The sequence below is a fragment of the Protobothrops mucrosquamatus genome, unplaced genomic scaffold, assembly GCF_001527695.2.
Source record: "Protobothrops mucrosquamatus isolate PMUCROS unplaced genomic scaffold, P.Mucros_1.0 scaffold1587, whole genome shotgun sequence".
Taxonomy (NCBI): domain Eukaryota; kingdom Metazoa; phylum Chordata; class Lepidosauria; order Squamata; family Viperidae; genus Protobothrops; species Protobothrops mucrosquamatus.
Window position 1 is genome coordinate 185,831 of NW_015387750.1, and position 63,358 is coordinate 249,188.

Here is a 63,358-nt window from a genome sequence, read left to right on the forward strand (position 1 = left end):
TTGAGCATCACCTTACTAACATGTGAAATAAGCACAATTGTACAGTAGTTTGAACATTCTTTGGCATTCCGTTCTTTCGGATTGGAACGTAAACTGAAGCCATTGTTGAGTTTTCCAAATTTGCTGGCACATTGAGCGCAGCACTTTAACCGCATCATTTTTTTTAGGATTGTAAAATAGCTCAGCTGGAATACTGTCGCCTTTGCTATCTTTGTTGTTGGTAATGTTTCCTAAGGCCCTCTGGATTTCGTGTTCCAGGATGTCTGGCTTGAGGTCAGCAATTACACCTTCATAATTATCAGGGACATTTAAGATCTTCCTTGTATTGTTCTTCTGTATAGTCTTGCCACTTCTTCTTAACCTCTTCTGCTTCTGTTAGGTCTCTCACATTTTTGTCCTTTGTCATCCCCGTCTGCATGAAACATTCCTTTGATATATTCAATTTCCTTGCAAAGATCTCTAGTCTTTCCCATTCTGTTGTTTTGCTCTATTTCTTTGCATTGTTCATTTAAGAAGGCCTGCTTCTCTCTCCTTGCTATTCCCTTTGTCCCTCATTTTCCTTCTTTCCTCGGCTATTTGTCAAGCCTCACCGGGCAACCACTTCGCTTCCTTGCACTTCTTTTTCTTTGGGATGGTTTTAGTTTTCTGCCTCCTGTACAATGGAGAGAATTGGCTGATATAGAATGACAGTATAATTAGTGCTTCACTAAAGTAGGAATGTGGAATAAAATGTGCTAAGTGCATTTAAATAAATACATTGTTTGGAAAATTCCCAATAACTGAACGATATTTCAGGCAGCGTTCAGAGTACCTCCAGGTTTCACCCCTTTCCGAAGTGCAGCCCGTGCCGCTATTCCAATCGAAGGACCAAGTGTTGCGGAGGAATTCCATCCTGATCCGAGGGGACACCACATTCACAAAAACAGGCGGGGCTTTGGCCATGCCCGTGGACACAAAAAGGGCCACAAACATGGGCATAAAAAGCCAAAAGAGAGTTCTTCTGAAGAAGTTACAGTTTTATCACCTGTTCAAACTCCAAATCAGCTGCCCACTTCAAAACCTTTTGTGGAACAGGAGGTTAACGGCAGAGGTCTCCATGAAGAAAAGGTTGGGTTTCCTGATGTCTCCCCAACACACAGCACCTCTACAGATTCCCCCACTTTCTTAGATCACCTGCCAGATCTACCAGAACCACCAAAGTGTCCTGGAACACCCTGGAAGCCTAAAAGAGATCCAGAGCCTCTGGACACCTTTAACGATTTTGACCTTTTGGATGCTCTCCAGAAATAAATAAATAAAAAAAAGCCAGTGAGTTATTTCTCCAGAAATGTTCTACTCTTAGAAATGATGAAGTTCTTGGGATTTCTGACTGCACAAAAGCATAACACTTAAATACAGTTGCAGCAAAGGTTGGCCTGCAGCAACAGCCTGCCTAGCTTCTTAATGTTTTGCAAGATACAGTAGTTGGCAAACAGTCAAACAAGAACTGTAATTCAGTCAGCTCAGTCAGCCAGCAATATGCACAACTGCCTTCTGCAGGGCCAGAATTACCTGCATTCAACCCTGGAGGGGGAAAAAAAAAAATCCCTGGAAGAAAAAGGGGCCGTTGCATGTCTAGAGCAGCTCAGTGGGTGAATTGCGTTAAGTTTCTCTGCAGTCAGTTAGCCAGGATGCTTTCCTAAACAATGATTATTTTGTGACAAATTTGTAGTAAGTGCATTGAATTCCGTACAATTATATTAATTAGGGCACTCTTTCTACTACTGGTTTTGTGATACATTTGATCGCACACCTTTCCTTGGCTGTCACAAATAAAAGACATGTACCAAAAGCACTGGAGGGCTCGATTTGCTTTATTTGAAACATCAGAAAAGTCACTGAAGGCTTAGCCAAATTTATGTCCTCAGAGCCCAAATTTATGAGCAATGAACAATTTCTCAGAATGAAGCCCCCCTCCTTCACCTCTTGAACCCCTCCAGCTCAGACATACTCATGCGTACCTTCGTTCGAAAACCAAACTGGGTGGTCTTCTTAGAAGGCTTGTTTTGCAGACATGTGGCACATTATTATCATGATGATGCTTCCTTGCACAGCAAGCCAGATGTTTAAACTGGGTTTGGCATCTTTGTCCACCTATCAAGTCCTTTCCAAGGACCTGGGGTAGGCAGATGTTGATGTTTGATGGTGTTAAAGATATTGTCACAGGATGTAAACTGTTATATGAGTAAATCTGCCTTTAACAATTAGCTGATGATTTTGTCAATGCCAATGACGTTTAAGGGGTGCTCCAGATGTTTTGGGATTGCACCCAAGGCACCTATTCCTATCGTATTACCTTTGCCTCTTAACATTTATATGCGTCATGACACTCAGCAACTCTGGGCATTTAGGATGCTTTCCATGATTTATCTAGGCCAGACATGTCAAACACAAGGCCTGGGGGCCGGATGCGGCCCGCAAAGTGGTTTCATGTGGCCCGCGAAGCCATCCTGGAAACAGTGAGGGAACGGCCCCCGCTGCCTTGGCCCTGGCCTAGGCCAGCCGGGAGCCAATGTACAATTTTGTGGTGGCCATCTTGGCACTTGCCCCAGTGGACCATGCCTTGGCACTTGCCCCGGTCCCACCCCCTTCTGCCAGAGACCCTCAGATCTGTCCCACTCCTGCCCAGGCCCCCCATAGGCACCCTTGACGCGAATGATGTAGAACTGGCCACACCCACCCAGTAGGCCACACCCACCCAGTAGGCTGCACCCACTCTGGCCACACACACACCCAGGGCAACCGCAATGCTGATGCGGCCCTCAGTGAAATTGAGTTTGACACCCCTGATCTAGGCAGTTTTTTTCTCTTTTCTGATGATGGGCAGATTTTGCACTTAAGGGGCCCAATTTTGTTTTTAGATGGCCGTCCAGGATTCATCTCAAAGGCAATAGGTGACTAATGACCTAAGGCTCTCCGAGGGCTCCATCTGAGATTAACTGGCTTATGCAAACAGTTTGCATATATCAGCTACAGATGCTACAGATAAAAGTCAGAAATGGCCACCAGAACTCTGGGAAAGGGCAACCAATTAATTGTAAGGGCAAAACACAGGGGCTCAGAGATAGCCAAAAGGCAGAGTTGCTGGTTTTGTCGTTGTTCTTGGCCATCAGTGCCCAAAGCCAGTGGCTATCTCTCCCATAAAGTTTATTTTATTTATTTATTAAATTTATATGCTACCCATCTAACTGTTGCAATGACTCTAGGCGGCTTACAGAATAACAAAAAGTAAAAAAAAAAGATAATGCTTCCTGTCTGGTGCCCTTAAATCAGGGGTAGGCAACCTTGGCTCTTTTATGACTCGTGGACTTCAACTCCCAGAATTCCTGAGCCAGCCACGCTGAGGGGAAAGGGAGAGGTTTCCAAGCTGAGCCAGGCTGGCTCAGGAATTCTGGGAGTTGAAGTCCATGAGTCCTAAAGTGGCCAAGTTTGAGGACCCCTGGTTTAGACCCTTAGGTGGCAGTTGAGCTCCCTGTGCTTCATAGTCCTCCTTCCTTGCTATCACTCAGCCTACCTGCTTTTGCCAGCTCTCAGAAAAGGCTTATGGAGGGAAATGACTGAAAGTGTCAGTCCACAAACTGGCCAACGGATCTGTCCTTCTAGCTCAGGGGTAGGCAACCTTGGCTCTTTTATGACTCGTGGACTTCAACTCCCAGAATTCCTGAGCCAGCATGGCTCAGCTTGGAAACCTCTCCCTTTCCCCTCAGCATGGCTGGCTCAGGAATTCTGGGAGTTGAAGTCTACGAGTCATAAAAGAGCCAAGGTTGCCTACCCCTGAGCTAGCTGGTTGGTGTGATTATCAGGTTCCACCTCCAAAGGCTCCATTTGAGGACACCGTTCTTCGTTTCAGGTGTTACATGGCGCTCCGATTTGAGACAGAAGAGATCAGCCCTCCCCCCGCTGATCATTTTTCACAGCACTTGCTGGCCCTGTCAGTTGTTGAGCAAGGCTCATATTTCCAAGCCTCCCAGCAAGTTTATGACAGGGAAATCTAACAGAAAGCCAGCACCAGCAAATCTGTCACATTTAATAAGTGCTAACGTGAGAGGTTTTTACACAAAGTAGACGGTTTGGTTATAATGTGTATTTTTTAAAATCATTTTACCTAACATCACCCAAATAAAGGCATTGTTTTCTGAATAATACACTTTCCTAAATAGAATCAGAAACAAACAATATGCTCTGATCTGCCTCATACAGATGTTCTGAAATGCAAATCCCAAGTCGAAAAAAGTTTAGGCAAAACCAGCGGACCTTTTTTCCAAACATCATATTTTAATAGTACCTTTTTTTCTTGCCTGTGCCAAGGACCCGTCATAAACTGTGGTATATTATGAAAATAATAGGACCCAGGTCTCCAGGGTGTTACTTTATCAAGTCAATCTTTTCGAGGAAGAAAGAATAGATTCATTAGCACTGTATTATGGAAAACACAAGTCCCAAGCCTCACAAGAAAATTATAACTCCGCTGCACCCAGAATTGTATTGTTTGCATGTGAGGCTTTGTGAAATGTTGTGCACATAACCTTGAATTGTTTCATCTGGCTAAAAATGTTCTCCAGGTGCTCAAGAAAAGAAGGCTTTTGTGTCCCTTTTGAAGTGCTGGTTTGGATCCTGGCCCTTATTTATTGGCATTTATTTCTGAGAGTTCTGTCTATACCAGGGGTAGGCAACCTTGGCTCTTTTATGACTCGTGGACTTCAACTCCCAGAATTCCTGAGCCATCCTGGCTCAGCTTGGAAACCTCTCCCTTTCCCCTCAGCATGGCTGGCTCAGGAATTCTGGGAGTTGAAGTCCACGAGTCATAAAAGAGCCAAGGTTGCCTCCCCTGGTCTATACCATTCCCAACTGGCTAAGAGCAATGTATAAGGAAAAAGCCATAACACCATTTTAAAAAAAGGAAACTAAAAAACAATACATAAGGATGCCTTCCCCTGAGGTCAGGCCAAATTGGCATCCCCAAGGCGTTATGAAATAACCAGGTTTTCTACAGCTCTGTGAAAATCCAGCACAAGAGGAAGCAGCCTGGATGTTGTGGGATCCTGAAGACGAAGCTCCCTCAGTGACAAAATCCTCAACATGTCTTCTCTCTCTGGTCTCCCTAGATGGGCAGATTCATTTCGGAGCCAAAATTCTTGAAGACATCCAGGTCTGCAGTCATGAAGGACTTTAAAGGTGATAACTAGCACTTTGAACTGTACACAGAGTTTCCTTCTAACCAATGCGACACCCAAAATAAAGAGATTATATTGGTAAATGTAGATGCTCCCACAAGTAGCTGGGTGTCAGGTGCAAGGAAGCAGAACAATTCTGTGAATAGGCCAAAACAATTTATTGTTGATCACCTATTTTACAGGAATCTTACCAGACTGACTGCATTTCCTTTGGAACTGTGAGATAAAGGCTTCAATGATCTGGCCTCTGCAGTTTCCTCCCACAGAGCAACTCTATACTAGAATGTCTTTTTATTCCCCCTTCTCTTTTAGCCAGTGATTCCACTACACTGGGCAGCTGCAAGTTGTAGTACTTTTAGATTCTGGTCTTCAAGGGCATCCCCATGTAGTTTGAGTGGCAGTAGTCCAACCATGAGTTAACAACAGCATGAACAACTATTCAGTATGCAATGCTGCCTGATCCAGGAAAAGATGCAACTAACGCACTAGGGGTAATTGTACAAATATTTTTCTGGATGCAATTCCATCTTTATTCCAACAGAAGCTGAAAGTGCAGCTTGCAAACCAGCTCTGATAATAATAATAATAATAATAATAATAATAATAATAATAATAATAATAATAACAACAACAACAACAACAACAACAATAACAACAACAACAACAAATTTATTGTCACTTTGAAAGTACACCAATCGGCATACATCAAAATGAAATTTCGTTGCATACAGCTCTCAAAGGGTCACCACCTCCGATATACACTCCTTTTTCGTGGCCAGCTCAAGTTACAGATCTACCATTTTAGTCTCTAGGGAGCGAACGATGGCAAACAGGACAGATGGAAAGGAGCTCCATGTGGATTATCCCTCAAATTAGCTTGTATTCCTGCACGACAACCTCGCCTCCTTTCCTTTTTCTGATCCTGTCTCTTCCACCTTTTCCTTAAAAAGGCCTTGCTTCTTTTCGCCCCTGATCTAAAGATGGACCATCTCTGGATTCAAAAGGTCTCCAGATCCACCACCATTCTGCCTTGTTGAGGTCAGCCAACAACTTTGGCATGCAACGCACGTGCTCTGCTAGCAAGATGTGGTCCAGAATAAAATATTCCCCTATCCTCTGTATAATGGACAATGAATTGTCAAGTTTGAATAGCCCACTGATTGCAAAATATCCCACAATCTGCACTATAATAAACTCTCATTAACAAATATCCCTCATCCTAAAGGTGAAACTGCCTTTTTTTAGCGATCCACTGTTCCATATCACCCTCAGGCCAATGCGCATGGTCTTCTGGAGATGAAAAAAGTCAGTTCAAAAAGACTTCCAGCCTATCAGGTCGCACATAAATAGGTTGTGTGGGGAAAGTCTGCCTAAAATACTGTATAATTTTCACTACACTTTTCATTTGGAATAGTTTAAAAAGTCTCCCTTCTCCTCCTCCACCACCTCCCTTTCTGCTATAAACTACTTCTAGCAGAAACTGAAACCTGCTGACTTTCTGTTGTAAAACAATATAGAAGAAAAAATACCACAGGTATTTATTTATTTATTATTATTTATTTATTAAATTTATATACCGCCCTATCTCCCTCGCGGGACTCAGGGCGGTGAACAGGCGATACTAAAAACCACGATAATAAATAAATAGTTTGTTTTAAAATCGAATTAAATAACAGGCCTGTTCTAAAAACACACCCGTAAAAAACCCCCCACTGAAACATAATCAAACTAAATCTATAAGAAGTAGAGATTCTCCTTCCTATAGTACAATTGAATTAGAAACATTGTGCGAATCATTCTTTGCTCAGCCTGAAACCTAAAATAGCCAGATGGCTCTCGCGAAAATGCTTTATCCTAACTTCGTGTTTCTTTGCATCAGCCAAGCACTGGAAATTCGTCACCTACAAATAAAAGCGCCCAAATCTTAAGGTGACAAACTAATCTATTCGAGAGTCCCTGCTCTCTACTTGCAGATTTTGCAAAAACCCTGTAAAGTTTTCTAATCCAACTGCTTATGATGCAGCTTGCAGATGAGCTGTGGGAATCATACATCCATTTTATGGCTTCTCTGAGCGAGGAAGGCAGCCCTCTTGGCATCTGCAGGCGAGAACATGGATTAAACCCTGTCATCTTCTGCACTGCAGCCGTTTTTTTTGAACTGTATGCAGAGAACTTGCAAAGTTCGTTCGAGTTCCTCAATCAGAAGCAGTGGAGCCACAGAGACCAGAGCATCAGCCATAGATCCAGGGCCTAGCAGCCCAGAGGAACCTCAAATTCTTATCTTACCAAAATAACAACAACAACTTCAGTAGAGATCCTTTTCTGCACATTCATTTTCCTCCCCTTTCAGGTGCAGTGGCTCAGCGGTTTAAAGATGCTGGAAATAGTTTCTGCTCCGACGGTTCCAGTCCTAGCAACGTAGGGTGGGAGTGAGCTCCTGTCACTTGCCTGAGCTTCTGCCCACCTAAGCAGCTCGAAAGCATGCTACATGTGAGTAAACAGGTACCACTTCGGTGGGAAGCGTGGTGGTGTTTTGTGTGGATAGTTGGACTCCTGCCAGTGACAGACCTGGCCCAGATGCGACGCCCGACTGCGAGGCGACATTGGTAGTGAGAGAAAGTCCCAGACGAGGCCACAGAATGCTGCTCATCTTTCCAGCGCGGAGCTAGTTTGCTCCTTGTGGTACACCATGGATAAGCATATCAGTGCAAACTAAATGGACTAGCACTCTTCGGTAGCCAAATAACTACTATGTACTAACATTGTAGTCTCCTGGCTAATTGTAACATCCCCATAAACTAAATAATAAATAAATTATTTCTTCCCTTCCTTGTAGCATCTTTGGAAAAATGAAGAATAAAGCAAAGACTTATTCCTGCTCCTTGGGAAGTGGAGAATCAAAAGCATGGTTCTTCTTATGGGGGAGTGAGGAAAGAAGGGAAAAGGAATTGGGACTACTAGAGCAGGGCTTTTCAACCTTTTCACCCATTGTACCACTTTTAGGATATGGCAACATCCGAGTACCACCAGTCGCCTAGCAAGGTGTCAAAAACTTGATAAAGTACAGGTAGTCATCGACTTACAACAGTTCGGTGACTGTTCAAAGTTACAACGGCACTGAAAAAAGTGCCCCCCAAGGCACAGCCGAGCAAGATACCTGCCTGCCTACCCAGCGACGCTCTTTCTCCTGTCCGAGGTTTTCATTGTTGTGAGCATTTCTGTTGAGGATTGGCAGCGGGGGTGGGGTGGGGGTGTTTGGTTTTTATTCCCCCCGCCTGCTGGGTGGTTGCAGCAGGTTTTGGTCACTTCACATGACCCTGGGACACTGTGAGCGTCATAAATATGAATCAGTTGCCAAGCATCTGAATGTAAATCACAAGACCCTGGAGATGCTGCAACATTCCAGCTGATCGGCACTTCTTCTGGGCTCAGCAGAAGCGCCAGGATCAGTGCTGCTTTCCAGCTGATTGGTGCTTCTTCAGGGCTCAGCAGAAGTACCAGGATCAGCGCAGAGCTCCAGCTGGAGCCTGGCACTGATCCTGGCGCTTCCAATGAGCCCTGACAGCCCTGAAGCGCCGATCAGCTGGAAAGCAGCACTGATCCTGGCGCTTCCAATGAGCCCTGACAGCCCTGCAGCTCCAGCCGTCTCTTGCTCAGGCTTGTGCGGTGCTGCCACCGGTTCAGCTCATTCCCCTCCCCCGCTACTTTTCTAGGATGGTCGCGTACCACCTGCCAGGTGCCAATGAACCACAGGTGGTACCCGTACCACTGGTTGAAAAGCCCTGTGTTAGACAACTTGTGACCATTTGGGTCATCCCTTCAGAGATATTTCCTTACCAGACTCTTCAATGTTTCAATAATGTCGAAGTTCTAATGTACTGCCGTTAGTTGAAAATTTGGGATACAGAGATGTATCTGTCTTGGAAATAGTCTATCTCAAACTGTATAGCAGTCAAACATCAGCACAGGAAATGCTTTATGAAATTTTGTATTATGTCATAAACTGTTTAATGGTAATTTTATGTCATAAATTGTTTTATAAAATTTGCCAAATTTCGATTCCACAGGAATCATGGGTCCCAGATTTTGGATACATTCTGTATGTTAGCCCATTTCAGGTATCTTGGTTTAAAAATTGCTGCCTTATGATGCATTGTTTCACCCAATTAAAGGTTACAGTAACAAGAATGTTAGCATATAGATTCCCAGCAAGGTCATCCATAACATGAAGGCTACTCCAGCTGCCTAGGTAAAGCAAGCAGGTATCTGTATCAAGCAGCAACAATATTGGAAGGATGCTGGAAGAGGAGGAACACTTGAGTGACAAAATCTTTGTTTCATACATATCATTTTGAATAGTGTGAATTCAAATAATGTGACCATTTTATGGGATTCATTAACCACACAGAGATATACCTATACACAGAAATAAAACTGACTAGATTATTGATACAAGTAGATTATGTGCCATCAAGTCACTGTCTTCTAAAACAGGGCTTTTCACCCATTGTACCACTTTTAGGATATGGCAACATCCGAGTATCACTAGTCACCTAGCAAGGTGTCAAAAACTTGATGACCCCCCCCAAAAGGAAAAAAGTGATAAAATACAGGTAGTCCTCGACTTACAACAGTTCGCTTAGTGACTGTACGAAGTTACAATGGCACTGAAAAAAGTGCCCCCCAAGCCACAGCCGAGCAAAACACCTGCCTGCCCGCCCGGCCATGCTCTTTCTCCTGTCCGAGGTTTTCATTGTTGTGAGCATTTCTGCTGAGGATTGGCAGTGGGGTGGGGTGGGGGGTGTTTGGTTTTTAATCCCCCCATCTGCTGGGTGGTTGCAGCAGGTTTTGGTCACTTCACATGACCCTGGGACACTGTGAGCGTCATAAATATGAATCAGTTGGTCAAGCCTCTGAATGTAAATCACAAGACCCTGGAGATGCTGCAACATTCCAGCTGATCGGTGCTTCTTCTGGGCTCAGCAGAAGCACCAGGATCAGTGCCGAGCTCCAGCTGCAGCCTGGCGCTGATCCTGGCGCTTCCGCTGAGCCCTGGCAGCCCTGCAGCTCCAGCCGTCTCTCGCTCAGGCTTGTGCGGTGCTGCCACCGGTTCAGCTTATTCCCCTCCCCTGCTACCACTTTTCTAGGATGGTCGCGTACCACCTGCCAGGTGCCAATGTACCAGAGGTGGTACCCGTACCACTGGTTGAAAAGCCCTGTATCTAAAAGTTCAACTTGTACTTTCATAGAGTACCACAGGGAACACCATGACTTGCGTGATTCTGATCTTTATAAAGTATATTATGACATTATTTTCCAAGGCTTTCATGGATGCTCTACCAAGTATTTCTTGACTGGTGTTTTGTTTATCATATTTCTATGCTTCCCATCTCACCTACATGACTGTGTAGTTTACAATAAAAAGATTCCTTTATGGTTGATGGTTGATCCTAAAAGATCGAAGCCATCCCCAACTTGGATAGCCTCACTGCCAATTTTAAGGCTAATTGTTCTAACTGTCGTCATTTGTTTGGTCTTCTTTACATTTTAGTTCCATTTTTTCACTCTGCTCTCTAATGGTATCAATTGAAGTTAAATAGGCATTCCAGTCATTACCAAGTCCGAAGAATACAGGAATTGATGAAATATCTGCTGAAATGGCAAGCAGCAGGAATAAAATCAGTAGAGGTCCTAGTCAAACTATGCCAGCAAATCTGGAGAAAGAATCAGTGGCCAACAGATCAGTCTAGAAATAATACTAAGAAACTTAAATGTTATGTTATTTATCCTATGGGGTACTTCACTGGATAAAACAGTTATGTTTAGAGTAAGCAGTAAAAGGAAACCAAGACATCAAAGAACACAGTGACTGGACACCATCAAAACTGACCAAAGCTACCAGCCAGAGCACAGAAAAATAAGTAGTAGAACATCAGAAGATATGGAAAGACCTGGCCCATAGAATTACCATGAGCCAGACAAGACTGATCAGATCAGCAGCAGCAGACAGAGTAGAGAAAGGGAGATGCTAGATGTTCAAGCTAGCCTCAGAAAAGACCAACAAACAATATGTACTATTGCTGATACATATTTGATAACTGAGAAGGTCAAATAATATCAAAAGGTAGGTTGATTCCTTTGACCATATGAAGTTGAGGAATGCACTTAGGAATCAAGTGGATCATGAAAGTATCAACCCGGAGTTCTCACTTGGTACACAAAGAACCAAGCTCCAAATATTGCATTTTGACCTGTTATGTGAAGACCTGGCTTTCTGTAGAAATCTACAATGCTGGGAAAGGTAAAAGGAATGAATACAGTCAGCAGCAAGATGGATGGACTCAGTCTGGTGATGGGCAAAGGGCTAAGTTGGGGCCAGATCATCCTAGTGCTCACTAGGAGTTGGCACTGAGTGGATGGCACATCATCAGACATGTAATCACTTAAATAGTGAATTAATTTTTGATTGATGGAGCTAATTTTTACTTTTTAAAAAATCCCTGTAATGAATACAGCTTTTAAAACTGTACAATTAGTATATTTAGTTGCTCTTATTCTTTTTATATTCCATTAATAAAAATTTCTAAAAAAATTAAAAGGACATTCTCTGAGTGACCATATCACAAGAGTTGTTCATTGTTAGCTACACCAACCAGCTCCACTGGACACTCTACAGACATGTTGGGGTGGAAATTCTGCAATGCAACACTGCTCCTTCATGTTACAAGACTCTAAGATGAAAAAGGATAGTCCTAAACAATTGGACTAGACAGCTTTTTTCAAGCTCTACTGCTATAGAATAAGTTGTTTAAGTATCTGGTATATCTTATTAATTTAATTCATTAACACTTGACTCTTCTAACTGACCAAAGCATACTTCAGGTTCATTTCACGCCTTACTTCGGAGATAGCAAGAACTCCACACAATGAATATATATCAGCTCAAAAATAAAAGTGTAAACTCAGGCCTAAATGGGTGCAGTGTGTGTGCATGTAAAGGGAACTTGCCAATGCAACCTGGATGTAAAGATTTTTTTAAAATCAGAGCACAATTCTACCATATTTGAGTCTGTTTATCATTTTTATTCCTTTCATGTAGAAGAATGCAACATTTTAGGGATTGGGAGCCATAATTTAGTTTCCCAACCTTCTGGAAAGCCCCAGACTGATCAAATAAAGCTCACTAATGGAATATGCCAATTTGTTTGTCAGAATCGATTGATTCAAGTCGCCGTCGTAGAGTTGAATTTGTAATGTCCCGTGTTCTTTTACGGGTGGGAGTAGAGACCCCTTGAGGGTGATCAGTTTTATCCACTACGATCAAACATAGTAGTGAACGTGTCGTAGTGACAATTTTCATCAAATAAATACTCGTCATGTCTCGACCTTGTTAATATTTTACTAATTGGCTGCAAAACTAATTAAAATTTAATTTCCTAAAACAAGAGATCTGAGCTAAATAGATCGAAAATGGTGCTTTGGATTTGAAATCTCCAGTAAAACCTGGCCAAGAGGGAAGTTAAAACCAGAGTTTTAACCTCCTGCACATGTTGCTACCTGAAGTTTGTCCCTCAGTTGGATCAGCTTCTGTATTTACAACTTGATTCTAGTATGCTAATTTCCACAATTTTACCTTTGTTTAGAGCAGTGTTTCTCAACCTTGACAATTTTAAGGCATGTGGACTTCAACTCCCAGAATTCCACAGCCAGCAATGCTGGCTGTGGAATTCTGGGAGTTGAAGTCCACATGCCTTAAAATTGTCAAGGTTGAGAAACACTGGTTTAGAGCAATGGTTTATAAAATTCTGTTGCCTTTCCTCTGCATTTAGCCATAACAGGCTATTATATGCAAACAGTAATCTCATTTCTGAGAAGTTTAGCAGTAGAGAAATACTGGGCCTACTGATGTCTGAGCATCCTAAAACAAATGATCCACTAAAGCAGGAATAAGATCCTAGTATCTAAAACTGCACTGATGAAATATGGTAGAAATAAGATGGATTTTAAAACAATTTTAAGGGATTTTTTAATCAAAGTCATAGCCTCTGGAAGATAAGTTCCTTTCCTTTCCATTTCATCCTTATATTTCTCCAAAGCCTCCAACCACTCAAGACTAAAAATGCACTACTGAAACAGGGCCCAAGAATCAGCTGCAAACCTTTAAACCCTCTCTATATAGTATGAAAAAGGTCAGAATTCAATTGCACTTTTATTTGATCAGTCTGGAGTTCTCCAGAAGGTTGGGAAACTAAATTATGCCACCCTAATCCCTAAAATGTTGCATTCTTCTATAACAAAGGAATAAAAATGAGAAACAGGCTCAGATATGGTATAATGGTGCTTTGTCATTTTAAACAAAACATACTGAGAAAAGACCAACCAGCATAAAGTGGAAACTGAGCAGTAACCAGAATTCTTAACAATTTACCTAAAGCAAGGAACATGTGTAACTAATGCAAATCTCTTAAACCTTTTCTGGAGGAAAACCATTAATTTACATGCAAGATTAAACTCAATGAAGAATAGTCTGGCAATGAACCAATACAGAACCAATTTCCTCACCTGCAAACTATGCATCCCAACGGGTGCAATTCCTTGCTATTAAGTCATTATTATTTTGGCACCAAATGAATGCAGCCGTTAAAAGAATATCTGTGAACAGAAAAAAGCTTCAGGGAACTACCCTAAAGAATATATATAATGAGCAATTACTTAGGGTAAAAAAAAGGATCAAGCTAAAAACACTAATTATTCTCACTTGTATTCAATTCTTCCAAAGGTTGACAAGCTTTTACTCACCAGGCCTCACCCTAAAATCAATTTTGAATGTCAGGAACGTATGAAAATAAATACAAATAGATTAAATATGCATAGCAATAATTTTGTTCACTGATGATTTTTTTTATTACAATTTTAATCTATTCTTTTTCAAAAGCTTCTACAAGTAGACTAATTCTCACCCCGTATATATCCTTCTATAACTTGGTCAACTTTACTTGAAGACAATGTGACTAAATCGAAACTCACTAAATCAGTGGTTCTCAACCTGTGGGTCGGGACCCCATTTGGGGTCGATCGACCATTTCACGGGGGTCGCCAAGCAAGGCTGTCCGCCATTTTTTTTGTCCATTTTTTTTGTCCGCCATTTTCCCCCCCCTTTTCCGGCAGGTGCCTTACCTCCCTTGGGCTGGGCCAGCTGGTGGTCGGCCTGCTCCGTCTCTGCCGCTTGCCAGCTACGCCTCGGCCGGCGCAGGGGGCGGAACTACGCATGCGCGGCGCTTCCGGGCAGGGAAAGTCCTCGACTTACAACCAGTTTAGTCCTCGACTTACGACCGGTTTAGTCCTCGACTTACGACTGGTTGGGGTCGCGGCATTAAAAAGGTTGAGAACCACTGCACTAAATAAAAGGTGGTGAAAGGAAGAATGCTGCTGCTGACTCTGGAGGTCATAATTGTCTCAAAAGTGCTTTTTCAAAAGGCAACTGGACTTTTTTTTCCCCCTTGAAGATGTTTCCTTTCTCATCCAAGTTTTATTGGTTCGGGCAGGATAGTGGAGGGGACAGAAGGATTAGTTCTGACAGGAAGGGGGGGAGGAGAAATGGAAGGATCATTTGCAGTCATCTGGTTGTTAGCACTCTTTCTGAGAGGTTAGCACTCGAAAACCATTGAAGCCACTTGAAAAGCATCTTTGAGTCAACTATTAGCTCCATTCTGAATTCATCAGGTGGCTTTCAACAAAACGCTCTATTTTACCTACTTATAACAAGAATATGAAGCATGTTAAAAGCTAACACTCAAAATCCACGATACAGTTACAAACATGAAATGTTATCACTGCAGCTTAAGTGATGCTTGCTTTAAAGAGATAGCAGGAAAAAAAATGTCTTTATTCATACTATTCTGGAAGCAGGCAGCACGATCCCAACCATCTGGCCTGATCCCAGAGAATCCCTGTAACTTCTGCATTCCAACCAGGCACGTGATTGCTATACCTTTTTAGTTTTTTTCTGTATGAACGAACTCCCTTTCCAGTTTTCACCGCCTAGACAGGAAGCAGGTACAATAATCTTCTGATTTTTTTTTTTTAAAAAAGATGTTAAGTTGAAGCAATCACCAGTCTTTGCTAACTCATGTTCCCTTTGCCTTAGATTCCTTTCCTTTCCCCTGCACCCCTTCTTTCCCCCTATTTCTTTCCATCCATTTGCCAGCTTCTTGCCTCTTCTTCCTCCTTCCTCCTCCCAAGCGACCCCCGGGGTCCCTGGTTTCTCTCGGCCTTCCTCGTTTCTGTCACCCCCAACTTCTGGCGGCCTGGTCCGACAACCAAATAATCAACCCATCTGATTATTCCCAAAGGCTCGCTGCCCATCAGCCAGGTGCTTTTCCCCATTCAACAACAAGCCATTTCGCCCCTCAGCCTGGGCCGAATTCAATCTTAGGGAAGAGGCGGCGGACGAGATCTCCTCAGTCTGGAGCACTCGGTCCCTTCCCCAATTCCGCGCCCTCCAAGCGCATCCTAAATTGGAGGAGAAATGCAGGGGAATGTTAAGGACTGTTAGAAGTAAGTCTTCATCCTGGTTCATCCAAGCCGGGAATAAATAAGCAAACATGGCGACTGCTTTGGGCAGAAGGTTACAGTTTATTGCAGAAGAAAGATGGTCCTTGCAAGAAGCAGCAGAGGAGAAGAAAGAGCCAGAGCACATGGGTAGAAGGGCTTTTATACCCCCCTCCAGCCCTGCTTGGAGTAGTTTCCTGTTCCTGTGGCAACTTGAAACTCCGAGAAAGACTCACAAAAAGATCCGGAACTATAGACACCAAATTAGGGTAATAGTATAGGACGAAGGGTCCACTACCCCGATTACTGAGAATTCTCGAAGAAAACAGAACTCTAGGGACCGAGGTTTGAAGGACTACCAAGGTGTAGACGTATACATATTCTGATCGATGACGAAACCCGTTTCTCTAGAGGCCAGGTTTGGTTTCGGCTTTTCAAAAAATGCTTTTAAAAATCCTTTTGGTGAACAATATCTTTCTTTCTGCCTTTTTTAATATTTCCTTCTCTGGGCTAACTTCCCACAGGACAAACCCCAACTTCCCCCCCCCCCCAGGCTCCCGTGCTAGGCCGGACGCCCCCCCTCCCATGGCATAATCCCACAGATCTTGAAAGGAACTGTGGGGGGGGGAGAGAAAGAGCCCCATCTCTTCCTCTTCTTGCTGCCCCTCTCCTTCTTCCATTTCTGCCCCACAGGTTGACTCTCATCTCTCAAATAAGTCCCTCCGACGAGCCCCCCCCCTTGAGGAAAAAGACACACCCCGCCGGTAACCACCAAGATTCACTCATTAAGGCAGTGTTTCTCAACCTTGACAATTTTAAGGCACGTGGACTTCAACTCCCAGAATTCCACAGCCAGCATTGCTGGCTGTGGAATTCTGGGAGTTGAAGTCCACGTGCCTTAAAATTGTCAAGGTTGAGAAACACTGCATTAAGGGCTCGGCGGGCTCCGAGAAAGCAAAATCTTTAATTCCCCCCCCCCGCTGACCTTCCTTGGGGGGGCTGTCTCACTTTCCAGACCTAAAGATCCTGTTTCCCCCCCCCCCGGGCCCCTCTCCTCTGCCCTGCCGCCCAGAATCCCCCTCAGGCAGGGGGAGCCGCCGCCATCTTTCATTCCCTCCCCCTCCCCCCGCTTCCTCGCCGAGGCAGGGGCGGCCGAGTAAGCCCCGTTTACGAGGCGGGAGGGGGGGAGTTCAGAGGTGTTGGGGGGGAAGGGAAAGCGGGACGCAGCCCGTCACCACTGTACTGCTGCAATATCCTTCCGCGTCTCGTGGCGTAAAGTAGTCCCCCCCCCCCAGGCTCCGTTCCTTTACGGCCCGAGCCAGCCATTCGCGGTCCCGCCTGGAACCCTCCATTCTTTTTTTCTCTCCCCGACCACCTCCCCGGATCTGAGTTGTGTCGCTTAACAGGAAGGGTGTGTATGTGTGTGTGGGGGGGGGGAACCTGCACGGGATCCCCTGCGATTAATTTCCTATACTCCTCCGCGAGGAGGGAGGAGGAGGAGGGGAGTAAAAGTAGATCCGGCCAGGGGGGAGGGCTATATAAAGCGGGCGCCGCGGCGACGCTGCCTTTTCAGTTGAGGAGAGCGGCAGCACTCGGAACATGTCAGGTGGATCCGCGGATTACAGCAGGTATTCTGGCGCGGACGAAGAGAGAAGACGGCGGGAGGGTTTCTGAGGGGAAGCTCGTTCAGGGCGAGGGCTGTCCGGCTGTAGTGTGATGGCGACAAGGGGGACCCCTGGAGACGGCCGCCGCCGCACTCCCTTAAACAAGGCCGCCGCGGGGAGGGTCCCTTTCTCGCGGCGCGATCGCGTTGCCCTTGGGATACGAAGAGGCTTCTCCCTCACCAGTGCCTCAAGCGGCCTGGCCGGGAACTGGGCGGGGGGGGGCGTGTGTGACGGAAAATCAGACCGTTGGTCTCGAGCGTGCAGCAGCTCGCCTGTTGCCCCTCCCTTCGAGCGACCACATGGACTCGCCCAAGCGGCTAGCGCGGAGCCGCTCGGGCGAGTCCATTTTCGCTCATGGGTGGGGGAAAGAGAGAACAGGGAGGGGCGCGGCTGATAAGGCCGTTGGTTTGCCGGCAGCCTCGTCCATCACCGGCGTGCGCTCGGCTTGCGTGAGTTCGTGGGTGGAGCTCTCGCGAGAGTTCGGCGGGCTTTGAGAGGATGCTGGCTGTGGAATTCTGGGAGTTGAAGTCCACGTGCCTTAAAATGGTCAAGGTTGAGAAACGCTGCTCTACTACTTGGTCTTCCCAGTTGCCTGGTTTCTTTATTCCACGAACTCGCTAAGGGGCGCAGAGAGGATCACATGTAACGGCCTTAAGTCATTTTGGGGTTCCACGTGGAAACACATTCACTCTTGCACGTGGAATCCTAAATGGGCAGGATCTGCCCTGCTGTCTCCCGAGTTAATCGAAGAAAACACTGAAGGATAAGTGCCTCGCATGCAGGCAAATTGGCATGCCGTTTCTTAGGTGAGGTGCTTTTTTTAAAAAAAAAACAAACCAGTAAAATAGGGGAAAGTGTTGCATTCTTTTCTAGGATTAGATTTTAAAGGCATTAGAAAATGGATTTAACACTTTGGGGAGCAAAACACAAGATTCAGCCGAATATTTTATAGATCACTGCAAAGTATTATGGCAGAAGCAGAACCATAATACATAATTCTGGCGGCCTGCTGTATTTAGAACAGTGTTTCTCAACCTTGACAATTTTAAGGCATGTGGACTTCAACTCCCAGAATTCCACAGCCAGCAATGCTGGCTGTGGAATTCTGGGAGTTGAAGTCCACATGCCTTAAAATTGTCAAGGTTGAGAAACACTGATTTAGAACTTGGGCTTCCCCCAGGGTATTACTATTGGCATCTGAGATCAATGCAGAACATTCGAAAGCTTTTTTTTCTCAAATGAGAGAAAAATGAGTGATGGCTTCCAAAGTGCACACTTTGGTGGTTGAAGCTTAAATATTTAAATGCAGACTGATTTTCATAACATTCAATAAGAGAGTTAATAAACAGTTGAATTGGGGATGGGGAAGTCCAGATGAAGTTCCTGCTGAGCCAGTTCTGTCTTTCATCCTGGCCTACTCTACAGACAACACAAGAGTTTTGAGGATAAATAAGGTAGAAAAGGTACTCTAGAAGGGACCTGGACAGGTAGTCCATAAATTAAATACAGTCTGAAGGCTTTAGAGGAGATATATATACAGCTAGGCCTTGACTTAACGACTACAACTGAGCCCAAAATTTTTGTTGCTCAGTTTTGCCCCATTTTACGACCTTTCTCAAGTGAATCCTGGCAGTTGTTCATAACATTTTAAGTGAATCTGGCTTCTCCATTCATTTTGCTTGGCAGAAGGTTGCAAAAGGTGATCACATGATCCAGGAACACTGCAGTCATAAATCAGTTGCTAAGTATCTGAATTTTGATCATGTGACCATGAGGCTGCAATGGTGTGAAAAAACGGTCAAGTCACTTCGATGCCATGGTAATGTTAGATGGTCACTAAACGAACCATCTGAAGTTGAGGACCACATTTTGAGAAGTCTATGCATTCCTGCGTCCCCGTCCCCCCATTTTTCCCAATTGTGCACATTGCAAGCAAAATACTTCAGGTGGTCCTCAACAATTGAGCCTAAAATTTCCATTGCTATGCAAATCAGTTGTGAGTTTTGCCCCTCTTTATGACCTTTCTTGCCATGGTGGTTAAGTGAATCACTGCAGTTAGTAATGCAGTTGTTAAGTGAATCGGGTTTCCCCATTGACTTCACCTGTCGGAAGGTCACACAAGATGATCATGTGATCCCAAGACACTGCAAGTGTCTTATCTAGGAGCCATCTGCCATGTGTTTGAATTTTGTCCATGTGACCACAGAAACAGTGCAAGTATGAAAAAGTCTCATAAGTCATTTTCTTCAGTGCTGTTGTAACTTTGAGTGATCGCTAAATGAATGGTTGTAAGTCAAGGACTACCTGTAATGTACTAGCACTACAACTAGATTAGGAAGAAATGCAATAAAAGTTCTTGGCGTTGGACTATTTATTTTTCAGGATTTTTTAATGGTATTTACCATTACGTATATTTGATATATGTAACGTTAGAATACTAAAGCAATACACTGTTCATTAGATATGGTCTTTGGAATAATTACTGCATATTTGATAGCCTTCAGATATGTTATTTCAATAATAATTAAAAAAAACCTTAAATTTGGTTAACAGTATATGCTTCTTTTATCTGATAGAGACCATGGCCCAGAAGGAATGGATCCTGATGGCATCATTGAGGTTAGTATGTTACTGATAAGTTTTTTTTTACAAGCATGTGCAGAAACATGATGAAGCATATTAAATTTTACTTTTTCTTGCAGAGCAATTGGAATGAAATTGTTGACAATTTTGATGACATGAATTTAAAAGAATCCCTTCTGAGAGGAATTTATGCCTATGGTTTTGAGAAGCCTTCAGCTATCCAGCAACGTGCTATTATTCCATGTATTAAAGGTATGCCACAGTGAAGAATTTGTTTACTAGCAGACACAAAAGTTTTGGTCTGAAGTGAAATACAATTCCTATTTCCTTGCGAAGTGAGATGATGGTATACCATCTTTCGGGACTGACCTAAAATGGAGACTTAAAGTCGTAACTCTGATCACTTGAAAAGGAACTGTACAGTTAAATTGCATCCTTAATATGTTGTGTGAGAGCAGTAAATATCTATCCTCTTTTTAGGGTATGATGTGATTGCTCAAGCTCAGTCAGGTACTGGCAAGACAGCCACATTTGCTATTTCAATCCTGCAACAGTTGGAGATTGATCTCAAGGAGACCCAAGCACTAGTATTGGCCCCCACCAGAGAATTGGCTCAACAGGTATTGATAATGTAGTTTAAAAAGCTGCTTACATGTTGCATAGGTTTCAAGTGTCATAATTGAGGCAGAATTTCTTGCAAGTTTACAACGACCACATTGCCTTTGGATTAATAAATATGGAAAAAGTCTTAAGAGATCAGATGTGACTGCAGCAGTTAATGGAATGAAGTGCAGTATTAACTGCTGGAGCTTAAGTGAAAATTGGTAAAATGATACAAAATGCAAACAAATTCTCTGAGGAAAAGTACTCTTAGAATGCATGTAGTTCTGCAACATGAAAATGCCTGTGTGCATGTAATCAGTTTTTCTCTATATGAATGCAAATTGTACTGTGTGCCAGTCTCTTGACCTCTTATCGATTTTGAACTGCATTTTTGCAGAGCTATACTTAAAATTTTATTAAATTTATTTTTCAGCCTTTGTCATTTTTACAAATAACTCAGCAGTGAACATAACCAACACACTTTCCTTTTCCTATTTTCCCCACAACAACAGCCATGTGAGGTGAGCTGGACTGAGAGTAACTGACCCAGCTGGATTTGTGGCTGAACCAGGACTTGAAATCACTATCTTTTTCTAGCCTAGTTCCTTAACCACTAGGCCAAACTGACTCTAAATGCTATATTCTGGTGCACATAAGTTTGATTTTGATGAAATTGAAAGCCAATTTTACAGCAATCTTGTGTTATGTATTTGTTGGTGAGGGGAAAATGTAAAAAATGTTCATGCAGAGAATAACCACAAGTAGCTTAGAAAAACGGCTCTGTTAGACATCTCAGACATCTATTCACCTTAGAAGGCCAAAGTTATTTTTAGCAGTAAATGGCTTTTTTGATCATGTAAGCTGCATGTTGTTATATATTTCTGATTTTTAGAACGTACAGAACATTTCAAGTTTCCACATGCTGTTCCAAGTTCAGAACAGCTATCCTGAACTTATTGGAGGTGTTCAGCAATAATGTCCAGAACAATTTTGGGAGAGCTCTTAAGTTGAGAACATTTTTAGTGATATTTGAGGGGTCTGTTTTTGAACTTGAATTATTTCAGATTTAAATATTTTGCAGACCTCTGCTAGTGTTTTTATCATCTAAGAAAGATTAGTTTTATCTTGCTTATTTAACTGATAATTCTGAAAGATTACATTGATTCTGCTTGACTATAGTGCCTGATAACTCTTTCTGGCATGGTGTCATAAGCAGCCTATGGTTCTTGGCTAGCTGTTAGCTGTATTTTAGAAAGCCAAAATTTCCTTTTCATGCAGTTTCAGTTCATTTTCTACAAATATGGTATTTGTAAGTAGAGAAAGGTTTTCAAACTGAGATTGCTCATCAAATATGAGACATGTGCCTGTCAGTTGTTTTTTTTTATTATGAACCCATTGTGAAACTGACCAATGGAAACACAGTAGAGAACCCACCTACCCGGAGAACTAAAATTCTAATTGAGATTTATGTCGTTTCAGATCCAGAAAGTTATTTTGGCACTTGGAGATTATATGGGCGCCACTTGCCATGCTTGCATTGGTGGCACAAATGTTCGCAATGAGATGCAGAAGCTCCAAGCAGAGGCTCCCCACATTGTGGTGGGAACTCCTGGACGTGTATTTGATATGTTAAATAGGCGCTATCTGTGTAAGTAATTCAATGCTGATTTAAAATCTCTATAGGTTATATCAAAGTAGGCATTGGTTTAAACATTTGTGATTTCTTGTTACTTTTAAGCATAGGTAAAATCTCAATAACGCAAAGTACTATAAGAATACTTAATTGGGGTCTGGTTTTTTTTTTCTTTGTAGCACCTAAATGGATCAAAATGTTTGTCTTAGATGAAGCAGATGAAATGTTAAGCCGGGGGTTTAAGGATCAGATCTATGAAATTTTTCAGAAGTTAAGCACAAACATTCAGGTAAAGTCGAACTTGATGCAGTCACAAAATTGGCTGCTGTAATAATGCAGGTAAAGTTACAATGTAGCTGTGAAGTGCTGTGTTGTCGTTCCCCCTGCATAAAACAAAATTGTCTCTATACTATCTTTGTCTGTTTCGATTCTATAGCAGACAAAGACGCTTGGTTTCATACATTCGCCTCTCACTTTGAGCAGACTAATCCGTTAATTTTCTTGAACCAGGTTGTGTTGCTTTCTGCAACTATGCCAATGGATGTATTAGAAGTGACCAAAAAGTTCATGAGAGACCCTATTCGTATTCTAGTGAAGAAAGAAGAATTGACCCTTGAGGGTATCAAGCAATTCTACATTAATGTGGAAAGAGAGGTAAGGAAGATAATGGACTAGTTTGAAGCTAGTTAGACTTCTTGTTACAAGCACTATGCTAAAACTGCACAAGTTGAGGTATTCCCTTGGCTTTTGTGGTAATGCTAGCACGGTACACACAGGAAGAAGAGAAATGCACTGAATCGATTATGACTTGGGTGGACCTCTTTCTTAATGTCCAGTGTCCTAGTCTGGAGACTTGGTGCAACACTAGGTAGTGCTTAAGAGTTTTATTTTTGATTAATTATAAAAATCAATAAAACTTTATTTTTTAAAAAAAGTTTTATTTTGCACTGTCCTTTTATGTGCTCATGATCCCTTCCTTAATTTCACAGGAATGGAAGCTGGATACCCTGTGTGATTTATATGAAACCTTGACTATTACCCAGGCTGTTATTTTCCTCAACACAAGAAGGAAAGTAGATTGGCTTACAGAGAAAATGCACGCAAGAGACTTCACTGTTTCTGCTCTGGTAAGAATTTATCTGAAGATAGGTTCTATGATATGTTCAAATGCACAATATGGGGAAATGCTCCTTATTCCAGTTCCCTGAGTTGTATCAAGGGTGGTATCAAAAGGCCTGAGAAAGTACTTCAGTCTACTCCAAACATACTTCATGAATTTAAACGTTTACACAACAGAAGTCATGTTGCTGTTTCATCAGTAGATCCTTAATTTGTTTTAGGAATTGGTCCTCCTCCAGTGAGTGAACACCTGCTTCTCATAGAAATAAAAATCACTGGATTATGCTTGTGTCTACTGACTGTCCTACCTCCTCAGTTTCTTTGGTCTAGTCCACAATGTAATACAGTAAAAAAACACTAGCCTATTTGAAATGCCTGCATTTTTTTAATTGACTAGCAAAACGTGAAGCAATAAGAGCTGGTTAACATTAACTCCCTTTATATTATAAAAACCTCTACAGCATGGTGACATGGATCAGAAGGAGCGAGATGTTATCATGAGAGAGTTTAGGTCAGGATCAAGCCGTGTCCTGATTACTACTGATTTGCTGGTGAGTTTCAATAGTCATTGACCTTAACTGATTTGTTTGATGCGGGTCATTGTAACCTGAGTTTCCCAAGCTATGGGAAGAGCAAGTCCATGCCATGCTATGGACTTGTGTAACTGCCGTATCTTACTATATTATCATCAGCAAAATTGAGATAACTTGTGGGGTGCCACAGGGGTCGGTCCTCTCTCCGCTTCTGTTCAATATTTATGTGAAGCCGCTGGGGGAGATCATCCGTGGCTTTGGGGTGGATTTCCATCAGTACGCTGATGATACTCAGCTGTACATATCTACCCCGGGCCACCCCAATGATGCCCTTGACGTGATGACCCGATATCTGGAGGCCGTGAGGGTCTGGATGGGGAGAAACAGACTCAGGCTCAACCCTTCCAAGACCGAGTGGCTGTGGCTACCGGCGCCTCGGCATAGTCAGCTGATTCCATCGCTGACTATAGGGGGCGAAACTCTGGCTCCCTCGGATAGGGTACGCAATCTGGGTGTCCTCCTGGATCCACGGCTGACACTGGATGACCAGNNGGCCAGACAGTGCCGGCTGGCGACCCCAAGGGGGAGGGCCTTCTCTGTGGGAGCTCCCACCCTCTGGAATGAACTGCCCCCAGAGATCAGGGTCATCCCTGATCTCCCTTCCTTCCGCCGCGCCCTTGAGACATGGTTATTCCAGCTTGCGGGACTGGCCTAGGGGAAAATTTTTAGTGGGGGTTTTAAAATAATTTTAAATTACTTAGACCAATTATTAATATTTGTCTTTTAATCATGTTTTAATCTGTAGCTTTGGTATTTTGTATTTTTATCTGGTTGTTAGCCGCCCTGAGTCCGCAAGGAGAAGGGCGGGATATAAATATAAACAATAAATAAATAAATAAAATACCTTGACCTCCAGACTTGAAGTACGTTGTTCAGTGCTTTGCCTTTGTTTGCAGGCTCGTGGCATTGATGTGCAGCAAGTATCGCTGGTTATAAATTACGATCTGCCAACCAATCGTGAAAACTACATTCACAGGTGAGTTGAATTTTTGAATTTCAATTCTGAAGTCCCTTCCGAATCTTCACATCTTCAAACTTCCCTCGCTTTCTTGCATTATATAACGTGTGTGTATGTGCGCGCGCGCATAGTGTGATGAGGATGGGAGGGGCAGAGCTTCTTGGTTAGCCAATGAAACAAAACAGTGGGAAAACTTAAGTTTATTCAATTTTTGATAATTATCAAAGATATCAAAGACTGCTAAATTAATGTTCTTAGATGCTTGAAGTTTGCAAACATGTTTTAAAGAAGTTGCTATTGTGTATTGCGATTAGGAAAAACATGTTCAGAGGTCTGCTTTTCATAAAGTTGTTGTTAGTTTAATACTGCTTTATTGGACCTTTCTTTGTGCCAATGCCTCCACTGCTTCCTTTGGTTCCTCTTACAGTGGGATTCTTTCTCTGGTGTCTTCTAGTACTTTAAATTTACCTCCCTAACCTGTTGTCTATCTTAGTGGCTTTGTCCGTAAATGAAGTAAATTGTACCTTATTACTTGATACAAAAAAATACAGGAGTCGCTAGCCCAGTTGATGACGAGATGATGCTCAGAAACGACGACGTAATTTAGGACGTGGATTCGTAAGCAGCACACTGTTTGCATAAAGAGCGAGTTGGTATTTATATACTTTTCTTTTGTAATGACTGTTGTGAGCTATGTTTGTCTTAAAAAGCTCTTAATGGTTTGACCAGGTAGAAGCAGAAGTTGTGGGTTTGTCAACCTGTAGATCTACTGTGTGCCCAGTACTGTAATTTTTTAAGTTGTTTGTTTGACAAGATGGTGATAAGTTTTCCCACTGATGAATACGTTTGTCTCTTTTGAAAATAGAATATTAACCTTTTGGCTTTTAAGAACTACAATTGGAATCATAGTCTCTATGATTTAAAACAAGCTTGGTAATTTGGAGGCTGACATCAAGCTCTGTCCGTGTTCAGAAGAAATGGTGTGGGAGAACTTTTTGCCAAAGTTCTCCAGAATGATGGGGGTGGGGTGGGGTGGAAGGAATGAGATCAGCAAAAATTATTTGGAAGTCACGTTGAATGTAATACCTTGTCTACACCAAGACTGAGAAGCTTTTCTTATATATAAATCAAAAGTATTAGTCAATATTTGCTATGCTACTTTTAAAATGCTCGGCCCTACAAAAATAGCATAAGAGATTGTAATAACATTAATCTGGCAATGAGTGTCAATACTAGTTTCTGGCTCCCTCCCCCCCAAAACAGGTTTTGTCGTGTTGTCAAAAAGGACTAGAGTAATGTTCGATGTATTTGCTTTGTTTGCAGGATTGGTCGAGGGGGTCGTTTTGGCAGGAAAGGTGTGGCTATAAACTTTGTCACTGAGGAAGACAAGCGGATCCTTCGGGATATTGAGACTTTCTACAATACTACAGTGGATGAAATGCCTATGAATGTGGCTGACCTCATTTAATCCCTGGGACCGAGATGTTTTTGGAATGCAGTGCTCGCTGTTGCTGACCAGGCGATCCACAACGTGCATTGTGCTTCTTTCTTGGAGGATACATTGAATCTTTGTCTCAATGCTCATTACGGATCAGAAATACAGATTTTTGATAAGCAAAGCGACGTTTTGTCGTGAGCTTTTGTGGGGGGGAGAGCCTTTGGCTTTCTAACCTCTTTTTGGGTTTAGACTGTTGGGGTTGGGTGGAAAGTCATGGGGTCTGTACATTTTTTCTTTATTAGACATTTGTTTCCTAGTTCTGTAGAAGTGGTAGTGCTAGATGTTCTTTATCATTTAATAATTTACTTATGGACTAAAAGATATAAGTGCTGTATAAAGTCAGCCAATTATGTTAAACTAGCATACCTACCTTTATTGTATGTTGTTATACTATATTAGACTAAATTGGAAAGGCCTTTCAAAATGTCTAAACTTTTATAAGAACATAAAAATGCTTTTTTTGTTTGGTATGTATTTATTGAATAAAGTATTTAATTAGTGTTACGTGTGATCTGGACCCTGTTGCTAAACCCTGCAAGCAATCATTACTATTGTCTTAGTTAGGGTTTAAGAACCCATTAAAATTGCCATATTGCACATGTCTTAATGAAGTTTGAATGTTCAATAAAATATTATATATTCACTTCATTGGATGAATTGGATGCTTTTTGGAAATTGGCAATGCAGTTCTGGGTTTCTGTTTCAATCTTCATACAGACCACCTGGTATGTTATCTGCAAGTGTGCAACATTCAAATATAATGGTAGCAAATTATTGATTTGTGTTCTGTCTGATTAGTGGAGCTAGTGGTACAGGTAGTCCTTGATTTATGACTGTTACTGAGCCCAGAATTATGTTCATAAGTCATGCCAGTGGTTAAGCGGTCCTCAGCTGACTGATTTTGATGTATATAAATAGTTGTAAATGCAGGCATGGGGGAGGGTAGTCGTCATGACATCAAAACCCCAGGTAATAGGTAACTTTGATCAGGCACTAAGTGATCAGGTGTCATCAGTCAAGGACTACCCTGTATACCTAACGTTGAAAGAATTCACCATGCTTCAGTTGTATTAGCACATAGGGTCATCTAGATCAGGCATGTCAAATGGGCCGGATGTGTCACGCCGAAACCGCACCTACCCCCCATTGCCAGTAATGGGAAAAATCGCAATACGTTGCACGTCACATGATGTTGCAAATTTGACATGCCTGATCTAGATAGTATCTACTAACAAAGATCTTGTTCAAGTTGACACCAAACTGCTCTTTGATCAGCACTGTAGAGTAATGAGACAAACCAGTCTCTGGGTATTGTGCCCTGGTTGTTTACCACTTCAACTACAAGTTTATTCTGTTTCTTTTTACTCAAGAATGCTCAGGAGAGCTGAGACTGCTTTTTCCACTTAAAAAATTATTAAGTTACTTTGATTTGAGTTGGAGAAAGCTCAAAAGACCAAGGCTACTGTTACTCTTGTGCTAATGCAAAAAGTTTGCCATGCATGGAATGCATCTCCAATCTTCAGAAGCCCAGAAGCACTTTGAGCTATAAGTTCAAACTATCAGTCAGGTTGCCAATCTCGTTTCGCTGTTCTTCCTAATTTCTTGCTGTTCCTTTGTATTTTATCACTACATTCTAATGAAGGATATTTTAAACCTGCTGAAATGCTATTGGCTATAAAATTGTATTTGGTGCTTAGTAGTTTATTTGAAAATTAAAGCTGACTAAAAATTTTAAAATTGTTAACCTACATTTCAAATGATGAGAAGCATGCCTTTCCAATTGCAAGGTCCACCCTTTAGAACAGTGTTTCTCAACCTTGACAATTTTAAGGCATGTGGACTTCAACTCCCAGAATTCCACAGCCAGCAATGCTGGCTGTGGAATTCTGGGAGTTGAAGTCCACGTGCCTTAAAATTGTCAAGGTTGAGAAACACTGCTTTAGAATATCTTTTGAAGTTTCAACAGGCCCTACCCTTTTGTCCTGGAATAGGGTGAGGTCATAGTGGAAGGAGTGTGAGATGGGTTACATCAGAGATGAGTGGTCCCAGTATGTTTTTTTGTTCTATTTTTTTCTTTGGTTTAGCCCAGTATGTATTGATTTTTGAGTTTTAAAATGGGCAACTACTACAAACGTAAATAAACGAAACTTGGAAGATGAAATACAACAGTTCAGGAGAAGTACTGAAAATGGCATTTAACACTAGTAACAAGCAATTACGAGTGTGTGCAGACAAAGCCCAGATGTGTTTAGCCCCATGAGTTTTCGCAGAAATAAAATGTGAAGAGATGTCTTGAAGATGAGTAGCGCTCAGCTGGTGCTTATAATCCACATAAACCATCATTTTAATAATGTAAAGGTGGCCTGTGGCAAAAATGTTTGAGAACTGCCCTAATCTAAAGCCATATACCCGTTGTGTCCAATTACATGTTTGTGTGTGTGCTTTTCAGTCAGTATTGACTCCTGGTAAGTACCTGGACAAGTCCTTAACAATTTTCCTGGGAAGAAATCAGAAGTGGTGTGCCATTTCCTAGGGCTGAGTTTGTGTGACTGGCCCAAGGTCACTCAGCTGGCTTTGTGCCTAAGGTGGGACTAGAACTCATGGTTTCCCTGTTTCTAGGCCAGTGGTGGCGAAGGCCAGTGGTGGTGAACCTATGGCACGGGTGCCAGAGGCGGCACTCAGAGCCCTCTCTGTGGGCACGTGCGCTGTCGCCCCAGTTCTAAGCCTTCAGCTGGGTTTTATAAAACCTTTTTGCTTTAGGCCTCTGATGCCATGTCCAAAAAAACCACAAAACAGTTCAATCAGTCAATTTGGGGAAAAAAAGATGTTGCAAAGTTGGAATTGATTGAACTTTTTAGTCCTGCCCAGCCTGCCGTTACCACTGCAACCACGCCCACCTGGCACTCAACGATGCATAAGTGGGTTTTGGGTTGCACTTTGGGCACTCGGTCTCTAAAAGGTTCGCCCTCACTGTTCTAGGCTAATGCCTTTAGTCACCATATCAAACTGGTTCTCTATTGTAATAATATGATCTCTTAACTTAACCATAGCTTCTATTTTAATACAGCGTTCCCCAATCTGGGTAGGTGGCCTGGTGGGAGGAGGGGAGGATGGAGGAGGCTGTGAGCGCCAGTGACCCCCACTCACACAGCTCAGTTGCAAATAGATTGGGGAGCCCTGTTTTACGCTAACAACCTGATCACCAGATGGCTTGTATACTATATGAATAGCAGAAATAAAGGAAGCCTTGATTCTTGCTTCCCTCAGTAGCTTGTCTATAGAGTAGACCTGAACAAAAAAAAGTTATAATGAAAGCGACAAGATGAAAGTTTATAGCAATGTCTATATTTACAGAACAGTTTGCAAACTGTGTGCCAAAACTACAGAGAAAAGGTTTACTATAGCCATCAAAAGGCCACTTGTCCCCTACAGTTAGCTATTCTGAATTAGCTGCTGCATCATGACTGCACAGATGCTGATCAACTGCAAGAACTCATCAGAACCATCTGCCAAGCACTTGTCCGTTTCCTGCAAAACAAAACATAATACTCAAGATTTGCCAAGTTTGGTAACAACCATGCTTGGTGGGCATAAAGCAGAATGTTTAGCAGATATATTTCCTCTTCCCTTGTAAAATATGCATCAAACTTTTTTTATTCTAGAGGAGAATGACATTAAACTGCCTGTCTAGTATTCATTAATATACAGGTGGTCCTTGTTTAACAACTACTCATTCAGCAACCTTGTATCAGCACTCAACATGTAGTTATGACTGGACCTCATGCTTACAACGTTGCAGTGTCCTGTAGTCATGTGTTCATTAGATGCAACTTTCTCTGCCCATTTCCCACAAGCACAGTCAATGGGGAACCTGGCAGGAAGTCGTGGTTATCCGAGGTCCTTGCTTAATGATTCATCAATCCTTAACTATGGCACTGGAAATATCACTCAGAGGAGTGCTCACTTGGTTTTTCGATTTACAACCACATTGCTTAACTACAGAGTTTGGTCCCAATTATAACTGTTAAGCAAGGACTACCTGTGCACATACAGAGACATAAAGTAAGTCTCTATTTTATTACAATATGTAAAATAGAACCAAAACAATGAACGTATCAGCAGAACAGTTTACTAAAACTGCATACCAAATTTTAAAACTACTGAAACTTTTTAGCCATTTTTCAGGCAATTGTTCTTCTAGTTGCCAGTACAGAAAAATCTGCTGGCCCAGTCTTTACCAACCTGTACCCTCTAGATTTAGTTAGGTTATGCCTACTAAAACCTCCAGCTAACATGGAAGGGTGTACGACATCTCGCCGCAGCCAACTTGCTGCGGCCAATTCACCATGGGCAACTCGCCGCAGGACAAGAGTTACACTAATATAGAAGAAGTAGTCGAACAGAATCATTAAAGAAAAGACTGCAAAAGAGGTATGAAACAAAATGTGAATTATTTTAAATAATTAAATTGAACTGTTGAATTGGCCGGCAGCAAATTGTCCCATGGCAAGTTGTCCCACAGCGAGTTGGCCACAGTGAATTGGCCGTGGCGAGTTGGCTGAAGTGAGTTGTCCCACCTGGAGACATCCACCTGGAGATGGCTGAACTACCTACCATTGTTTTCATTTCACCTTTCCTGAGTCTCTATGGCAAGAATATTAAGCTTATATTGAACACTTGTCTAAATTAGAGGAAACAAGCAAACACATAAATGCATAGATAGCTACATCGTAGACTTCTCAATATTTTTTGTTCTTGTTACTATGAAGTAGCACAGGAAAGTTGGCGAAGTTGCAACCACCACCACGAAACAATTTGTGAAACTGTTTTCCTTGCGTCCCCCTAGCATATCCCAACTATTATCTATTGTCATAAAAGCAAACAGCATCACATATACCAAACTATCATACTGATACTTTATGATTCTCTTTATTTACTTTTATTTATATATTTAGAAACCACCCATCTCTGTCTTACCGCGTATGACTTCTAGAGTACAACTTCCCACAAGTCCTTAATGTTTCATGTTCAGTTTTAACCACATACTTCATTAGCCTCTGATAGAGCTCAAATGCAAGTACTTAAGACTTACAGCAAATTTCTCTATAATTACAGATTTTTGCTTGTCACTGAGGTCTTCTTTGTCAACAATGATATCGTGAAGCTGGTTTATCAGTTGAGTAGCTGCATAGCCTTCACTGATCACATTCTATAAAGCAAAGACAGAGAAGAACAAATAAAGACTAGTATTAACAGCTGGATGTTATTCTTGACTTAAGACTAAATAGTTTAATGTTATTATTGGCTTAAAACTTAGTGAAAGTACTTCTGGTCCTATATGGTGAGGGGTCCTTGGTGGTCTCTGAGCTTGGTTTTCTTGCAGACTTTTCATTAGCCAAACTAAATAACATCATCAGTGACAGTAAAGAGTGGGGTTTGCTCTCAGTTTATATTCTAGTGGCTTGCCTGTCAGTGTTGGTAGGAGTGGTCTTGGTGGTTCTTTGGTTAGGCCGGTCTGTGGACCGGCACCGGGCCGTGTAAATAAGCAAAGTCCCATCTGCTGGATGCCGGCAGCACACGAAACCACGCCCCCTCCAGTCTGTGGAAAAATCTTTCTCCATAACACCGGTCTCCGGTGCCCAAAAGGTTGGGGGCCTCTGGTTAGGCTATTTACCGTTGGCTTGTTTGGTGGTTCTTCGATTGGGGTATTGTTTACTTGATTGTTGGTCTGATGTTAATCTTGGATTTAATCTATGCTCATCTGAGTGCCGATTGCTGATCCTATATAGCAGCACCCCCCCCAACCTTTTGGGTACCAGGTATCGGTTCCGTGTGGAAAGGTTTTTCCATGGACCGGAGGGGGCAGGGTTTTGCATGCTGCGTGCATCCTGCGGATGGGGCTTCACTTGTTTGCATGGCCCGGTTGCTGGCATGCTGCGGATCGGTGCTGGTCCACCAACCAGGGACTGGGGACCCCTGGAGATACTAAGTTCAATTATTAATTCCTTACTAGGATATATAAGCTGCCCAAGGACTTGCTTGAAATATTACAAATGAGCACTATACAGAAATGGAAACATACACAGACTTGAGCAACAGCCAGTGAAATAGATCATTTCATTAAAACTCTCTGCCTCCCAGAGATCATTCAAAGTGGCAAGGCTGTCAATACTCGGGATTTCATTCATTTACTCAGCCCTCAAGTTCTTAAACGCCAACTTGATTCCTTCCTGTGCTAATGGAATGTTGCACCTCCATGCTGGTTTCACCGTCAACCGCAGCATCCCCAAAATCCAGGATAGCAAAGTTGTACTCTCCCACTAGAAGACCCAGTTAGTAGTCATTCTTCTGCATCCTGCTCCCCCCCCCCCCCAGAGAGGTCAAGGCAGGCATCCCACAGAAGCCATCTCTTTCAGGAAAAGCAAAGCTTGATAGCCAATGTGGCCGCCTCTTCTGGCATCCACCCAAATCAGAAGCAACAAACCACAAACCTGGGGCACCCAGAAATAACAAATGAAACGGTAATGAGTTTTTGAAAGTTTGCTTTTAACATAGAGCAGGACACATTCCATCAGGCTATTTGATGGTCCCAACGACGGGAGATGATTTTATATTGTTCAAGACTACTGCAGCATTAAGAACAGGCTAGACTGTCACTTGTCTGAGATGGTGTAGGTTCTCCTGCTTGAGGAGGGGGCTAGACTAGGACAGGGCTTTTCAACCAGTGGCACGGGTACCACCTGTGGTACATTGGCACCTGGCAGGTGGTACGCGACCATCCTAGAAAAGGGGTAGCGGGGTAGGGGAATGAGCTGGACCGGTGGTAGCACCGCACAAGCCTGAGCGAGAGACGGCTGGAGCTGCAGGGCTGTCAGGGCTCAGCAGAAGCCTCAGGATCAGCGCCAGGCTCCAGCTGGAGCTCGGCGCTGATCCTGGTGCTTCTGCTGAGCCCAGAAGAAGCGCTGATCAGTTGGAATGTTGCAGCATCTCCAGGATCTTGTGATTTACATTCAGATGCTTGGCAACTGATTCGTATTTATGACAGTCACAGTGTCCCAGGGTCATGTGAAGTGACCAAAACCTGCTGCAACCACCCAGCAGACGGGGGGAATAAAAACCAAACACCCCCCACCCCACCCCCGCTGCCAATCCTCAACAGAAATGCTCACAACAATGAAAACCTCAGACAGGATGAAGAGCGCCGCCGGGCGGGCAGGCAGGCATCTTGCTCGGCTGTGGCTTGGGGGGCACTTTTTTTCAGTACCATTGTAACTTCTAAGAGTCACTAAGCGAACTGTTGTAAGTCGAGGACTACCTGTACCTTATCACTTTTTCCTTTTTTTGGAGGGGGGGGGGTCATCAAGTTTTTGACACCTTGCTAGGCGACTGGTGGTACTCGGATATAGCCATATCCTAAAAGTGGTACAATGGGTGAAAAGGTTGAAAAGCCCTGGACTAGAAGACCTCCGTTCCTTCCAGCTCTACTCTACTCTACTCTACTCTACTCTACTCTACTCTACTCTACTCTACTCTACTCTACTCTACTTTACTCTATTCTACTCTACTCTACTCTACTCTACTCCGTTCTTTAATAAGAATATTTAAGAATAAATCAGATAATTGGATTAGTAACATCTGAGTTAACTAGAAGCTTTACTTGGCAGGAATAGGTGTTTCTGGCACTGCCCTATGAACAAAGTACTAAGAAGGTACTGAGAAGCTAGCAATCTTGTAACATTAACTGTTAAAGGAGACTCTACAGGGAACATTTTCCCTTTCAGTTTAGCAATCTGCAGACAACCAGGATATAGATACTTGCTCTATTTTTAAAGTGGAATTTAAATCTTCCTCAATGTTCCTGCAGAGACTGAGGGATTGCTCTTGCAAACAGAGAAACAATCTATTCTAGTATTGAATTTGCTTAGCTCCGAGGCAGATCACTGCTTATTCTAACACAGTATGAAAAATTGCTACCATTGCCAACATAATTACAGAATCTGAAACAACAGTGATACAAAGAAGGAGGGGAGTGTCAAGACTTCCAACTATATATGGAAACTAAATTGCTCCCATAAGAATATAGAATTTGCTTTTGGGGGGTGGGGAAACATTCACAAATTCTTGTTAAAGCAGGAATCTTATCTGCAATGTCTCAGAAAATACCTGCTTAGGAAAATCACTTCTATTCCTCCTCCCTTCGACCTACATGAGCTACTCAGCTATTTTGAGCCAGTGGATTTTATATCAAATTTTGAATACATAAATAAAGTTAACAGAGGCACTGCGTGGGGGAGGGTATGTTTGCTCATTCATAAAATGTGTGTTGTAAAACATACCACCTGTCACAACTACCCATTTCTCAGAAAACAAATTCCTGAAGGCTTAATAAAATATATATTCCCCAAATATGTGTCCAAGGTAAAGATGAATCTCCAAAACACAATGTTACCCCTTTGAACCAAGTTTTCTACTCCAAAATCCCATTTCACAAAAAAGTAAGTGGATGAACACAAAACAGATTTGTCCAAGAAACTAAATATATGACTGACTGACTGACTGACTGACTTGAGATTTCAACCCTGATTGCTAAATACATTGGTTCCTAAAAGCACACTCACTCTACAGAACACAAACTAATGACGATTACAGAATACAGGCAGTCCTCGCCTTACGACTACAGTTGAGCCCAAAATACATGTTGCTAAGCTTAATTGCTAAGAGGCAGTTGTTAAGTGAGTTTTGCCCCATTTTACGATCTGTTTTGTCACAGTTGTTAAGTGAATCACTGCAGTTGTTAAGCCAGTGACATGGTTGCTAAGTGGAATCTGGCTTCCTCACTGGCTTTGCTTGTCAGAAGGTCACAAAAGCAGATCACATGACCCCGGGACACTGCAACGGTCATAAATGTGAACCAGTTGCCAAGCTCTGAATTTTGATCATGTGACCTGGGAAGCTGCAGCAGTCATTGCTGCAATAGGCGTTAAGTGTGAGAAACAGTCGTAAGTCCCTTTTTCCAGGCCTTGTAACTTAACGGTCATTAAGTTGAGGACTACCTGTACCCCGATACAGGCAAAAAAAATACCTACTCACACTAAGCCCACTATGGCTACGCTGTGCTTTTCTTTCAAAGAGAATTTGGATTGTGTGGAGACACTGAAAATAGCCAGAGAGAGAGAGAAAGAGAGAAAATAGAGACACCTCTCTATTTTTGTCTTATCATAGCTCTTTAAAGTAGACCACGAGAAAAACAAAATAAGAGTGGGAGGCTTAATGGAAGGAAACACCGGAGTGCATCACACAGGAGTCCCAATTTTCATGTAAGATACACTGAAGCTGAACATTAATCAAGCTCTTTTATCGTATAGGAATGACATGTTTCACTCGATCTGTCATTTAATTGAGATCCCTCAATGTGAAGAGGAGAATCCTCACGAAAAGATGGATTCTAGTATTCGGTTTATTTACAGTCCGTCAAGTACAATGTAACTGTGTTCTAATCGAATTTCCGTCCGTCAAAAATCAAAGTCACGCAAATGCATTAACATGATGCCACCACCTACCAGCATCGAAAAGAGCGTCCTATAATGCAAAATCCTACTTGCTATCTCTTTCAAATCTTAAGGAGCACACCTTTGTTACAGCTTCCAGCTTTTCAAAAGAGCCACTCTGACAAGCACTTAGCAGTCCATCCAATATTTCTTTGGGGACAACCTAGAATATAAAGTTGTAGTAATAAACATAGATACATTGTCCATCTGACATCACACAAAACCTTTTCTTTTTATGTTAATCACTATGACAATAAGAAAATGCAGCTATGCAGGCAAAAATCCTAAGGTCACAAGCAGTATAGTCTTTTCTCCCCAGGTTTTTCCAAGCAATGTTAGGCAGAAGAGGGAAAAAAAGTAACAGCAAGACAAAGGCATGAGCTTAAGAGAAAAAGAAAAGGAAACCATGGCTAAATCTACTTTATACCAAACCATTCACTTTATCTATCCATATTTTTTCTATTCTTCTTCATCCTTGCTTCCAGCATATCCATAGACCACTGTACCAAACCCTGCCTTCTCTACTTGGTCACTCACATTTGTATTCAATTCACATACAGTCGTCACCTAGCCATACTTGATGCTGCATCTTCCAGCTTATGCTACACGAATATTTGTAACATTTATCTCAATTTCATCTTCAACCTACCACGATCATTCTTATACAGTTGACAACCACGTGACCAGCACCATTCGAGCCACGGTGGCACAGTGGTTAAAATGCAGTACTGCAGGCTGCTTTTGCTGACTGCCTGCAGTTCAGCAGTTCGATTCTCACCGGCTCAAGGTTGACTCAGCCTTCCATCCTTCCGAGGTTGGTAATACGAGGACCCAGATTGTTGGGGGTCAAATAGGCTGACTCTGTAAACCGCTCAGAGAGGGCTGTAAAGCACTGTGAAGCTGTATATAAGTCTAAGTGCTATTGCTATTCTGCTACAACAGTGCTGAATAAGTGGTACTTACAACTGGTCCTTGAATTTCTGGCTATCCCAGCACCCTTGCGGTCATGTGATTGTGACCGGGCAACTGCCTCACAATTATGACGAAGTGTCACATGGTAAGTGATTACCATTTGCAATCTTTCCTGCCAGATCCCACAAGCAAAATCAATGGGGAAGCTAGCAGGGAAGACTGCAACTCACTCTGGTAAGTCTTCTGCACCTGCCACACTTATGCAGCCCTTCGCACCCCCTCCAGTAGCAGCAACCCAAGCCCCACCCCCACTGCACCTGCCCTGCACACACCCTCCTGGGCCCTGAAGCAGCCACCCAAAGCCCCATCACATTCATGCCATACCGATCACCCATACACTCCCAATTTTCTGTATATCCACGTTATTGGATATGTAGAAAAGGACCTGGCTGAAGCATTAAACATTAAACAGGAAATACAAGTCATAAATCAAAACAATGACCTAAAAAGTGATTTTTTGACAGATCTACAAGAGATTTTTTATAAACCTTGAAGAAATTGGTATGAAAGAATAAAGAAGAATTGAAGAGAAATTCAATCCTATGACAATATTTGATTAAGGATTAAGCCTGCTTGAAATAAAAGAATTTGTTTATACTTCTGATGAAGGTAGGAAGCCACTTCTTCATATAATTCTTTTCTTCTTCTTTATTCGGTATTCTTCTTTCTTGCATTTTTTTCCTATTCTCTTCTTTTTCTCTAAGTTTAGCTCGCATTAGATTTTACCACTACAATTAAAATTCTTAACACAAATAATAGCAAGAAAAAAATGTATCTCTCCCACATGAAACTCTCAGAGCATTATTCTAGGCAAGTCTTTAACAGTATGTGTGCAGCTTCTGAAGCCAAGTCTTTAATGAAAAATCATAATTTTCAATCATCACTTTTACGACAGCAAATACATCATCTCGAAACAAGGCTTACCCCTGCAATTTCAATAACAATTTTCTCTGTCACTTCTTTTCCGCCTGTCAGTCGCGTCGCACTCTGAAGAAGCGTGATTGCTTTTCTCAAATCTCCTTCTGCCACATGAACAAGGTAATCGATTGCCTACATAGCACAATAAATATCTATATAAATAAAAATGTAAATGTTCGTTTGTTCAAAATCTTAAATCTCCGAAAATTCTTCACCGATTGCTTTGAAATTTTGACACAACGTTGCATTCGAATACGCGCGTGTTTTTATATACCTGTATTATATAGATGTCACACCTGTGACAGGTAAAAACATGCTTTTTTTGAAAAACAGCGTCATCTGTTGGACGTAAAAGCAACACATGCTACAATTTTACCATTCCATTTCAATGTTTCCGATTTACGATCCATTTACAATTTCCAAATTTCCAATTTTACGATTCCATTTCAATGTTTCCGACTGCATTGTTAAATTGAATTTTCATAGATTTCGATTTATTTTCATTTTGATTTAATTATTTCGTGTGACATTGCGTTGGAATTGATGCACAGACAATGGAACAACAAAAAATATTGTATACCCACAAGCATTGTGAAATTAAACATATTAGAAATGTGCGCTTTCTCTTTTCTTTCTTTTCCATTTAACCAGACTGAGCCNGAAAATAGCATATCCTTACTGTACAAAGTGAGCTAGACAGTAAATTAACTCTAGGGAGTTACACTTCTCCTCTTAGGAGTGCTTTTCTACCTAAGATCATAAGCCAAATAAATGTCAGGCAGTTCATGTTACATTGACACAAGATTAGCTTAAAGGCAGGCAGTTTTTAGTTTCAGTGCGTTTACGTAATTGTACTACGTACCACCTACCAGCATCGAAAAGAGCGTCCTATAATGCAAAATCCTACTTGCTATCTCTTTCAAATCTTAAGGAGCACACCTTTGTTACAGCTTCCAGCTTTTCAAAAGAGCCACTCTGACAGGCACTTAGCAGTCCATCCAATATTTCTTTGGGGACAACCTAGAATATAAAGTTGTAATAATAAACATAGATACATTGTCCATCTGACATCACACAAAACCTTTTCTTTTTATGTTAATCACCATGACAATAAGAAAATGCAGCTATGCAGGCAAAAATCCTAAGGTCACAAGGAATATAGTCTTTTCTCCCCAGGTTTTTCCAAGCAATGTTAGGCAGAAGATGGGGGGGGGGGAAGTAACAGTAAAACAAAGGCATGAGCTTAAGAGAAAAACAAAAGGGAATCATGGTTAAATCTACACTGGAAGTTTTTAAGAAGAAACTGGACAGCCATTTGTCCGAAATGGTATAGGGCAGTGGTGGCGAACCTATGGCACGGGTGCCAGAGGCGGCACTCAGAGCCCTCTCTGTGGGCACGCGCGCCATTGCCCCAGTCCTAGGCCTTCAGATGGGTTTTATAAAACCTTTTCGCTTTAGGCTTCCGCCGCCATGTGCAAAAAAAAAAGGTTCAATCAGTCAATTTCAACTTCTTGCGGAGAAAAAAATATCTTGCGAAGTTGGAATTGATTGATTGAACTTTTTAGTCCCACCCAGTCTGCCATTACCACTGCAGCCACGCCCACCCAATGGGCCACACCCAGCCAATGGGCCACACCCACCCGGCACCCGACGATGCATAAGTGGGTTTTGGGTTGCAGTTTGGGCACTCGGTCTCTAAAAGGTTCGCCATCACTGGTATAGGGCTTCCTGTCTGAGCAGGAGGTTGGACTAGATGACCTCCGAGGTCCCTTCCAACTTTATCATTATTATTATTATTATTATTATTATTATTATTATTATTATTATTATTATTATTATTATTATTATTATTATTATTATTATTATTATTATTATTATTATTATCTATCCATATTTTTTCTATTCTTCTTCATCCTTGCTTCCAGCATATCCATAGACCACTGTACCATACCCTGCCTTCTCTACTTGGTCACTCACATTTGTATTCAATTCACATACAGTCGTCACCTAGCCATACTTGACGCTGCATCTTCCAGCTTATGCTACACGAATATTTGTAACATTTATCTCAATTTCTTCTTCAACCTACCACGATCGTTCCTATACAGTTGATAACCACGTGACCAGCACCATTTGAGCCACGGTGGCACAGTGGTTAAAATGCAGTACTGCAGGCTGCTTCTGCTGACTGCCTGCAGTTCAGCAGTTCGATTCTCACCCGCTCAAGGTTGACTCAGCCTTCCATCCTTCCGAGGTTGGTAAAATGAGGACCCAGATTATTCGGGGCAAAATGCTGACTCTGTAACCGCTTAGAGAGGGCTGTAAAGCACTGTGAAGCTGTATATAAGTCTAAGTGCTATTGCTATTCTGCTACAACAGTGCTGAATAAGTGGTACTTACAACTGGTCCTTGAATTTCTGGCTATCCCAGCAACCTTGCGGTCATGTGATTGTGACCGGGCAACTGCCTCACAATTATGACGAAGTGTCACATGGTAAGTGATTACCATTTGCAATCTTTCCTGCCAGATCCCACAAGCAAAATCAATGGGGAAGCTAGCAGGGAAGACTGCAACTCACTCTGGTAAGTCTTCTGCACCTGCCACACTTATGCAGCCCTTCGCACCCCCTCCAGTAGCAGCAACCCAAGCCCCACCCCCACTGCACCTGCCCTGCACACACCCTCCTGGGCCCTGAAGCAGCCACCCAAAGCCCTACCACATTCATGCCATACCGATCACCCATACACTCCCAATTTTCTATATATCCACGTTATTGGATATGTAGAAAAGGACCTGGCTGAAGCATTAAACATTAAACAGGAAATACAAGTCATAAATCAAAACAATGACCTAAAAAGTGATTTTTTTGACAGATCTACAAGAGATTTTTTATAAACCTTGAAGAAATTGGTATGAAAGAATAAAGAAGAATTGAAGACAAATTCAATCCTATGATAATATTTGATTAAGGATTAAGCCTCCTTGAAATAAAAGAATTTGTTTATACTTCTGATGAAGGTAGGAAGCCACTTCTTCATATAATTATTTTCTTCTTCTTTATTCGGTATTCTTCTTTCTTGCATTTTTTTCCTATTCTCTTCTTTTTCTCTAAGTTTAGTTCGCATTAGATTTTACCACTACAATTAAAATTCTTAATACAAATAATAGCAAGAAAAAAATGTATCTCTCCCACATGAAACTCTCAGAGCATTATTCTAGGCAAGTCTTTAACAGTATGTGTGCAGCTTCTGAAGCCATGTCTTTAATGAAAAATCATAATTTTCAATCATCACTTTTACGACAGCAAATACATCATCTCGAAACAAGGCTTACCCCTGCAATTTCAATAACAATTTTCTCTGTCACTTCTTTTCCGCCTGTCAGTCGCGTCGCACTCTGAAGAAGCGTGATTGCTTTTCTCAAATCTCCTTCTGCCACATGAACAAGGTAATCGATTGCCTACATAGCACAATAAATATCTATATAAATAAAAATGTAAATGTTCGTTTGTTCAAAATCTTAAATCTCTGAAAGTTCGATTGCTTTGAAATTTTGACACAACGTTGCATTCGAATACGCGCGTGTTTTTAATATACCTATATTATATAGATGTCACACCTGTGACAGGTAAAAACATGCTTTTTTTCAAAAACAGCGTCATCTGTTGGACGTAAAAGCAACACACGCTACGATTTTACCATTCCATTTCAATGTTTCCGATTTACGATCCATTTACGATTTCCAAATTTCCAATTTTACGATTCCATTTCAATGTTTCCGACTGCATTGTTAAATTGAATTTTCATAGATTTCGATTTATTTTCATTTTGATTTAATTATTTCGTGTGACATTGCGTTGGAATTGATGCACAGACAATGGAACAACAAAAAATATTGTATACCCACAAGCATTGTGAAATTAAACATATTAGAAACGTGTGCTTTCTCTTTTCTTTCTTTTCCATTTAACCAGACTGAGCCACAGCAACGCGTGGCCGGGTACAGCTAGTTTAAAATAAAAGAAATCATATGGAGAAAAGGGAAACAGTGAATACCATTTTGCAAAGCACACTTTTTATCATATTATACTAAATTTGTAGCTTGTTAACAATCTGTGGTGGAACCAGGATGGGAGTGGAGCTTCCATGGTTATTCTCCTTGATGTCTTAATAACTTTTGAAATTGCCAATCGTGGTATCCTTTTGGGCCAGCTCATAAGACCAGGGGTTAGGAATAAACCACAGTTTTATGGAGGTTTTCCTTCCTTTGGAGTCAGTTTCAGTTAGTCAGGTGGGACTGTTGAGGTTGTCTGGAGGCTGTGCAGGTTTGGTGGGGGAGGAACCATCAACTCAATCCTACCAAGATTGAGTGACTGTGGATGTTTGGGCCACCTAGATTTGGGGATATTCTATTTTTAACCTTGAATGGCAGAATAAATCCACATTCGAAAGTGATGCACACTTCAGGAGTCTTCCTACACTATCAGCTCCTGCTCAATCAGCAGGTGGAAGCTGTACCAAGGAAGGCCTTTGCACAGCTTCATCAGGTACACCTGTATTGTCCTTTCCTAAATCAAGAGGCACTTCAAGCAGTCAACTCATGCCCTGGTCATCTCATAGCTTGACTACTGCAATGCATGCTGCAGGGGGCTGTGCTTCAAGATCACCTGGAAGCTTCAACTAGCCCAGAATGAAGCCACATAGGCAGTGATGGACGTATTTCAGTATGTCCATGTGATACTTCTGCTTCACGAGCTGCACTGCTTTCCAGGTTGGCTTCCAGATGCAATTCTAAGTACTAGATATTACCTATAAAGTCCTACATAGAATAGGGGCTGGTTACTTTATGAATTGCCTATTTCCTGTGGTGTCTGGTTGATTCCAACAGTTAGCATGCTCCAAATTCCTTTGAGACACAATCCATCTATCAGGACCCTGGAAGTGTGCCTTCTTTGATTCAGTGTTTGCCCACTGAAGGGAGGTTCCCCTTGAGATCCAGGTGCTTACCACCCTTATGGCATTCTGGTGGGTCTTAAAAGACTTGACTGATGTCCCAGGCTTTGGGCTAAGGTTCGGCGGCCCTTATTGGGTGTGTGATATGTTTGCTTGACTGGATCTTCCTTCAGTTTATTGCTGTTTTTAATCTGGATTGTATATTTGTTGTTGTTTTTAGGCAGGCAGGCAGGCAGGCAGGCAGGCAGGCAGGCAGGCAGGGAGGGAGGGAGGGAGGGAGGGAGAAAGGAAGGAAGGAAGGGTTTCATTTAGCCACAGATAGTTCAATCCTCATTAATGCAGGTAATGCATTTCTTTTGGAAGCATGAGTGGGGAGGGCATGTTAAACTTCTATTGAACTTCAGTGATTGGAGTGTGAAATCCAAATGTTTATGTACAATCTCCAAGTATTGCATTTAAGTTCCATCTTCCCAATCCTGGCAATTTGGAGTTAGTATCAATGAAATTAGAGATCCCGTTTTGGAAAGGCTATTCTAAGTCTGCTTCTCAGAGGAAGGAACATACAATTAAACTTTATACAGCAGAGGTTTCTTTTCCCCTGTCCAAGGGGATCCTCCAGTTCTGTGCTGCAGCTCTAAGCTGGGTGCAGGAACCCTTCGGGAGGACAGGATATTCCATTCACAAACGTTACCTATTCTACTGGCAAAAAATCATTAATAAATAAAACCTTTTGTTCACAATATTAAGACACAAAAATTTTATAATTAACTGGCATGTTACCTCATTGCTGATTATCACATTTTCCTTTTGAGCAATGTCTAGAAGTCTCTGGCGTTGGATTTTGTCAGAAAGTGGCTTGAAACGAAATTTGGAGCATCGAGATGTAATTGGTTCAATGATTCTATCAAAGACAGGAAGAGAAACTCAGCAACTGGAGGACTCTGTTCTTATTTTCATGCAACATAGTGTCTTTCCACAGCCTACGAAGGTAAAGGTTTCCCTGCCCAGTCGTGTCCGACTCTAGGGCACAGTGTTCATCTCTGTTTCTTAGTCAAGGGAGCCAGCATTGTCCAAAGACATTTTTTGTGGTCGTGTGGCCAACATCATTATACAGCAAAGGCGCACAGAACACTGTTACCTTCCCACCAAAGTGGTACCTGTTTATCTACTTACATTTGCTTGCTCTCAAACTGCTAGGTTGGCAGGATATACATTTTCACGTATTAGCATTGTTATCATACTCATTTTTTCCCGACAGTAGAACATAATTGTCTTTAAAATTCAAATACATTCTTTGAGATAACCAAGTATAGACTCAGAATTTATGAATGGTCACATCTGGTTATTATCTGGATGGGAAAACACCAGGAAATCCCAGGGTTGAAGGCTAGAGTGGGAGGCTGAAAAATCAGCCAAAAGCAGGCTGAGTTATAAAAACATCTATAACATTCCCCAGAAGAATCTCAGAAATATACCCATGATGCTACCAAGAGGTGAGTGGACTCAAAGGTGTATTTATCTAATGTATTTTTCATAAGAGTAAATAAATACAAACACACGCTGTAATTTATACACACCGGCTGATGTAATTACAGATAAGGCAGAATCGTGTGGTCTTAGATTCCTTCTCCATAGTGCGCCTTAAAGCTGCTTGAGCTGCCGAGGTCATAGAATCTGCCTCATCCAGGATTATGATCTTAAAAGGCGGGCATGGTCTGCCGCTAAACACAAACAATCACAAAAGCACGTGTGAGCCATTTATGGTGCTAGCACAAAGCATTGCTGTCAACAGTCTACTGGCAAACACATTCTGACGTAAACATTGCTTACCATTCAGAGCCTACAGTGGGAAAAATTCTAAATTGGAACTTTTCCCATTCTGTTCCCCCAACTTAACTAAATATTGTTGCACTGTGGAACTGTCTCACTGTTATTCGAAAGAGGCCACATTATTTTCTGCTAGAGCTTTTATTTCCTATGGATTCCTTTATGGAAAGTGCTGGCATTCACACACTGCAGGTATTTTTGTGACTTCCCCAAATTTGTCCCTACTTAACAAGGCCAAAGTTTTTGGCCTTTTATGAAGTAAGTTTAAGGACAACATCTCATCCTTGAGCTTTACAGAAGCTTAAGGCGTTAATTTCACCTTTCAAAGGAGGATTTAAGAATCCAAAGGAATGTGATTTTAGCTGAAGTAGTTATTTGTCTCTAAGTCCCAGGAAAAAAAAAAGAAAAAAACAGGCAGGAAAAATACAGGCCAAATACACTCGTACTTTTCCTGCTTTAAATTTTCCATATGGCTTGTCTCTCTCCTTTCTGCCTATAGAGTATTCAAAAGAGAATCAAGAAATTAATCTATTTCTTATCAAAATCTGATCAATAGAGTGCAAGAGAGATTACCCAAAGGGATAGTTGAAGCTATTTCAATTAACTGGAGGACTTAATTGAAGTATTTTAATAAATTACATTACATTTCACAGTGCCTACACATGGTCTATCGGAGACATTAGCAAAGATATGTAGTTAGTGAATAATAAATTCCCTAAGATTATACGTAGTAAAGTTCAGATGACTCACTAAGACAGGGGTAGTCAACCTTGGCTTTTTTATGACTCGTGGACTTCAATTCCCAGAATTCCTGAGCCAGCTTAGCTGGCTCAGGAATTCTGGGAGTTGAAGTCCACGAGTCATAAAAGAGCCAAGGTTGACTACCCCTGCACTAAGACATCATTTGAGAGCCTCATAGTGCAGTGCTGACTCATAGCTTATTTTAACATTACAAAGCAACTCATCTTAACCTGTTATAGAGTGAAATACTATCCGAGAGCGCTTACTCTGAACGATTTCCCGAAACTGTTAATTGAGCAAAAGTCTTGACTTTCAGAGCTTACTGAACATAAGGTGGTTCATCAGATGCATTTAATTCAAGGACCCTCTGCCGGAACAATTCAGGACTATTTAAAACAAAAGAAATGTAAACATCTTTTAATAAATTTCTTAAGAAGAACTGCTAATCCAGGTCCACATTTTGAATTCTAATACAGTCAACCGCTATAGCATCCTTTCCGTAGAGTACAGGGATGAGGGGATAGATGGGGAACTCATCAAATTTGCAGATGACACCAAGCTGGCAGGAATAGCCAACACTCCAGAAGACAGGCTTAGGATACAGGAGGACCTGGACAGACTTGAACACTGGGCGCTATCTAACAAAATGAAATTCAATGGTGAAAAAGTAAGGTTCTACATTTAGGCAAGAAAAACCAAATGCACAGGTATAGTATAGGGGGTACCTTGCTCAATAGTAGTAACTGTGAGAGGGACCTCGGAGTCCTAGTGGACAATCATTTAAATATGAGCCAGCAGTGTGCTGCAGCTGCCAAAAAAGCCAACTCAGTGCTGGGCTGCATTAACAGAGGGATAGAATCAAGATCACGTGAAGTGTTAATACCACTTTACAATGCCTTGGTAAGGCCACACTTGGAATACTGCATCCAGTTTTGGTCACCATGATGTAAAAAAATGCTGAGACTCTAGAAAGAGTACAGAGAAGAGCAACAAAGATGATTAGGGGACTGGAGGCTAAAACATATGAGGAACGGTTGCTGGAATTGGGTATGTCTAGTTTAATGGAGAGAAGGACGAGGGGGGACAGGATAGCAGTGTTCCAATATCTCAGGGGCTGCCACAGAGAAGAGGGAGTCAAGCTATTTTCCAAGGCAGCTGAAGGCAGGACAAGAAGCAACGGGTGGAAACTAATCAAGGAGAGAAGCAACCTAGAACTAAGGAGAAACTTCCTGACAGTTAGAACAATTAACCAATGGAACGACCTGCCTCCAGAAGCGGTGAATTCTCCAACACTGGAAGTTTTTAAGAGACTGGACAGCCATCTGTCTGAAATGGTGTAGGGTTTCCTGCCTGCCTGAGCAGGGGGTTGGACTCGATGACCTCCAAGGTTCCTTCCAACATTATTATTATTATTATTATTATTATTATTATTATTATTATTATTATTATTATTATTATTATCATTACAACTTTTATGTAAACATTAGTTTAGCCTGGATAGAGTGGAGGGAGTGAAGAAAAAAACTGAAGATTGTCCCATTTTTATTCTCTTTAGGGGGAAGAGAGAGAATCTGTCCAACTTTCAAGATTCTGTTACTGCATTCTATAATAATAGAAGAAGTAATAGAAAATGAAGAAGCTAAATTGCTCTGGGACTTTAGAATTCAGAAAGACAAGTACCTGCTACATAACACTCCAACAACTGTCGATAAGAAAGAAAAAAAGGCTAGATAGCGGGCATGGCAGTACTTGGAGACAGCAGAAGAGAAGAGAAAGAATTAGAGTAGATAACAAAATACAAAGACCTGCAAATAGAAATAGAATGACTGTGGCAAAAGAAAGCAAAGGTAGTAGCAATAGTAACAGACATTTTGGGTGCAATCCCAAAACATCTGGAGCACAACTTGAACACCATTGGCACTGATAAAATCACCATCAATCAATTGCAAAAGACAATTTTACTTGGAACAGCTTACATCCTGCGATGATACCATTAACACCATGAAACATCCACTTCTGCCTATCCTAGGTCCTTGGGAAGGATTTGATAGATGGGTAAAAATGCCAAATCTAGTCTGAACTTCTATCTGAGATGAACCATAACAACAATAGAATTCCAATGTTCAAGCAGTGCCTGTTATTGGTCTATCTTGAAGAGCCAACACTTCTCCATTATAGTGCCTTCCAGATGCGTTGGGATTCAAATGCCCAGATTTTCCCAGGGGGCATGGCTTCTGACTGAAATTCTGGAACTTGCAGTCCTACTACATCTAGAAGCCCAAGTTGTGGAAAGCTCAATTACAAGAATGTAAATTTTAGTTGACAACAGTTAGCATCAAAATACCTTTCTGCTCATTTCACATCAAATCTAGTTTTGGGTTACTTCTGGATCAACTTAATGCCTAGAAATGTATCAAGGGCTCTGTAGACACCACCCTTAATGCTCCCCTGATTTTATTAGTTATTTGGAATCTTTAATGAAAATAATACACGGGGAGCCATCGTTCCCCAAATAAATAATCAAATTCAAGCCTAATCTAAATTTCCAACAATGCTTTGGGGATCCATACAGTCTTCATGGGATTTAAAAAATAAAATAGGAGTGGTTCTTTGGAAATATGCCCTAGGAAAAAAGATGGAGGTGATAGAGATCGTCCTGGTGGACTAGAGAAGCTGGTGAGAAGCAAACTGATCACCCTGCCTTTTGATAAAGCAGAATCTCCTATGCTCAGCAAGGCAGTTATTTCACAAGACTGCTAAAATAGGGTCTCAAAATTCCAAATCTGCCTACTACAATAACTTGCAGCATTTAGTCCTGCCTGTTACAATTCACACTCCCTTGTATGTTTCAAAAACAGGACAGAGAAACATGTTTTGGACAACATATCCCATTTTCCCTGGAGATTTGACACACAGGTTGGGGTTGATGATACTGGAATCCAAAACAATGTGTGGTAACTTTCCTATCACTGTCCTAGATATTGTATTTGCATCCATGTCCACATTTAGGAATTCTTCAGTCTTTAGCTGGCCAACAATCAGCATTACAAATATACAGTATGTGTTTTATTCTTTCTTCTGAACAGAACCCATTCTTACTGTGCTATAAAATTTCAAGATGTTCATGCCAGAAACACTAACGAGTAGAACAACACACGTATAGAGTCAAATTCAATTTCACTGAACTCCATATTACCCAAAGAGTTCTCTAGCTGCTGCCAAAATAGTAGATGTTTTCCCAGTTCCAGGAGGGCCATAGAACAAGAGGTTGGGAAGCTACAACAGAAAGAAATTTTAAAAATANTATAAAATTTCAAGATGTTCATGCCAGAAACACTAACGAGTAGAACAACACACGTATAGAGTCAAATTCAATTTCACTGAACTCCATATTACCCAAAGAGTTCTCTAGCTGCTGCCAAAATAGTAGATGTTTTCCCAGTTCCAGGAGGGCCATAGAACAAGAGGTTGGGAAGCTACAACAGAAAGAAATTTTAAAAATATGATATTTAGTAAATACATACTTTCCTATTTTTCAAACAATCACAATTATAAGAAAAAACATTATTAGAGAGGGGAAAAATTCTACAATTTGCATGTATATTTTGTCTATAACGCTGTTGCTATGTTCTATTTCAGGGGTCTTCAAACTTGGCCCTTTTATGACTTGTGGACCAACTCCCAGAATTCCTCAGTCAGCGTGCCTGGCTGAGGAATTCTGGGAGTTGAAGTCCACAAGTCATAAAAGGACCAAGTTTGAAGAGCCCTGTTCTAAACCTACTGAAAAGAAAGGCCAGTGGGTTTAACAAAACTTAATTCCAGGGAAATGTATAAAAGAATTGCAGAATTAATGGCCATATTTAAACAGGGTTGTAATATGACCCATCTATGGTATTGTATTCTTTCCAATAATAAAATTAATGTACCTGCAGGCAGCTTATTCAGATTAAGAAAAGATTAGAAATACATGGAAATTTATAAATTACAATTCACACGGTAAAACTATGTTAGAGAACTATGGAATCTACATAGAAAGTACATTCCAACAAAATAGAGATGCAGTTATTAAAACATGTCTGAATATTGAAAGCAAGGCATTTAAGATAATGTGAAGACTCAAATAGATATTGTTTAGGTTTGTGTTTAATGGTCTTTTCTTTGAGCATCAGATACCTATACAGTACCAAAGGGAGCTTTCAAAACCCCACCATGTTAACAAAAAAGACAAAAACAAAAAACCCTTAGTATTTTGTAGAAGATACTAGAACCAGAAACCTTTCAACATGCAGAGCAAGTTGCTTAGTTCTTTTTTCAATCTGAGCCAATAAGATTTTTTCAAATAATTAATATTCTTAAATATTAGTTGCTTAGGGAGAAGCAACTGCATTTTTAAAAATTATTGATATATATAATTTACAATTACTCTAAGTTGCTTTGTAAAGAAAAGTATTAAGAAACATAAAGAGGGACATAAGACATCATTAACAGCAGAAGCTATAAGCCACTCCAATAAAGTAGATTGCAAAGTATATTTAGAAATTTAACTGCTGCAAATTTTAATACGTTGCAATATGTAAACCAAGCTTTTAAGAAGTACAGGTAGTCCTCGACTTACAAGTGTTTATTTAGTGATCAAAGTTACAACGGCACTGAAAAAAGTGAGTTAAGACCATTTTTTTCACACTTACAACTGTTGCAGCATCCCTGTGGTCACATGATCAAAATTCAGACACTTGGCAACTGCTGCATATTTATGACAGTTGCAGTGTGCCAGGGTCATGTGATCACCTTTTGCAACCTTCCAACAAGCAAAGTTAATGGGGAAGCCAGAGTCACTTAACCATATTACTAACTTAACAACTGCGGTGATTCACTTAATAACTGTGGCAAGAAAGATCATAAAATGGAGCAAAACTCACTTAACAACTGTCTTGCTTAGCAACAGAAATTTTGGGCTCAATTGTGATCCTAAGTCGAGGACTACTTGTACTATCAAACGGCACATGCAGTATCAATGGCAGTGTAACTACCGTATGATAAAAACAAGACACTGCTGCTTTAATATTCAGGAAGCTGGCTCCTTTATTCACAATAAGTGTCTTTCAAGAGTTAAGGGTATACTTGAATTTTGATATTAGTTGTAAACCAATGAAGAGCGGGCAATGGTACAAATTTTTCCCATTTTCATTTAATTTCCACATGAAATAATTATTTTAATGACTGCAGCACTCACATCAACTCCCTGTAAGGATTTCTTCAGTACTGCCACAACTTCCTCTTGAAACGCAACATCATCCATGCATTTTGGACGGCTAGATGTTTAAAAATGAACACAGCATTAAATGCTGTACTAATTACTCTTTAGAAATCAAAAGGAATGATTACAGTATCTTCAGTGCTCTATCACTGGAGATTTTCAAGAAAAGATTAGATAGCCATTTGTCTGAAATCGTATAGGGTTTTCTGATTAAGCAGAGGATTAGACTAGAAGACCTCCAAGGTCCCTTCCAACTCTTATTCTTTAGATCAAAGAGTTTGCACCTCTTTTATTGTTTAGAAGTCTGAACATGTAGCTGCCACAATAACAGAATCTATATTCCAACCATTAATGGTCTTAATAAGATGAAGGCAATCAATGATACATTATTCAAAGAAAAAAAAATCAAAATTGTACAAATATATAACTATTGTGTTATAATAACAATCATTACACATAAGGGTATCATTTATCCTTCACACTGTGAAAAAAAAAAGCAGGCCATCAGCAAAATACCGCATGATGGAGAGACTAGGTTAGTCTCCATATCATCAGATAAAGGATTAACTTATCTTTTCCAATCTCCTTAGGTGATCCAGTGAGCATATATGGTAGTGTCATTTCAGGTAATGACTGAAATAATGCAAGAGTCTAAATACATTTTAAAATTTTATTCCTATGAGACAAGGTGATGAAGTGAAACAGAATATTGTACTGTATCGGCTCTGTTTCAGGGTTTATATTTTCTGTTGAACAGAAATAAATGAACACAAAGCACCAAAGCAGATCACTGCAGGCTCTCATTTTTTCACAAAGTCCCTTATAGTCTTCTGCAAGCAACTCCACCTGCATCCCACTGTATATTGGTCCCTTCCTTAGCTATCTTAATTTTAATGGTAATACTGGTTTAATGATATTATATTATCATTTTTATCTTGTGGTTAGCTTCCTAGAGTCACTTGATGGTGAAATGAATAGCATATACATTTAATAAATAAATTCCCCTAACAATAAAAACATGGGCCAACCTTACTTTGGACTAGCATGAATATCCTTCTCAATAAGTAGGCAGTCCAATTAAATGCAGAAGATCAATGAAAGACAGACACAGAAAAAGCAGACAGATCTGGTGGTTACAATCAAAAAGCTAATTGAAACACCTCCTGGACAAGACATCCTCATTCCCCAGGAGTTCCAGTCTACACATTCATCCTCAGTGATTACATTACTTAGATTCCAAACCAGAGCAAAATTCTTACTATTTTTCGACCCAAGGAATGGGTCTGAGTTTCTTGCTCTCCCCACTGCTTCCTGCAGTTGCAGGGGCTCCCCGTTCTTTAGTAGAGAGAGGTTTAGCACTGACTGGACCTTTCAAAAATGCCTGCATTGTTGCTTTTTTTCACCCTAGCAACCTGTAATGGGAAGAATGGAAAAGGATTAGACATGTATTACTTGGTCTGCCTTGAAAAATTAAAGTATAGGTAGTCTTCAACTTACAATCGCAATTGGGACTAGAATTTCCGTTGCTAAGCAAAGCCTTGTTCAAGTGAGTCACACCTGATTTTACAACTTTTGCTATAGTTGTTATGAGAATCACTGTAGTTGTTAAGTGAATCACACAGTCATTAAGCAAATCCAGCTTCCGCCATTGACCTTGCTTGTCGGAAGTTGCTGGGAAAGTTGCAAATGGAGATTATCTGATAATAGGATGCTGCAACCATCATAAATGTATACTGGTTGCCCAGCCCCCAAATTTTGTTCATGGAGATGCCGTAACAGTTGTGTGAGGACTGGTCATAAATCATTTTTTTTCAGGGCTATTGTAACTTTGAATGGTTACTAAACTAATGGTTTTAAATCGAGGACTACCTGCACTGCAACTGCTCCTATAACACAACGGTTCCATTTTGCTCCGTGTACTCAACAACTGTCCAAGGCCTTTGGGGAATCACATTCATTATCCAGCAAGAGAAATCAGTGCCTACTACTCTATATTCTAATACACATTTAGAGAACAATAGGCCATGCATTTGACAGGCAATTACCATCACACACTAACCTGACAACATTTAAAGAAAAATACACGGAATTCCAAGATATGAACCCAAAGACATATGTAATTCAACCAGCTTGCTTTCACTCTGTTCAAATACATACCGTAGTAGGAGGCAAACCGTGTTAGTGTATAGTAGCCAAAAATCCAAAATATGGTAGCACTTTTCCTGACTAATAAGAAATGTTATTAACAGACATCCTAGATTGTGCAGAAATGGACAGATTAACGTTAGAGATGAAGGAGAAAGAAGATTCAATCTTTTATAAAACCTGGGGAAAATTTTTATCAGTGGGTTGATACACGTTAGAATAAGAAGAGATTTTAGAGCTTTATTATATTAAGTATTAAGGTTGATGATTGGAAATAGTTGTTATGCTCTCAACTATGTTAATTATTTAAAGGAATATTAGTGTTTTACCAAATGTCAGTTGTAACTATACCGATTTATTCTTATAAATGTCTAGTATTATATAAACAATAATATTCAATATGAAGACCCGGACGACAGCTTGTTCGCTGAATTATGTATTTACTGTAGTTATCCACACCCTGTCCCCTTTATCCCGATTTTCCTGTACCCGCACCGACCCCACCTTTTCCCTACCCATATAAAATCTAATAAAATATATTTTTTAAAAAAGAAATGTTCAGCATCATGTTGATGCTGAATTTGATAACTGCTGCAAGATTATTAGTAGCTCAATGTTGGAAAACGGATTGTTTGCCCACTATAGAAGAATGGGTACTTAAAGTTTCAAATTTAGCAGAAATGGCCAAGATTTCAGCCTATGTGAAGGATTATTCACGAGAAAGATATATATTGGTTTGGAGAAGATGGATAGATTATATTGAGAATAAATATGGAACTAAGAAGTTTCATTTGGTTTTTGAGTAAATTTGAGATTGTTAATGTAGTTTATTTTATTAAAATTATATAATTAGTAATAATGATGTTTAATATGTTACTTTAGGAGAGAGCTAAAGGATGTTATAGAATTGTTAACTTAAGGGTAATATAATGTAAGACAGAGTATAATTATTGTATTGTAAACCCTGTGTGTAACTCTGGGAAGNGAGGGAGGGGGGTGGGGAAGGGTGGGGTTTGAGGGAGGTGGGGAGTTATATTGTAAAACTTTTAAAAATTTTCAATAAAAAAGAAAAAAAGAAATGTTATTAACAGACATGAGGGGTGTGTGTGTTGCAGCTCACTTCATCAGACTGATGGAGTGGGTAAACTCATGTAGGGTTTAAATGGGGAAGAAGTGGGAAAAGACAGATAGCTTAGGCAGATGCAGATCTGGAGTCATTTATCCATGAACAATCCGCAACACATTGAAACATCCATTATGTTTGTTGAAACCTTTTGAAACTGGCCGAATTCTTCTAGGTTCAGCAACATCTCACTCCTTGATGCAAGCCGAAGTGTCTTTTTTTCCAAAATGGTCGCTTGAAATCTGCACCAGGAGGGACTTCAAGGGGGTAAAAGCAGGGCAAATGAAGTCACTTTGGGCCAAATACCTCTGCCTGTTAAACCCGTGCAGCTCACAAAATCCGTCAGAAAAGGTGCTACCGGTTTCATCCTGGTCTCTCACTCGGGTCTCCTCACAGAACAAACGCGTCTTACGCTTTCCCACCTGCCTCTTATTTAATCAAAAGGCCTGTTCACACAACAGGCCACTGGGGTTGAGCACCTCGTGGCCTTCTTCCTAGCCACTTGTGTGAACCAGCTACCATTAAGGCTTCGCAGAATCTTCCCCCCCCCCACGTTGCACGCGTGTATCGTGTTGTGTGAACGAGTCCTTCTCCAGGGACTTCCCTGGAAGGACAGAAGGGGCGGGGCGGGGGCGGAGCCACCCCAAAGAACAGGCCCCGAGACAGAGAGTGGTCGAGTCCACAGCGGTGGGCCCGTTTCTAATTTAAAAATGCACGCGGGGAAGACAAAATACCGGAGCCCATCGTCCCCAGCCGCTCCCCGAGAACCACTTCCGAATCTTTGGCGGATTCTCCCTCAGCGCGCCTTACCTTGCAATTCCCGCCAAAACCAGTCTTTATCCTCGCCCCGAAGGCGGGGCCAACTCCTCCGGAAGGATACGAGGCACTCTAGGGGAGCTAGCGCACCATAGAGAACGCCCCGCGGGCCGGACGGAAACCAGAAGCTAGCGTCCTGACGTATCACGCCATAAATTATGTCATCTACTGCACTGACGTCACCTAGAAAAAAAAACCAGGCCCGGTTTACAATCTAGAGGTGCGCATGTGTGGAACTGCAGCTCCTCCCTCCCCCCGTTAGGACACAGGTGCGGGTCACCAAAGGCCATATGCGAGAGATGCGCAAGCGCACCTTCGTCTCCGCCGTCTTGTATTAGTGATGTCAGGCTTCCCGCTAAAAAAAAAAAAAGCAAAACCGGAGTTGAGCAAGCGTACTAAGGGCTTTCGGGTTGTGGCTTCTACCATTCCCAAGAAGCGTGATGTTGACTTGCATATCTGCCAGAACTCAAATGTGCAGTTTCTCAAGGAACTTTAGCACACATATATGCTAAGAACTATATTCACCCACACAGTGACATCCACCTACAGTATGTCTTAAAGCAAACCCAATAGTACTGGAAGCTTCTCTGCTATAGCTTTGCACGAAATCATACATTATAAATTATATTCATTTAGGCAGCACTTGATTTAATTTATTAGTAAATAAAGAGTCTCAAATTTATTTAACAAGACCAATGGATGCAAAATGACCTTTACTCAGAAACCATTACTCTCTAAGTTACAGTAGTGGCCAAAATTGTGGAAACCTTTTGGGAAAAGTGTACAGTAGAAATGCCACCTTTGGTTGAGTTTCCACCAATTTTTCTTCTAATTTCTTTATAACTGTAGCCTTGTTCACTTAATAATACTATTTTACATCGCTTTCTGGGCGAGTCAATTCTTTGCACAATTACTTTAATTTTATTACGTTTTACAAGCTCACTAAATGAAAGAACACAAAAAAACCAACCAACTTGATAGTGATCACATAACACATTGACCAATGTCCTCCTCTCAGCTTCAATACATGACATCAATAACTGAATCCTACTGTGATCTGATTGGCTCATGGCCAAAACAAGATGACACCTGATTGGCTCTCTAAACACTCATGCTCATTGGCTACAATCAGATGAAGGAAAGCTACCTGATACCAATCTAAGCAAGTTGTGCTTCCTTTTTCGGGTTATTTGGCTATAACCTTTCATAGAATACAGTACAGATAATTGAACAAACTATGTTGCATTACATTCTTGATTAAATTATCTTTCCATTGATATATAATTTTATGGTACTACTCCAAAAAAACATGGTGTTATTAGCCATCAAACCTCAAAAATACACTTTTCCCAAAAAGGTTTCCACAATTTTGGCCACTACTGTACACTGGTTTTGTATATCTTATGCTAAAGGTTAGATAAAGACCTTGTGGCTATTACACATCCAGTATAATGAACTTGACTACAGTCAGTGCTTTTTTTGTTAAAAAAAAAAAAAGGTGCCAGAACTCACACATGTCATACAACCCGCCTTACCTACCCTACAAGGTTCCATCCCAAAAAGGTGCTGGAACTCCGTTCTGGGTGTTCTATGACAAAAAAAGCCCTGATTTACAGTTAACCTTAGCTTTTGTAGCTTGACATGCGCTAATTTATATACATGTCCTAATGTATATAAAAACTACATACATATTTACAAACCATATAGAAACTTTTGTCAGTTTATGATTGGGCACACTGGGCAAACCCAGAAAATGGATTAATCCTCAAAGCAATATACAATATATAAAATATGAAGTAATATTGAAATAATGAAAGCAATATTGACTAAACAGAACAGTTAAATTGAAATTAAAAACAGCAATAATTGGTCAAATGTTGTATAGAGAAGATCCACCTTCTGGGACATTAAAAGGGATGATACAAGCCATCATTCCAAGGGAAATTGACCAGAACAATAGAGCAGCTTTAAGATGTGGACTTAAATCTCCAGAAATCTTACTCCCACACATCTTAAAGCTGTTGAAATTGAGAAAAACAGAGCGCCCCCCCCCCGGAGAAAAGAAAATGGACTGCAGCCTTTTAGACCAATTGCAGTTTTTGAGTAGTCTTCAAAGGCAGACTCATGGAGAATGCATTGCAGTAGTCTAGCAGGAAAGTGATGAAACAAGATGTTTGTCCTTAGAAATGAATAATGTTAGCAATAGGTTTTCCTTGGCATCTCCCCAACGCCGTTGGAACCACAGGACCCAAAATTCTTAATATTCTAGTGAAGAATTTGTGTAGCCCCAACACTTATATCTAAGGTGTCAGGTTTGGAGGCACTCAAGAAGGACTCAATCAAAAGATTTTTAAACTACTCGGCTTGCTGGCATGGTAGACGGAACAGGTTCTGTAAATGAAATGTTTTGCACCTGTATTACTGAGCAAAAGTGAAAGTGCAATCCAATAATTCAGCCAGACAATAGAAGAATTGTTGGAAAATGAACTCTATGATTGCACAAAGTTGACCCCAGACTGAGTGTCTATAGCAACAATAGTTTATCAGAAACAGCCTGCAAACTCAAATAACATCATTTTTGAAAAAGAAAAGCTGTAATTCAGTTTGGGGCAATTTGAAATGTTTTTGTTCCTATTATTGGACAAAAGGGCAGTGTTCTGTATTAAATTAGGCCATCTGCGTAAAGGGCAACAAAGGGTCAGTGTTATTTATATCTTTCTAGATTTTGAAAACTAAGATCCCTAAAATTGGGGTTTTTAGATTATCAAGTCAGAGTGGACCCTTTTCAACTTAATCTAGGAGTTTTTGATTTTCCAGTTCTTCTGAAATTATACTTTTTTGTTGACGAGTGATAAAATTAAACAGTTAAATTACATTAAATAAATAAATTTAATAATCCTAAGTAGGAATGATACAGCTTCAGAGGAGAGGGGAAAATTCATCTGTTAAAAGTCATTTCCTGCATAAGATCCGATTTTATTTTGCTTTGGTCAGGTTTTAAATGCTGAGTTTGCATCAGGAAGGTCTCCCTTCCTTGATTCTAGCCACATCATGTATGTGGCCTGGCAACCTCTTTATTTTTATATGCTCTCCCAGTGACAGCTGTATTAGGAGTCAAAATAGGCAGTCTTCCCAATATTTTATGGCTTACTTAGCTTCAACTGTACAATTCAAGCAATTTTATGTTCATTAACTTCTCAGAATTATAGTTAACTTTGATATTAACTTTTCTTTATCTGTAATGGTTTAAGTTGACTATCTTATTATTAGTGTTGATAGTGACTGGTTTACATTGTATAAATACTGCTATACCTGGCTAATATCTGGGGGGAGGAGGAGGAGGAGGAGGAGGAGGAAGAGGAAGAGGAAGAGGAAGAGGAAGAGGAAGAAGAATCCAACAATGTTCTGTTCTTGGCTGAGAGTTGTTTTAAATGCTTCAGAAATATAAATTAAGTTTATGCGGCATACAGAATTCCCCAAAGGTGTACAGGCAATATTTATTATGTTTTCTTTCAAATAGAGCACTATAGCTATCTAAAAATAGCCCTCTTTTATTAAAAAAACATCTTTAGCCCCTTTCATTCCACAAGGCATTTTAAGCAATTCCATTATTACAGAAATAGAAGGGGTTTTTTTATTAAAGCTTGGTTGATTCTGTTGGCATTGGTGGTTTTAGAAAGTGGATATTGTAATAGGGCTATAACTTCGAGTGCATTTATGCACGTAGTTCAACTGCAGCAGATGATCTGTGATATGTTTTCATTATAATATTCACTTTATAACTGAGACAGATGATATATATATATATAGATTACTGGAAGACCAAGTAAAATGAAAAGGGAGAGCAGATTTGATTGGAATGGATTATTTAAATAAATATGTATTACAAAGAGTGCTCAGGATTTGTTTTCCGGGCTGCATGCAAACAACAGAAACTGGAAATCTTATAGGGTTTTTTTTCCTGAAGGAAGAAAAAAATTGAATTGAGGATTTTTGGATTTGATGTGAGGTATTTGTAAAACAGATGAGAGAGAAACAATAGGAATGTAATTATCTAGAACTAAGGAGAAATTTCCTGACAGTAAGAACAATTAATCAGTGAAACAACTAGCCTCCAGAAGTTGTAGAGACTCCAACATTGGAGGTTTTAAAGAAGTGATTGGACAACCATTTGTCTGAAATAGTATAGGATTTCCTGTTTGAGCAGAGGGTTGGACTAGAAGACCTCCAAGGTCCCCCCCAACTGTTGAAAAGAAGGCCGGAAATCACTTATATATTTCTTAGTTTCCTTTTTCTTTTTTCTTGCCCTTTTTTCTTTTCTTTTTAGTTTAGCTTTTACCATATAAAAAGTCAATAAATATAAATAAAAGGGTTTGTTTTCCTGTCTGATGTCCTTAATATCAGAAGGAGTTTTTTTCTTGGAAATATTTTTTTCTTGGAACTGGGGTCGGGGTGGGGTGTATGTGGAGTTTAAAATGTAAATTAAGTAAATACTGAGTGCATCCCCTTAACCCAGGAGTAGGCAACCTTGGCTTATGACTCGTGGACTTCAACTCCCAGAATTCCTGAGCCAGCCATGCTGAGGGGAAAGGGAGAGGTTTCCAAGCTGAGCCATGCTGGCTCAGGAATTCTGGGAGTTGAACTCCATGAGTCATAAAAGAGCCAAGATTGCCTACTCCTGCCTTAACCCCATTCCAACCCTTGTACCATAATCTTATATAAGTAATGCATTTTTTCCTTGGGTTGGAAAGGTTGAGGTCAAAAGCAATAAATCTTGCTTTCTCATTAAGATTTTCGTAGTAATTATGTCTACTTCCCTCATGCAGTATATAATGGAGGTTTTGTTACTGCATTATTGATTTATTTCTCTTTGTAATTCTATTAAACTAATATACCAACTGGACTCCAATCTGATATCAGAACAATAATATCCATTTGATTATCTAGTAAAGACATCTGTAGACCCGCAAGAGATCCATTAATGGGCAGCTAGGCCTATATCCAGTGCGAACTTTCTTCTGGACATCTGCAGTATCTTCTCTAATTTAGTTTTTCCTTTGGGTGTTATTCTACCATTTTAAAAATTTGTGCTTTTTCCTCTTTTTCTTCATTTTGTTTTAAAAATGGCAACCAGCCATTCAACAGTTGGCTTTATTCTTAAATCAGGATTTCCCTTGTATCACAGGGAGCACCAGTATGTATAAAGTTACTACCTCGTGTTTCCCCAAAAATAAGACCAGGTCTTATATTAATTTTTGCTCCAAAAGATGCATTAGGGTTTATTTTCTGGTTAGGTCTTATTTTCAGGAAAATACAGTACTAAATGTGTCCGTCTGGCTGACGATCTTAACTGGGGCTTATTTTTGGGGTGGGGCTTATATTACAAGTGTTCTGAATAATCATGCTAGGGCTTATTTTCCAGTTGGGTCTTATTTTCAGGAAACACGGTATGTTTGTCCAACGAATTAGACATGAATCAATCTCACAAAATATGATGCTTTGTTGTAACACCATGTTCTGTTTACATATAGTCCTTAACTTACAACCATTTAGCGATTGCTGGAAGTGACAGTGGCACTGAAAAAATGAGTTACAATTGGTCCTCACATTTATGACCATTGCAGCTTCCTCGTGGTCATGTGATTAGAATTTGGGTGCTTGACAACCAACATGTATTTACGATGGTTACAGAGTGCTGGGGTCATGTGATCGTTGTTTGATACCTTCTCAATCAGCTTCCAACAAGCAAAGTCAATGGGGGGTAGTAAGAACACACACATACCCCCAATCCTTTTTACTATGCCCCCCCAAATCACAAGAATGAAACTCAGGAAAAGAAATACACAAACAATGTTTCACTCATGAAACCCCTGGCTATTGCGAAAAGTGGAAACATTGAATCAGGCCTGTTGATAAACAAAGAGAGCTCAGTGGAGGTAATAGACAGACTAAACATAAGGGGGTAAAATTAATTACATTGGTTTGACAGGATATTTTGGGTTCCTTCAGTCATAAAATCTGGGTAACGATCGAAAACGTTTTGTTCGATTTCTTTAGATTATTGTTTTCGTGTGTTTCGTTTGGAGGTTTAATGTTTTACGACATTTTGACATATTTTTAGGAACATGAGTAGTTTAGTTAACCAGTCGACAGGGTCTTGACGTACGACAACGACCAAGATTCTTTCTGGTACTATTAGAAGCGACCATAAAGGCTAATCCTCTGTTACATGCATGAAAAAAATGATAAATGAGAGCTGATTGTCCAGCCTCTTCTTTTTCGCTTTACAAATTTTATTAGTTTATAAAATACAATATAAAATACAAAGGAAAATTAAAAGTAATGGAAAACTAGGGGAAGGAAAAAGGGAAGAAGAGAAAAAGAAAAAAAAGGCGTTGACCTCCAACTCTTTTTAGCACAGTAAAAGATAATAACATTAGAATCTCAACTTTTTTACTTTTATAAATAGTATATGCTAACAATTTCTATGACAATTTCTATCTGTCTAATCAGCAAAAACAAAATCAGAGTTTCAGGGTTTTTCCCCATCATTTCCAAATAGAAACAAAATTAAATATATTCTCTTCTTTGGATAAAGGAATCAAATGATTACAGCCTCTTCTTAAAAAGCATTGTGTGTGTGTCTGTGTGTATGTATAAAACCAGGCAGTGCTCTAAACACATCATGCAGCCGCCATCTTGACTTTCTTGATTACACCTCATGGACACCCCCGTATGTAGAGCTACTGCCTTTCTTGTTGTACAAAGTCATTCCAACATTTCAGCTCCAACCTTTAGCTCAGTGGTTCTCAACCTTTTTAATGCTGCGACCCCCAACCGGTCGTAAGTCGAGGACTAAACCGGTCGTACGTTGAGGACTAAACTGGTCGTAAGTCAAGGACTACCCAGCCGGTCGTAAGTCGAGGACTTTCCCTGCCCGGGAGCGCCGTGCATGCGTGGTTCCGCCCCCTGCGCCGGCCGAGGCGTAGCTGGCAAGCGGCAGAGACGGAGCAGGCCGACCACCAGCTGGCCCAGCTCAAGGGAGGTAAGGCACCCGCCGGAAAAGGGGAAAAAAATGGTGGACAGCCTTGCTTGCCGACCCCCGTGAAATGGTCGATTGACTCCAAATGGGGTCGCGACCCATAGGTTGAGAACCGCTGCTTTAGCTGGAGGGGATGGATTCATTGTCAGAAAGATCTGTTTCTGCATCAAAAACAATACTATAACAAGGTGGTCACTATGTTCCTCAGTAGCTGAAACAGGAATGCAGTCTTTTTAGCCACAAAGTTGTCAGGCTGAGCGTGTAGAATAAAAAGGACCTTGCATTAGGCTGCAGTCATCCATCCAAAACAGGTATGTGAATTATTCTGAATTTCTCCAGCCCTAGAAAAACAGTACAGGATTAAGTCTTTGTTATTGCTGATGGTGCATTTCCTATCAGGATGTGCTTCCTGTATCATGATTATGTATTCTATATAATGATCTTGTTTTCATTTGCAAGAATAATTATAAACTGAAAGCAGAGACAGGCTTTTTTGTATCTCACAGATTAATTGCTGCAATTTGGGGGGGGGGAATCATAAGCCTTCAAGAAGAAGGGGATATGCAGAGAGGATGCAAATTAATCAAAATAGTGGTCAGGACTATGGGATAAAAACCTGCCCCTTTTTAACATCTTCATGGATATTTGATGGTGCAGTCAGGGCCACCATCCTGATTTTTTTTTTAACAACCTTAGCCCAAATATCCCTCAAAATAACAAGAAGGGAAGGAACACAGTTTATTGGGCAAAAGAGAGAGAGGATTCTTCTGCCTATGTAAACTCATATTTTACTTGATGTTTTCTCTCTTATGAAGCAGTGCAGTAGTAAGTCTATACTGATAAGATGTGTTTCTGTTCTGTGTCTCTGAAGTAGCTTAAATTTAATATGAGGCCTACCACATACTATAGCTTTTATCAAGAAAATAAATGCTTGGAGTTGTTTAGAGTTGAGCAGTATAGAAATATAAGAGAAAGATAGACAGATAAATTGAATTATAGTCAGAAACAGAATGAATTATAGATAGAATGATTGATAGCTAGATAATGATAGAATGACAAAGATAGAATGACTGAATGATAGAATCATAGAGATAGAATAGACAGAATGATTGAATGACTAATTGAATGACTAATAAAAATTCTCCAAGGCGCCTGAAGGCAGGACGAGAAGCAATGGGTGGAAACTGATCAAGGAGAGAAGCAACCTAGAACTAAGGAGAAACTTCCTGACAGTGAGAACAATTAACCAGTGGAACAACCTGCCTCCAGAACCTGTGAATGCTCCAACATGGGAAGTTTTTAAGAAGAGACTGGACAGCCATTTGTCTGAAATTGTATAGGGTTCCCTGCCTGAGCAGGGGGTTGGACTAGATGACCTCCAAGGTCCCTTCCAACTTTATTATTATTATTATTATTATTATTATTATTATTATTATTATTATTATTATTATTATTATTATTATTAAATAGAATTACAGTTAGAAGGAATGACTGAATAAATGATAGGATGGATGGACGGACGGACAATAGGATTACAGAGTTGGAAGGGACTTACAGAGTTGGAAGAGATCTCCTAGTCAGGGGTAGGCAACCTTGGCTCT

General features: G+C 40.9%; 3 protein-coding genes and 3 non-coding genes across 9 annotated transcripts in view; 5 read left to right on the forward strand and 1 right to left on the reverse strand.

Annotated features, from left to right (window-relative positions):
- Nucleotides 1–1,290, forward strand: part of KNG1 (kininogen 1) — a 22,995-nt gene extending 21,705 nt beyond the window's left edge. Inside the window, exon 10 of the mRNA XM_029285378.1 lies at nt 837–1,290. Within this exon, the coding sequence (XP_029141211.1) occupies nt 837–1,290 (454 nt within the window). The remainder of the gene's footprint in view (nt 1–836) is intronic.
- Nucleotides 1,291–17,333: 16,043 nt separating this feature from the next.
- EIF4A2 (eukaryotic translation initiation factor 4A2) lies at nt 17,334–26,917 on the forward strand. 4 transcript variants are annotated; one of them, XR_001549024.2, is made up of 12 exons: nt 17,334–17,392; nt 20,005–20,047; nt 20,131–20,263; nt 20,492–20,631; nt 22,094–22,262; nt 22,427–22,536; nt 22,758–22,901; nt 23,237–23,374; nt 23,828–23,917; nt 24,856–24,935; nt 25,469–25,566; nt 26,241–26,352. XR_001549024.2 is itself a non-coding variant. In XM_015822480.2 (11 exons), exons 1-11 carry the CDS (start codon nt 17,364–17,366, stop codon nt 26,383–26,385), a joined length of 1,221 nt encoding a protein of 406 aa, XP_015677966.1. In that variant the 5' UTR covers nt 17,334–17,363; the 3' UTR covers nt 26,386–26,917. The 4 variants fall into 4 exon arrangements, 2 of the variants coding, with proteins under 2 accessions (XP_015677966.1, XP_015677967.1); XR_001549023.2 differs by having other exon boundaries at nt 25,469–25,570; nt 26,241–26,266; XM_015822480.2 differs by lacking the exon at nt 25,469–25,566 and having other exon boundaries at nt 26,241–26,917.
- Nucleotides 20,345–20,417, forward strand: LOC114923023. Its single transcript, XR_003810554.1, has one exon. It is a non-coding gene; the product is annotated as a small nucleolar RNA SNORD2 (small nucleolar RNA).
- Nucleotides 22,581–22,710, forward strand: LOC114923021. Its single transcript, XR_003810552.1, has one exon. It is a non-coding gene; the product is annotated as a small nucleolar RNA SNORA63 (small nucleolar RNA).
- On the forward strand, nt 22,937–23,114 carry LOC114923022. The gene has a single exon (XR_003810553.1). It is a non-coding gene; the product is annotated as a small nucleolar RNA SNORA81 (small nucleolar RNA).
- A 2,830-nt stretch (nt 26,918–29,747) lies between the features above and the next one.
- On the reverse strand, nt 29,748–54,821 carry RFC4 (replication factor C subunit 4). Its single transcript, XM_015822479.1, is given in 11 exon segments — nt 29,748–29,943; nt 31,508–31,624; nt 38,793–38,873; nt 41,188–41,313; nt 43,587–43,707; nt 44,384–44,527; nt 45,641–45,760; nt 48,771–48,850; nt 50,608–50,686; nt 51,891–52,043; nt 54,710–54,821. Coding segments are annotated over 10 exon segments (1,092 nt in total). The 5' UTR covers nt 52,019–52,043; nt 54,710–54,821; the 3' UTR covers nt 29,748–29,847.
- Between the last annotated feature and the right edge of the window lie 8,537 nt (nt 54,822–63,358).

Coding starts and splice junctions, on each gene's coding strand:
- EIF4A2 (XM_015822480.2), top strand. CDS start 17,364: ATGTCAGGTGGATCCGCGGATTACAGCAG. Junction 20,264..20,491: donor TATTATTCCATGTATTAAAG/GTATGCCACAGT, acceptor TCCTCTTTTTAG/GGTATGATGTGATTGCTCAA. Junction 22,263..22,426: donor GTTAAATAGGCGCTATCTGT/GTAAGTAATTCA, acceptor TTTTCTTTGTAG/CACCTAAATGGATCAAAATG.